The 55,315-nt window shown below is 58.1% G+C and overlaps 5 protein-coding genes across 14 annotated transcripts; 4 read left to right on the forward strand and 1 right to left on the reverse strand.

Annotated features, from left to right (window-relative positions):
* The first annotated feature begins 682 nt into the window (after positions 1–682).
* Positions 683–24,209, forward strand: LRRC4B (leucine rich repeat containing 4B). Its single transcript, XM_022586109.3, has 2 exons — positions 683–991; positions 21,709–24,209. Exons 1-2 carry the CDS (start codon positions 695–697, stop codon positions 23,548–23,550), a joined length of 2,139 nt encoding a protein of 712 aa, XP_022441817.2. The 5' UTR covers positions 683–694; the 3' UTR covers positions 23,551–24,209.
* Positions 24,210–27,094: 2,885 nt separating this feature from the next.
* Positions 27,095–29,016, forward strand: ASPDH (aspartate dehydrogenase domain containing). The gene is made up of 6 exons (XM_022586180.2): positions 27,095–27,301; positions 27,662–27,806; positions 28,065–28,149; positions 28,242–28,391; positions 28,474–28,694; positions 28,764–29,016. The coding sequence occupies exons 1-6, from the start codon at positions 27,247–27,249 to the stop codon at positions 29,014–29,016; spliced, it is 909 nt and encodes a 302-aa protein (XP_022441888.2). The 5' UTR covers positions 27,095–27,246.
* Positions 29,017–29,842: 826 nt separating this feature from the next.
* On the forward strand, positions 29,843–33,947 carry JOSD2 (Josephin domain containing 2). Of its 6 annotated transcripts, none has more exons than XM_022586153.3 (5): positions 29,843–30,032; positions 30,601–30,760; positions 32,307–32,432; positions 33,360–33,554; positions 33,635–33,947. In XM_022586153.3, exons 2-5 carry the CDS (start codon positions 30,615–30,617, stop codon positions 33,753–33,755), a joined length of 588 nt encoding a protein of 195 aa, XP_022441861.1. In that variant the 5' UTR covers positions 29,843–30,032; positions 30,601–30,614; the 3' UTR covers positions 33,756–33,947. The 6 variants fall into 6 exon arrangements, with proteins under 6 accessions (XP_022441861.1, XP_022441862.1, XP_022441860.1 ...); XM_022586154.3 differs by having other exon boundaries at positions 29,843–29,990; positions 30,598–30,760; XM_022586152.3 differs by having other exon boundaries at positions 29,844–29,990.
* Positions 33,948–37,535: 3,588 nt separating this feature from the next.
* On the forward strand, positions 37,536–44,299 carry LOC149744579 (uncharacterized; the record flags this gene model as incomplete). The annotated part of the gene is given in 4 exon segments (XM_089903484.1): positions 37,536–37,830; positions 39,616–39,792; positions 43,273–43,757; positions 43,760–44,299. Coding segments are annotated over 4 exon segments (1,233 nt in total), but the record flags the coding sequence as incomplete, so codon positions are not given.
* Positions 44,300–45,107: 808 nt separating this feature from the next.
* Positions 45,108–54,875, reverse strand: EMC10 (ER membrane protein complex subunit 10). Of its 5 annotated transcripts, none has more exons than XR_016390838.1 (8): positions 54,712–54,872; positions 53,379–53,451; positions 52,418–52,527; positions 51,411–51,515; positions 50,903–51,084; positions 50,649–50,742; positions 49,112–49,343; positions 45,108–47,885 (listed from the first exon to the last, which is right to left on the reverse strand). XR_016390838.1 is itself a non-coding variant. In XM_022586191.3 (7 exons), the coding sequence occupies exons 1-7, from the start codon at positions 54,823–54,825 to the stop codon at positions 49,239–49,241; spliced, it is 783 nt and encodes a 260-aa protein (XP_022441899.1). In that variant the 5' UTR covers positions 54,826–54,872; the 3' UTR covers positions 48,177–49,238. The 5 variants fall into 5 exon arrangements, 2 of the variants coding, with proteins under 2 accessions (XP_022441899.1, XP_022441900.1); XR_002646365.3 differs by lacking the exon at positions 45,108–47,885 and adding an exon at positions 48,177–48,391; XR_016390837.1 differs by lacking the exon at positions 45,108–47,885 and adding an exon at positions 48,177–48,391 and having other exon boundaries at positions 48,824–49,343.
* Between the last annotated feature and the right edge of the window lie 440 nt (positions 54,876–55,315).

A 55,315-nucleotide genomic window follows, 5' to 3' on the forward strand; every position in this document is an offset into this window, starting at 1 on the left:
ATGGCAGGGAGTCTGGGTTGCTGGGAAACTTGGCCTCTACAAACACTCCCTGAAGCGAGAAGTGATGGGAGGGGGGCGTCCAGGAGGCTGGTCCCCTCCCAGAAGTGCATGCAGGTGGAGAGGGGACTTGGGTGGCTGCTGGGACGGGAGCCAGATCCTCATTGCAACTTCCCGGCTTGGCTTTTCACCTCTTCTCTGTCACTTATGTCTTGCCTGTCTTGTCTCTCACTCCATCTCGACCTATTTATGTCCCTTTTTGAAATCATGCAAAGAACCAAGTTTTTTATCTGGCCGACGTCTCCACTTGCCGGCCAAGCGCCCCTGGGTGAGCACTTCCTCTCCCCCAGACTCAGTTTTCTGTTCTGCGAAATGGGCATAAAGTCTTCCCAGCACAGAGAGGGTGAGATGAGTGTAGGGTGCACAGGGCCAGCCCTCCTCTCTGCCCCCCTCGTCCTGCCCTGCTGGGCCCTCATCATCAGGGGTGGCCTCTCCCTCCACAGGGGGTCTGCAGGAGTCTTGCCCCCTTGGGTCCTGAGCCTGGGCAGGGAGGTGATGGTGGTGGCAGCAGAGGCAGAGAGCGGCCTGGATGTCGGGGAGGAGCTGGGCCACTCGGGGGGTCCCCGTCCCTCACTGAGCCTCTCCCTCTCTCTCCCTGACAGCCCCCCGGCGCCCAGGCGGAGCATGAACATTGAGGATGGCGCGTGCCCGCGGCTCCCCGTGCCCCCCACTGCCGCCCAGTAGGATGTCCTGGCCCCATGGGGCCCTGCTCTTCCTCTGGCTCTTCTCCCCACCCCTGGGGGCCGGCGGGGGCGGCGTGGCCGTGACATCCGCCGCCGCAGGGGGCTCCCCGCCGGCCACCTCCTGCCCCGCGGCCTGCTCCTGCAGCAACCAGGCCAGCCGGGTGATCTGCACAAGGAGGGAGCTGGCCGAGGTCCCGGCCAGCATCCCCGTCAACACGCGGTACCTGAACCTGCAGGAGAATGGCATCCAGGTGAGCCGGGCTGGCAGCCCAGGGGGGTGGGGGAGGGGCCCAGGGGGTGGCCAGTCCCCCCTCCCTGAGCTGGCAGAGCCTCCTGGGCGTCCCCACCAGCTCTTCACGCCCATACCCTGGGCACTTATGAGATGCTGTTTGCATCCTGGTCACTTGAGCCGAGGCTGTCTGGGTTTTCTCGGCACAAGGCTCCCTGTGTCTGTACCAGCACACTGGGCCCCAGGGCAGGACCATCTGCCCTCCTCCCACAGCACGGCACAGGTGAGCCCTCAGCCTGGCCCCGGAGCCACAGGTCGTGCTGGGAGTGACCCTTCCCTGAGGCCCCTGTGCCACCTGCACCACCGCACCTGCCGCGTGGCGTTGGCCACACATGATGCATGACTCTGCCCCTCAGTTTCTTCATCTGGAAAATGGCGATGATATGATCCCTGCCCCAAGGGGCTGGTGCGAGGGCTGATGGGTGTCACACTTGTCAAGGATTTAGAATCGCTCTGGCCCCGGGTGAGCGCTTATATGCTGTGTGGTACGGGGATCACATCCCCACTTGCCGGAGTCGGTGTGACAGCCCTGTGCTCCCCAGTACCTGGCTGGCACTCGGACAGGGCAGCTGCCATCCGATTATAATTGTCATTAAGATGGGCCGTGGGCTTCCCTGGTGGCGCAGTGGTTGAGAGTCCGCCTGCCGATGCAGGGGACACGGGTTTGTGCCCCGGTCCGGGAATATCCCACATGCTGCGGAGCGGCTGGGCCCGTGAGGCATGGCCGCTGAGCCTGCGCGTCCGGAGCCTGTGCTCCGCAACGGGAGAGACCACAACAGTGAGAGGCCCGCGTACCGCAAAAAAATGGGCCGTAAGTGATGCTTTGGGGGCAGAGCTGTGCTATTTTGAAGCAGGGTCTCCCCCGCTCTGCTTTATTGACGCTGGGGCTGGATCACCCTCAGTGGGGTAGGGGAGCGGGCACCCTGTGCACTGTAGGGCGTGGGGCAGCATCCCCAGCCACTAGAGGCCAGTAGCATCCCGCCCCCCAGTTCCAAATGTGTCTCCAGATGTTGCCAGATATTCCCTGGGGAGGGAGGGAATTTCCTCACCCCCACCCCCGGTTGAGAAACACTGGGTTTTTTTTTTTTTGAGCCTGGGCCACCACAGTGCAAGCGCTAACCGCTGGTCCACCAGGGAATTCCCCTGACCTCCAGGTCTTTAAAGCTGCAGCCAGCAACCCCTCCTCCTGCAGCCACCACCCCCTTCCCCCATCCAGTTCCGCCCCCCACGGCCCTCAGCATTTAACACAATGCCCGTTTACTTCTAGACAGAGGCCTGGAGTGTGAGATCAGGGAGGGCGCGTGTGGCTGTCAGTTTTACTCACTGATGTGTCCCGAGTGCCTAGACTATGGCCTCCCACGTGTAAGACAACCAAGAGACGCTGAACAGACCAAAGCACTAAGGGGGAGGACGGAGATGCTGGGGCGCTTGGGGCCCAGAGAGGAAGATGGTGAGGGGAGGTTTGCCTGCGGGACCCCAGGACCCAAGAGAGGTGTATTCAGGCAGAGGGATCGTCTGAGCAGCCCCTCAGGGCTGGGAGGGGGACTGGTTATCACAGAAGAGGCTGGACTTCATTCCACAGAGTCCAGGGGGGCTCTGGAGGGCTTTAGGCAGAGGGCACCATCAGGCTTGTGTGGTGGCCCCTGGGAGGATGGGTTGAGTGTATGCCGTCAGGGGGTGGCGGAGCTGTGGCGCCGGTGTCGCTTGGTCGCTGTCACATGTCAGCCAGTGCCCTGCCCTGGACTGGGGCACGGGCACCTAGTGCAGTGCCGGCCACTGAGCAGCTGTTGGTGGGACTGAATTGTTCAGTGAGCCCCCCCAAAGAGAAAACAGCCCAGTTCCTCCAAAGGGATGCTGCTGGTGGTGTGAACTCAGCGGCTACTCGTCGCAGACGCGATTCTTGATGCTCTAACCTCCCCGCTTCCGGTTCCCATTTCCCGGTTATCCCAGCCTGGCGTGCCATCCTGTTTATTGGTGGACTGCCTCTTCCCTTCTAGAATGTAAGCCACTCAGGGCCAGGGAAGGGCTTTGCCCAGAGCTGGTCCTAGCAGCATCTGTGGACTCTCACATGAATACACAAAGGATGCATGGGGTACCGGCAACAAGGGCGCAGGTGTATGGCGAGAATGAAGGGAGGGTGTCGCCCCCTAAAGGGAGGCATGGACAGAGCAGCTGAGACTGCGGCTTGATGTGTGTGAGGCTGACTCAAACCACACGAGCAGAAAAGGTAGCCTCTAGGTGGAGGCAGCTGGTGAGGTGGGCCTGGAGCCCGGGGACACAGTCCTGCAGGGGCAGGGGCGTGGTGATGTGACGCAACTCCAGCTTCAGTGGTCCTTGCCCCACGGCCACCCAGGAAGGGACAGCCTTGCCCTTGGCATTGAACCCCTAAGAGGTCCCCTCTCTGCCCCCACAGAGGGGGGCTCTGGTCCCTAGGCTGTCCAGGACAGTCAGATGGGGGCCCTGATCCCTTCCTCTTCCCCAGGGTCAGACCAGGATGTGCAGTGGGGGAGGGGAAGTTTAGCTCGGAGCCCTCTTCTCTCCTGGTTCTATGGGCTGGGATAGGAGAGGCCTGCATGGGGACAGGGGATTGACCAAATGCCTTTAAAACAGTGGTTCTCTGGGAGCTCCCTGGCGGTCCAGTGGTTAGGACCCGGTGCTCTCACTGCTGGGACCCGGGTTCAATCCCTGGTCGGGGAAGTAAGATCCCGCAAGCCGCTCGGATCCGCCAAAAAAAAAAAAAAAAAGACACGGAGGTCAGGGTGGCCTCATGGAGAAGGTGACATCTGAACAAATGTTTGGAGGAGGTGACGGTGGGAGCCTTGTGGGGCATTCCAGGCAGGGGGCAGCAGGTGCAAAGGCCCTGGGGTAGAGCCTGCCTGGTGTGTAGGAGGAAAAGCCACGAGCCTGGCGTGGCTGGAGTGGAGTGAACTATGGGGAGAGGGCAGGGGGTGAGGACAGAGGTGGGACAAAGGGGCCTCGTGGTCATGGTGAGGACTTGGGCTCTTCTCTCCATGAGACAGGAGCCAGGGGAGGCTCTGAGTAGAGAATAGACGGGCTCTGACTTGAGTCTCTCTCTGGCCAAGGTGTGGGGACTGTAGGGGCAAGGGCGATGGCAGAGAGGCCTGTTCGGAGGCTGGTGCAGAGTTCACGAGAAAGAGAGACTGGCGGCCCCAGGTTGGCCCAGACTGGTTGCGGTGGAGGTGTGGGGAGCAGACAGATTCTGGGTCTGTTTTTTGGTGGTGTTTTTTGTTTGTTTGGTTGGTTGGCTGGTTGGTTGGTTTTTTGGCTGCGTTGGGTCTTTGTTGCTGTGCACGGGCTTTCTCTAGTTGCGACAAGGGGTAGCTACTCTTCATTGCGGTGAGCGGGCTTCTCTTGTGGAGCACGGGCTCTAGGCATGCGGGCTTCAGTAGTTGTGGCATGCAGGCTCAGTTGTTGTGGTGCACGGGCTTAGTTGCTCTGCAGCATGTAGGATCTTCCCTGACCATGGCTCGAATCTGTTTCTCCTGCACTGGCAGGTGGATTCTTAACCACTGCAACACGAGGGAAGCCCCTGGGTCTGTTTTGAAGGTGGAGACTGCAGGATTTTCCAGCAAAGTGGATATGGGAAGAGAAGGAGAGAGGATGACTCTGTAGGTCTGAGTGGACCCCTTGGTTGGACCTGTCTGTTCGTGTGTCTCTCACCCCATCTCCCAGGCCACTGGTCTCCAAACGATGTGACCCACATCCCTGTCAGAATATACATATATGAATTTTATTACTAAAGTCATGCAAAGGTCTACAGCATCCATGGATCATGTATATTATAAAGCTTGCACAAAAATGGCCACGTTAAAGGATGGGAAGCATGTCTTGAAATCCTAACACTTTCGTTTCTCACCCCTGGGGATTCTTGCAGCCCCCTGCTCTGGAGACCTCCGACCCCACCCCACCCCCCAGACTGCACATTCCCTGAGGCCAGGGAATGTCCAGTCTGCAAAAGTGAACGATTCAAAATGTTCAATGGAATCTTCCTCCCTCGGTGGACACCTCACAGATGCGGGAGGAGTGGGGCCGCCATTAGAGGGGTTTTACCAAATAACATTTTAATTATCCAGATAAGAAATGAAAAACTCACCCCTGGTCCCACTACCTAGATATACATAACTACTGTTTACATTTTGTTTTAAAGCCTTCCTGGCTCTTTTCTGTGCCTATGTAAATGTGGTTTTAAATGATTTATTATAGAATGAATACAAACTAATTTAGAAAAACTAGAAAAGATACCTAAGTAAGAACACAGGGACAAAAGCCAAGTGTAATCCGACAACCACAGGTAACTCCCATTAACATTTGGTGTCTTTTTATTCAGAGACTCTGCATGCACACCTCTGTGTGCACGACAGGGTTGGGTCTCTAAATGGATGTTTTGTTTTTTTAAAAAAGAAAAAATGGAATCACCCCATTTCTTACTGGCTGGCAACTGGCTTTTGGCACCTAGGAGTTCAACCATGAATATCTTTCTCCCTGATTCTGATACTTGTCTATTATGTGGATTTTAATGACTGCATTGGATTCCGATGCATGAGCATCCAGTTAATTAACTAGTCCCATCTTATTTCCAGTGTTTTATTTTATTTTATAAATTTGTTTATTTATTTTGGGGTCTTCGTTGCTGCTCACGGGCTTTCTCTAGTTGCGGTGAGCAGGGGCTACTCTTGGTTGAGGTGCACAGGCTTCTCATTGCGGTGGCTTCTCTTGTTGAAGAGCACAGGCTCTAGGGGTATGGGTTTCAGTAGTTGTGTCACGCGGGCTCAGTACTTGTGGCTCGCGGGCTCTAGAGCGCAGGCGCACGTTGTGGCACACGGGCTTAGCTGCTCCGCGACATGTGGGATCTTCCCGGACCAGGGCTCGAACCCGTGTCCCCTGCATTGGCAGGCGGATTCTTAACCACTGTGCCACCCAGTGTTTTCCTTGATGTAAACAACACTGCAGTGAACATCCTCAGTTCTTGTTCTTTGTACTATTCTGGATTCTGCCCTTGGGATAAATTCCTAGAAGTGGGATTGTGGGGTCGGAGGCTGTGACCCCCGCAAGGTGCACGCACACGAGGCCCGGCATCAAAGCTCCATAGAGGTGGCCTGAGTTGTGGAGATTCGAGAGTCCCCCCATGTCCACGGTCACCTGCTTGTCATCTGGCTCCTGCCCAGATGGTCACTTCCATGAGGGCAGGGACTTCGCCCTGCTCCCTGTGTCATCCCCAGCACCTAGACCAGAGTCTGGCGCACAGTAGGTGATCAGCAGTTATTTGAGAATGGAAGGCCAGCCCCAGGGGACCTGGCAGAGACCGGGGGAGCCTCCGTGAGCAGGAGCAGGGGGTGAATCCTGCAGTGCCCGCCCTGAGAACTGGGGCAGCCTTGAGGTTCCCATCACCTGTTCCCACTCACCCCTGGCCTGCGGTCCAGCGAGGGCGAGGACCACGCAGGGAGCACGGAGACTCCAAGCACACGTGGCCACGGGGACAGGGGCTGAGCCTACAGAGATGCCTTCTAGGCAAAGCCCTGGGGACTCGCCTTCCCTCTGCCCTGTAGCCCTGTTGCCACTCAAGCCGGGCACCTGCCACCACCGGGTGGGCCCAGGGACACCTCTGTTTCCCTGTGCACTGTGGGTCCACATAGACGCTGTGCCGCTGGGCTGGGCTCAGCCAGCTCCCCCCTCCTCAGGCAGGCAGGGGTCCTCCCTGGGCCCCCTTCCTCGGTCACAGGTCACAGCCTCGTCTCCTTGCCCCTTCTCTGCTCCCCTCCCCTCCCCCAGAGCCAACCACCCTCATGTGTTTACTCTGGATCTTTCTGCTTGTGTGAGTTCTTGCAAAATGCTTATTGTTGCTTTGTGGGCAGGTATTTTTAATTTATGTAAATGAAGGTGCGTTATAGATGGCTTTCTTTGTCCACTGTTTTCACTTGGCCTGGGTTGTTAAGAGCCGTCCACGTCTCCCTGTGTGTGCGTGTGTGTGCGTGTGTGTGCGTGTGCGTGTGTGCGTGTGTGTGCGTGTGTGTGTGTGTGTGTACTCGGGTGCTTTAACTGCTGCAGCATTTCCTTGATGGGCGCCCCCCCCCCTTCCTGCCCCACCCACCCCCAGGAAGCCTCGAGCTGCCCCAACCACAAAGCCTCCTTTAGGAACCCTTGGGGGGCTGCGGCACGATAACGTGTTTGGAATATACACCGGGGGCATTGCTGGGTCAGAAGACATGATGTACTTAACCTCACAAAGTATGCTGACCCACCCAGGCCTTTAGGGGGCTGCCCTGGTCCCTCCAGGGGTCTACCACGAGGTCCTGTCGGCAAGGCGTGTAGAGTCACTTGACAAGGAAATAGGCTTCCATCCTAAGAAACAGATCAACCCATCCTGAGATCCTCAGAGGTGGTCAGAGAGTCGTGTTGAATGCTGGATGGCACAACAGTCAAAACGTAGAAGCAGTCTCAGTTCCTGATGACTGGGGCACCGGTTCAGTGAATCACTGCACATCCTTACGACAGGTTATCATGTATGCAGCGATTCAAAATGGAGTTTCGAAGACAATTGAAGGACACAGGGGAATGCTTAGAAGGTCATACTGAGCTTTTCAAAGGATGCAAGGAGTATGTCCAATGTGTCTCTAAAATTTAATTTAAAACAAAATTCAGGGACCGCCCAGACACTTTCACAGTGCCTTTTTTTTTTTCCCTTGGCCGCGCCGCCAGGCTTGTGGGATCTTAGCTCCCCAACCAGGGACTGAACCCCGGGCCCATGGCAGTGAACGCACCAAGTCTTGACCACTGGAACGCCAAGGAATTCCCTTAATTTCTTCTTTATGTTTTCTTTATTCCCTAAATTTTCTTCAGTGAGGGCATTTAATACTTTTTGTAATCAGGAAAAATTAAACGTAAAAATAACAAGTACAAAATGTTACACGAGCCGAAGAAAAAGGTCTACACTGGGATTTGCTCACCTTTCCCTGGAGAAGGGAGGCGAAACTACAGTTTGTGGAGGATTTGCCCTGACTCGTTTGTTTCCCTGATGATGGGATTGTTCCCACTTGACAGATGTGGAAACAGAGGCGCAGGTGGCTTGTTCACCTGCTTGTCCAAGGTCACCCAGATGGCAGTGACCCCGGTGGCTTGCCCCGGGCCCCAGGAGCCACCGTGGAGAAGCAAGGCCCTGCCAGCCAGGGTTCAGCTTTAGGAAAGTCAATCTGTTGCAAAGAAGAACCCACCGTAGTGCGTGACCAAGGCAAACACCAGAAATGGCTTTTCAGTTACATGCTAGTTTGCGATTTTCCAGGTGGCCGATCCCACCAGCATCAGGAAATACAGGGAGTTTTTGACCAGATGGACTTTTCCCAGCCAGAGCCCTTGAAGGAAGGGAATGGTGGACCGAGGGGTGCGGCATTGTCCTCTCTAGAGGTCAGCAAGGGCAGCCCCACCTGCAGGCCCGTGGGACACTCGGGTCACCTGGGCAGGAAGGAGCAGCCAGCCTCAGGGACCACACCCAGGCCCCCCAGGACTGGATGCCTAATTCAACCTTTCCAGCTTCCATCCTGACTCTGGTTTCCTCCTTCCTTCCCCTGGAAGCACCCCCAGAACCCTGGATCATCCCGTCGCCCCCTCTGGCACTCAGTTTCCACACCTGTCAAATGGGACTCCAGATGCCTTGTCTGTTTCTTCCTGACTTACTTTTATTATCACGTGTAGCACACACATAAGAACACGGACGTGCATGTCCAGCTCAAAAGGTCATCAGAAAGAGAAGGGCCACGTCAGTGCCACCAGGGCAAGAAATAGAATATAAAGACCCCTGAAGCCCCTGTGCTCTCCCCTCATTTCCTCCCCCTTCTCCCCAGAGACAACCCTCCCCAGAGTCCTCCAGGCCAAGGGAATCAGGCACCTACACTCCTGCATGTCCGGCTTCCTTGGCTCAGCACAGCTGCTGAGACGCATCCTTGGTGTTTCCTGTGGCTGTGGCTTTTCCGCTTTTCCTTTTGTATCGTTGGATCACATTCTATCTGATGCAGATACCTCAATTCCTTTACGCATTTCTATTGATGGGCATTTAGATCATCTCCAGTTTGGGGCTCTCACTCTGCCTGGTTTTAGATTTAGTTTTTTCGAGCTGGAGGAGATGTGGGTGGAGCCCCTCCCCCATTTATTCCATGAGAGTGGCCTGCCTGCCTCGGGCTGGGGCAGAAGGTGGGGGGTAGCACCAAGGCTGCCTCAGACTTTGTTGGTGAGCGGCTCAGGAAAGGGTGATACACGCTTCCTGCCTCACACCTCACGGGACAAGTCTGACGCCAGAGAGCTGGTCCGCTTCTTTGAACATCAGAGCCTGAGGTGTTCCCTCTGGTACCTACCCTGATGAAGGAAGTGTCCTTCAGGACGCAGCCCCACTCCTCCCCCCTCCAGCCTCCTGCATCCCGGGCATCACACTGGCCCTTTCCACTCCCTCCTAGCTCAGCACCTTCACACATGGTGTTTCCTCTTTCTGGAATACTCTTCCAGTTTCCCAATCACCTAGGTAACACCAGCACTTAAGACTGTAAGGAACCATTGGGGTTTGAATCACAACTCCTCAAGAACATTATGGAACTCATCGGGGCCTCAGTTTTGTCATCAGTAAAATGGGGATAAACAGTCCTTCCATCTTAGAGCCACCAAGAAGTTCCACGTCTTTAACCTTTGGACCAGCATGTAATGAGAACCACTGCATGCCGCGTGGTCTTGGGGGCCCTGGGGGCTCAGTACCCTCAGCAGCTCGGATGGGGAAGAGGGGCTGGCGAGCGGTCAGCTCCTGAGAGGCCCAGCTAGCGTTGATAGCGACACCATCATCAGGGTCGGCCACTCTCATCTTTCTTGAGTCAGAGAAACGTCTTGGCCTCAGAGGCACCTTCTCTGAGCCCCCGTTCCAGTCAGGCCCACGGGTCCCTCTGGTGCCCAAATCTGTTGGTCACACTTGTGGTCGCCGCTGGCCCCGGCACTCAGCACAGAGCCTGATGGACTGTAGGTCCCCAAATACAACTGTTAAGTTAATGAATCAGAGAATGGCTTGCCGTCTTGCCAAGCCATGTGGCCTCTGAACCTCACCACAGGCCCAGATCTCACCCCCACTTCTCAGTTGAGCAGACTGAGGGCCTCAGAGGCGGAAAGTGGAAGACGATTCATGCAGACCCAGCACTGCTCCAAGCCCTTCCCACGGCGACCCTGTGAGCAGGGCCTGTTCTTATCCCCACTGTACAGATGAGGAAACTGAGGTGCAGGAGTAAGACTCTGGTGCAAGAGGCCACGGTCAGTGGAATTGGGACTTAGCCCAGGCAGGCAGGCTGCAAGACTGGATTTCTTCAGCACCATTCCTTTGATCTGTATTTCTGTTTTTGTGCCAGTACCATACTGTTTTGATTACTATAGCTTTGTAGTATAGTCTGAAGTCAGGGAGTCTGATTCCTCCAGCTCCGATTTTCTTTCTCAGGGTCACTTTGGGTATTCAGGGTCATTTGTGTTCCATACGAATTTTTAAATTTTTTGTTCTAGTTCTGTGAAAAATGCCATTGGTAATTTGATAGGGATTGCATCGAATCTGTAGATTGCCTTGGGTTCTTCAGTGCCATTCCTGATGCTTCCTAATTCGTAGCTACTGGGCTCTCCACCCTGGCAAACTGATGACAGAACTGTAATCGAGTCCTGACTCCATCTCCGGAGTCCCTGCTCTGGCCTGACCTTGCCCATCAGGACACTCCCCCAAGCTTCCTCCCGGCCACCTGGCCACGGTCTGTTCCCCAACCCTCAGCCAGAGTCATCACGTCATTCCTGGGCTTTAAAATGGCCCATGTTCCCCCAAGAGAAGACCCTTCTTAAACTGGGTGTCCCAGCCGCACCTTACTCAGGGACGCCCCCTGCTGGGCTCAGACACCCTTCCCTCCCTTCGGAAAACACGCTGTCCCTGAATAGACAAAAGTCACTTTCTGTGCTTGCCCACACCGGGCACAGGTGTGATCCTCAAGATGCCACCATGAAGTCTCCACCTGGAAACAGGCTCCGACTGAGAGGAGGCTGAGACTCATGCGTCCCTCTCCCTACACTGCCTGTCCCTCCCGTGTCTGACCGGCCCTGGCTAGTCCATCACCCAATTCACATACCTGATTCATTTATTAAGCACCTACTGTGTGCCAGGCACTGCTGTAGGCACAGTGAGCAGGACAGATTCACGTCCCTGCTCTGGTGAAGCTGGGAGGAAACAGAGACAGTGCAGGAGGTGCACAGCACAATGCCAGTGTTTTTTTGTTTGTTTTGTTATTTATTTATTTATTTTTGGCTGCGTTGGGTCTTCGTTGCTGCGCGTGGGCTTTCTCTAGTTGCAGTGAGCAGGGGCTACTCTTTGTTGAGGTGCGCGGGCTTCTCATTGTGGTGGCTTCTCTTGTTGCAGAGCCCAGGCTCTAAGCGTGGAGGCTTCAGTAGTCGTGGCGCGCGAGCTTAGTTGCTCCGCAGCATGTGGGATCTTCCCAGACCAGGGCTCAAACCCGTGTCCCCTGCATTAACAGGCAGGTTCTTAACCGTTGCGCCACCAGGGAAGTCCCAATGCTGGTGTTCTGGGCTGTGCCACACGGCATGTGGGATCTTAGTTCCCCGACCAGGGATCAAACCCATGCCCCCTGCAGTGGAAGCATGGAGCCCTAACCACTGGACCGCCAGGGAAGTCCAATGCCAGTGTGTTTTGGATGGAGATGAGCTGAAACAGTCAAGGAGGAGGGGGAGGTGCAAGTGGGGGAGGGGGCGTGCCTTGAGCCTGAGCCTAACCCCACTCCCCCCCACCCACCATCTTAGGCAAAGCTGGGGTGCACTTAGCGGCTGGCACCCCCCTCTGGTATAGAGCTCGCCCCTGCATTGTCTGCACGCAGGTTTACATACTCATCTGGGCTCCTGGGTTGGGGGTTGAGGGCAACTTCTCCCCAATTCTAGGAGGTAGATCTTATAAGCTCCGCTGTACAGATGGGGAAGTGACCCCAGGGGGTCTGAAATTTGCTCCAAGTCATAGAAGCAGTAAAGGGCAGAGTCTGGATCAGGACCCTGGCTGTCTGACCCCAGAGCTTTAACCACCAGGCCGCAGGGCTCAACCTGCAATGACAGCCGGGCAGGGCTGGGGGCCGGGGATGAGACAGGTCTGTCTGAGCACAGTGGTCATTTGGGCAGCTGAGGACCCGTGGGGATCAGGCTCTCTCCTCTCTCGCTCTGGCCAGAGCCCTTCCTGCCTGCCTCCTGTAGCTGAGGTTGGCCGGCCCATGGTGGAGGCCGAGGCTGGTTCCATCTGCCCTCGCCCAGGATGGCCGCTGGGGGTGGGACATGGAGCCTCTAGGATGCCCCCCACCCCTGTTAGAGGGGTTGCCTGACATGGCCTGGAACCTCCTAGCAGGGACAAATTTAGGATTTGTTTTTGGCGGTGAGGGGGTAACGGCGAGGATGGAGAGGGTGCTGCATTCTGAGTGGCCACCCTGCCCCTGAGCTGGGCTGTGTTGTCGTGGTACATGCTTGTTCTCTCTTAGTCCTCAGGGCCCCTGTCCCCACGTTACAGAGGAGACTGAGGCCCCAGGAGGCCGAGTCTAGGCCTGGGGCGGGGCAGGGGGGCTCAGTGAGCAAAGGCAGGAGCCTACACTGGCCCCCATGCTTGGCCGGCTCTGGCCACATCCTGGCGGTCAGGGAAATCCCTACTGAAAAGCGATGCACAAGTCCCTGATCTCAGAGAAGGAAGAAATATGAGGAGTTGTCATAAAAACAGCCGGTATGGAAAAAAAAAAAAAAAAGGCTTTTAAATTATGAACGTAAAATAATTAACGAGATAAAAAAAAACCAACAGTAAGCTTACTAAACTTTTGTTATCGGTTCATTACATTCAAAACCCATATAAGCAATTTATCTTAATAGTGTTAAGATGAACAATTTACTTCATCATTTTCCAACCACAGTTAAATTTTTAATAAGGGATTTCTTGACAGTTTATTTTCTTAAAAATCCCAACAGAGCACAACAGGGTTTTTTCTAGAATTAGTAGTGTTTACCTACCACCACCAAAGTGGAAAGTCCCCTAAATAATAGGCCAAGTTACAGGATGGAAAGAGAGGGGAGAAGCCCCTGTCAGGTTGGGAGGTGGTCATTGATGGGACCACGTTCCGGTGCCTGACGGGTGTCTGCATCCTTGGCAATCAGCACAGAGCCGGGCGCACAGACTGGGGAGGGCTTAGCAAACGTGGGCTGAAGGAGGGAGGGGACTTGGTGACTTGGGTAGTTAGGACCCAGGCCCAGCTCCTCTGCCACATCACAGGATGTCAGCATCCCATCAGGCCAAAGATGTCAGGCTGGGAGGGCAGGGGGATTTGCCTGCTCCGAGAACCAGTCCCCACCTTGTCTATCCCACTCTGTGTCAGTGAGCAGGCCCTGGGCATCAAAGAGGATTTGAGATCATCTGGCCTCAGGGGTTTCAAATTGTGCTGTGAAGGGGCCACAGGCCTGCCTCTCCCCCTGCAACCAGGGCAGCTCCCCAGATCCAGATCCCTTTATACCATTACCACTTAAATGATCATTTACATAATAATGTTTAGTGTTTCTCTTCCCCTCTCAAGGTCAGGCTCTGGGAATTTGGCTATGGCTGTCTTGTCCATGCAGGATCCCCAGAACCGGCATGATGCTTGACACATAGCAGGCACTCAAAGAATATCTGTCAAATGAGCAAATCACCACATGGGTAATGTTTGAATAATGAACGGGTTCTGCAGCTCAAAAGACACACCAAAACCCACACACAGCCCAACCCTCTTGGTTTAGGTGGGTGCGCATGGTGGAGACCTGGTGTTTAGATTGAGGAGAAGCCGACTTTGAGTCCTAGTTCTGCTACTTTGGAGCTGTGAGACTGAGGGCAAATGACTTTACCTCAGTGAACCTCCATTCCCTCGGCTGTAAACCATCAAATATGAAGAAGGAAGGCAGGGACATGTGGTTGATAATCTCCATGTGACAGGATTTCCACAAGGATTCAAGGAGATCATGACCTCAGAGTGTTTAGCACAGGGTCCAGTGAATACTAGGCACTTAACACATACTGGATCCCCCCTTTTGCCTTATTAGAAACCCGCCCTGGATGGCACTTTGTCAGAGTCAGAGATGGGATCAGCCTTGTATTGTTTGGAAGAAGAGGAGAGGAGTTGATTGGCTTTGGTCTTTAGGTATGCATGCTAAATCTTAAGGCTAACCACTAAAAGAAGAGAAAATACATAAATCCTAAGATAGTAAATGGGGGAAATAGAATAAGAAACTCGATCTTTGCAAAAGGTCATAGGAAAGGGGAATGAATAGCCTGCAAAAAAAAAAATCAGGACAAATAGAAAGCATGAAAAAACATAGGAAGAATAATTCCAAATAGATTAGTCATTACAATAAATGTAAACAGACTAAACTTCCTGTCAAAAGAGAGATTTTCAGACTGAATTAAAAACAAAATCCAGGGCTCCCCTGGTGGCGCAGTGGTTGAGAGTCCACCTGCCGATGCAGGGGACACGGGTTCGTGCCCCGGTCCGGGAAGATCCCACATGCCACGGAGCGGCTGGGCCCGTGAGCCATGGCCGCTGAGCCTGCGCGTCCGGAGCCTGTGCTCCGCAACGGGAGAGGCCACAGCAGTGAGAGGTCCGCGTACCGCAAAAAAAACAAAAAAAAAAATCCAAGAGACATACCTAAAACATAAAGACAGAAAGGATGAAAGCAAAAATGATGGCAAACACTAACCTAAAGAAAGCTGGTGTGTCTTTAATAATATCAGACACATGGACTTTAAGGCAAAAAGAAGAATAAGTTGAAAACAGAACCAAAAACAGAACACTGGTGCTCTTTCAGCTCCCAAGTTCTGTCACTGAGGATTTCAACATTTTGGGTGCTGTCACCCAGGCCGAAAGCCGTGCAGGCACATTGACTCACACAGTGAGTACTCTCCAAATATAAGCCTTGTCCATTCTGAAGCCCGCCATGAACTAGGCCTTGACCTGAGTGCAGGGAATGCGGAAATGACTCAGATGGAGTCTCTACTCATGAAGACTCACAGCCTAGACAAGGAGACAGATGCATTGAACCAGTGTGAGAAGGGTCTGATAAGAGAATGCCTGTGATGAGTCGGTGAACAGGAGGCCAAAGAGAGCCTCCTGGCAGAAAGCGATTGGAACATCCCAGAGAACTAGGGGGAAGATGGCATTCCAGGCAGAGGGCACAGCCTGTGCAAAGGCAGAGAGGCTGAGCAGAGCCTGATATGCGTATAGAACCCCATACATCTCCCTGTGGCTGGAGTAGAGGAAAGGCCAGTGGGGCAGGTCCTGCAGAGCCTCTGACACCGGGCTGAGGGTCATAGGGAGCCATGGGAGGGCTGTGAGCAGGGATTTGGCAGGGTCTGAACTGCATCTTAGACAATTCTGACGGCTGATGTAGAGGAGAGGGGCTGGGGAAGAAACTGGAAGCCCAGAGGCAGGACAATTGTTAATGATCATTATGATCTGCATCAACAATTTAAAAATATGTATTATTGCCTGCTTGCCACGCCCCAAGCATTCATTATCTTGTCCACGCCTCACAAGAACCCTGCAGGACCTGCGAGGAAAGTGGGCTCAGAGACGTTAGGACACTCAGCCAAGTTCACACAGCTGGTCAACAGCAAAGCCGAGATTCAGACCCAGCCCTGACTCCACCCCCCGCCCACTAGGCTACTCCCCAGTCACCCTGCGGAGAGGAGGAGGGAGAAAAGACTGGAATCCTGTTAAAAATAAAGGGACTCACTATTTTAAGCAATCCTACAGCACATCCTCAATAAAACCAGACTTCCCTTCTCAGCAACACCCCCGTCCTGCTTATTCCCAACTGCATCATTCAAGTGACTGGCGGGGGGACCCCACCCGCTTTGGGAGTGCCCCTGCATCTCCCTTCACACACCCCCTTCTCATCGCAACTGGGATAAAGCACGTGGAGCAGCCGCAGCCTCGGGCTCTGCCAGGACGCACCTTATGGACATGGTGTAGTTTCAGTTGCTTTGTCCAGAGGATCAGGGAGACCTAGGCTGGACTCCCAGCTGCAGGCTTCCCACTTTCCCCGGGGAAGGTGAGCAGCCCTGCTGAGTCGCTTGACCTCACTGAGCCTCAGCTCCTGATCTCTGAAACGGGGCACGATGCTGGCCTGTGTGCTGCCCGGGTTCAAACCCCTCATCGAGTAACCTTGCTGAGTGGTTCTTTCTGTGAAAGTGAGCTAACAACACCTGCCCTGCAGGGCTGGTGGGGACAAGCTGAGCTGACGGATGGGGACACCCAGCCCAGAGCCTGGCATTCATCACTGCAGCCCAGATGCCACCTGCAAGCGCCAAGCCTTGTGCTGAGCAAATCTCACCGATTACCTCTCATCCTCGAAACAGCTCTGCAGGGCTGATATTACAACGCCCTTCCACAGAGAATGGTCCTCCTCCATTTGCCCCTTCAGAACTCCTTTATCCCCGTTCAATAAATAAGCGATGGGCTTCCCTGGCGGCGCAGTGGTTGAGGCACGGCCGCATCGGCCACACCGCCGGCAGGCTGCAGAGACCCCAGGCCAGCCCTCGTGATCCTCGTCCAGTTCTAAAGATTAGCCCGTGTTCGCTGCCAGAAATGAGAGGAGGCGGAAGCATGTTAAGGAAAATAAAAAACTGACCTTTTCAGGGCTTCCCTGGTGGCGCAGTGGTTGAGAGTCCGCCTGCCGATGCAGGGGACGCGGGTTCGTGCCCCGGTCCGGGAAGATCCCACATGCCGCGGAGCGGCTGGGCCCGTGAGCCATGACCGCTGAGCCTGCGCATCCGGAGCCTGTGCTCCGCGGCGGGAGAGGCCACAACAGTGAGAGGCCCGCGTACCGCAAAAATTAAATAAATAAATAAGCATGGATGGGTGTGAGACATTTGGGCTGGGTCCAAGGGAGTGAGCAGGGGTTTTCGAGGTGGATGAAAAGGGAAGGGAATTCTGAGCAGAGGAAAGAGTGTATGCAAAGGGGGAGTGCCTGTGAGATAGCTCCAAGAAGTTGATACTGGCTGAAGTGTAGCCAGAGTGAGGGCTGCAAGTGAGGGGAGCCTACAGGCCAGGCCAAGCGGGGCTTCCAAGGCAGGCTGAATTTCCTTGGAGGGCACTGGGGAGCCACGGAGGGCTCTAGAGGAAAGCAGAGGCAGGGCCAGCTCTGGGTGTGGCAAGGCCCTGGAGATGAACTTGAGGGGAGAGACTGGAGGCCAGGCAGTTTGAGGCCTGAGCTGGACCGTGGGGACAGAGAAGATGAGACATTCAAAAGGATTAGAACCGGCAGGCTTGCTGGCTGACCAACCCTAACAAGGGGAGGCCGTGGACGATGCAGGGGGCTCTAGGCTGCAGGCCCGCTTTCGACTGGGAAGGCAGGCCGGAGGGGCCGCGCTGAGAACAGGGACCCCGGGAGGAGCGGGGGCGGGGTGGGGCATGCAGATGGGTTTGCTGGGAACTGGGGAGCCCCCGGAACTACATGTGACTCAGACCAGGCAAGGGGGCGACTCCAACACCTGGGCCAGCAATCCCTTTGTACTCAATTGTCCGTCCAAACCCTCAAGTCTGACCTTCAGACTTCATTCTCTCCCTAGCGATTAGTAATGACTGGATCATTACTTCATTCTCTCCCTAGCGATTAGTAATGACTGGATCATTACTTCATTCTCTCCCTAGCGATTAGTAATGCCTGGATCCTCTTATTATTATTACCACTATTATTATTATTAGAAACAGCAACTAGAGGCCTGCTTGGTGCTTTGCCAGCGTTTCCCGGGGCAGTGATAAAAGGCAGCCTGTGAGAAGGGTTCTCGGGTTATTATATTTGGGAAACTCAAGAGTCGAGCAAAGCAAAGGGGCCTGTTTGATCAGGAAAGCTTTTCGTTGTGCTGTTGTTTAGAACCTCGCGGGATGGGCAGGCAGCAAGAGAACACGGTGGGAGGCGAGGGGCTGGGCTCTTCCCGGGGTCCTTCAGAGGAGGAAACCAAGGCTCCAGCGGCCCACGCAGCAGAGCTGCGGCTCCAGGGCCCAAGGGCTGTCAGGCCAAGGCTCTCCGGCGCCCCCTTCTCACCGCACACAGGCACGGCCGCATCGGCCACACCGCCGGCAGGCTGCAGAGACCCCAGGCCAGCCCTCGTGATCCTCGTCCAGTTCTAAAGATTAGCCCGTGTTCGCTGCCAGAAATGAGAGGAGGCGGAAGCATGTTAAGGAAAATAAAAAACTGACCTTGTCAGGGCTTCCCTGGTGGCGCAGTGGTTGAGAGTCCGCCTGCCGATGCAGGGGACGCGGGTTCGTGCCCCGGTCCGGGAAGATCCCACATGCCGCGGAGCGGCTGGGTCCGTGAGCCATGGCCGCTGAGCCTGCGCGTCCGGAGCTTGTGCTCCGCAACGGGAGAGGCCACAACAGTGTAGAGGCCCGCATATCGCAAAAAAACAAAACCAAACAGCAACAACAACAAAAAAACTGACCTTGGCAATTCCATCTCAACATCAGAAAGGAGGTGTAGCCCCGGGGAGGGATTCTAGGTGGCCAGGGAAGTCAGGTTTTAGAAGCATACCCATGATATGGGAAAACGCTCACAATATACTGTTATTGAGGGGAAATGCAGGACCTGCTGCCGAGGGCGTGGACTGTGAAACACACATCGGACCCCCGAAGACTTAGTGTGAAAAGAGAGTAAAATATCTCATTTGTAAATTTCCCTCTTGGTTACATGTTGAAATCATAATATTTTGGACCTATTGGGCTAATCAGTTATTAAAATTGGTTTCATCTGTCTTGGTTTTTTTTTTAATGTAGCCTCTAGGAAATTTAAAATTAAACAGGTAGCTGGTGTCGTATTTCTGTTGGATTGCGCTGGCAGAAATGGTGGCTGTTATTGTCTTACGATGATAACTGTACCAGGAATATTATTTTCCTTATGCTGGGTGCCTCCCAGGTAGAGTCTTTTCTTAAAATTTTTACAGTGTTTTTCTACTTAAAAATAATTTTGGGGACTTCCCTGGCGGTCCAGTGGTTAAAGCTCTGCACTTCCACTTCAGGGGCACGGGTTCGACCCCTGGTCAGGGAACTAGGATCCCACATACCGCGCAGCACGGCCAAAAAAAAAAAAGTAATTTTTGTTCATTAAAGAAAAAAATAACTTGAGTTAAAATTGCCCATAATCCTCACCAGCTGGAGTTCACCACTAAGAAGTGGTTAGGGCATTTCCTTGCAGTCTTTTCTCGGTGCATATACGCAGATACCTAATTCCTCAGCTGCTTTTTTTTAGTTCTACAAAGTGACAAGCACACAGTATGCTACCTAGAGTTCACCATTATCCCCTTAATATTATAATGCAAATGTTTCCATGGCGTTAACTAGGCTTCAGAAACGCTATCTGATGGCTGCATGGTCTTCTGTGCCTCAGTGTACCTGGCTCAGTGATCAGTGGGGAGAATCTGGTAAGATTCTGCCTTCCACGCCCAGCCCAACACTGCCCCTTCTGTGGTGCATCAGCCTCAGCCCTGAGAGGTGGCAGCCAAGTTCAGGGATTAAGAGCCGTGACTCTGGAGCCAGACAAGCTCGGTCCAATCCCAGATCTGCCATCCCCTCCTGTGCATCCCTGGGCAAGTCACTGCACCTCTCTGTGCCTCCATCTCCTCCCGCTTAGATGGAGATAATTCTTAATCCCTCATGTGAAACACTTGAGGCTAGTTGAGTTTGGGCACCTGATATTAGAAAGGTATTAATATACAGCACAGATTTTTACAGCACCTCCAGTTGATCTTATACCCCTTATCAAATCTGGGTATGTTTCTAGAGTGGAATCTTTGAATAGTCACATGAGTGGGATCAATAAAAGCTTTAAACAGCTTCACATGAGTTCTGATCAGGTTTGGTGCCAAAGTTATGAGAAATGTGGTTTTCAGAGCTCCGTGGATTTCAGAGTTGTGTGTATTGAATAAGTACCTATCTCACAGGGCAGTTTGGAGGATTGAGTTGTCGGCTCTAAAGCACTTAGAACAGCGTCTGGCACCCAGGAAGTGCCCGATGCATGTTAGCTGCTGGTATAACTATTTTTAATCTTTTTCTTTTTTTTGGCCATGCCACACGGCTTGTGGTATTTTAGTTCCCCAACCAGGGATCGAACCCAGGCCCTCCACAGGGAGTGCGCAGAGTCCTAACTACTGGACGGCCAGGGAGTTCCCTATTTTTAATCTTTTTGATTGAGGTGTAATTTACATAGAATAAAAGGCCTCTCATGTTATGGGTACAGTTTGGGGAGTTTTGTTTTCTGACTAATATTTATTTATTTGGCCCCATCAGGTCTTAGTTGCGGCATGCGGGCTCTTCGTCGCAGCACACGGGCTTCTCTCTAGCTGTAATGCGCCGCGGGCTTAGTTGGCGCACGGGCTTATTTGCCCCACGGCATGTGGGATCTTATTTCCCCTACCAGGGATCGAATCCACATCCCCTGCATTGGAAGGTGGATTCTTAACCACTGGACCACCAGGGAAGTCCCCAGTTTGGGGAGTTTTGACAGTTACATTCACCCTTGTAGGCACCACCCCAACTAGGGACATTTCTATCAGCCCGGAAAGTTCTCTCGTGCCCCTTCCCAGGCTGTCCTCCCCCTGCCCCAACACACACACACACACACACACACACACACACACGCTTGTGGAATGGATAGGGTCCTACGGCATGTGCTCCTTGGCATCTGCCTGCTTTTGCTCAACCTGACGCCCATGAGATCCATCCAAGTCATTGTGTGGAAAGTTCATTCCTTGTCATTGCTGAGCCATAGTGTTCCATCCTACGGACATAGAGCGTGGGCCCTTCACCTGCTGCCGGACACTGGGTCATTTCCGGCTTAGGCTGTAATGAACACAGATGCTGCAAGCACCCGTCACAGGCCTTTGGATGGATATCTGCTGTCATTTCTCTTGCGGAAATACTCGGGCGTAGAATGGCCGGGTCCTGTGTAACTAACTCTCTATTTAACTTTATAAGAAACCATCAAACTGCTTTCCACAGTGAGCTCATGGTCTTACAGCAAAGGTGGAGAGATGGGGAGGCTCAGCACCCTCACCAGCACTCAAAACTCTGTGATCCAGACATAGAGAACAGACGCGTGGTTGCCAAGGGGGAGGGGGGAGGGGGGAGGGTTGGAGTGGGAGTTTGGGATTAGCAGATGCAAAGTATTATATATAGAATGGATAAACAACAAGGTCTTACCGTAGAGCACAGAGAACTATATTCAATATCCTGTGATAAACCATCATGGAAAAGAATGTGAAAAAGAATGTGTATATATATTCTTCTTCATATATGAATATGTACATATATTTTCATATATGTACAACTGAATCACTTTGCTTTACATTAGAAATTAACATTAAATCAACTATACTTTAGAGACTCCCCTGGCGGTCCAGTGGTTAGGAGTCCGTGCTTGCACCGCAGGGGACTCGGGTTCGATCCCTGGTTAGGGAACTAAGATCCTGCAAGCCACAGGGCGCAGTCAAAAAATAGATAAATAAATAAATAAACTATACTTTAATAAAATAAAAATTTAAAAAAACCCTCTGTGGTCGACTCCGTTAGTATCAGTATCACTGATGGTGTCGCCCCTTCCCGACCCCAGGTGATCCGGACGGACACATTCAAACACCTGCGGCACCTGGAGATCCTGCAGCTGAGTAAGAACCTGGTGCGCAAGATCGAGGTGGGCGCCTTCAACGGGCTGCCCAGCCTCAACACCCTGGAGCTGTTCGACAACCGGCTGACGACAGTGCCCACGCAGGCCTTCGAGTACCTGTCCAAGCTGCGGGAGCTCTGGCTGCGGAACAACCCCATTGAGAGCATCCCGTCGTACGCCTTCAACCGCGTGCCCTCGCTGCGCCGCCTCGACCTGGGCGAGCTCAAGCGGCTGGAGTACATCTCCGAGGCAGCCTTCGAGGGCCTGGTGAACCTGCGCTACCTCAACCTGGGCATGTGCAACCTCAAGGACATCCCCAACCTGACGGCCCTGGTGCGCCTGGAGGAGCTGGAGCTGTCGGGCAACCGGCTGGACCTGATCCGCCCGGGCTCCTTCCAGGGCCTGACCAGCCTGCGCAAGCTGTGGCTGATGCACGCCCAGGTGGCCACCATCGAGCGCAACGCCTTCGACGACCTCAAGTCGCTGGAGGAGCTCAACCTGTCCCACAACAACCTGATGTCGCTGCCCCACGACCTCTTCACGCCCCTGCACCGCCTCGAGCGCGTCCACCTGAACCACAACCCCTGGCACTGCAACTGCGACGTGCTCTGGCTGAGCTGGTGGCTCAAGGAGACGGTGCCCAGCAACACGACGTGCTGCGCGCGCTGCCACGCGCCCGCCGGCCTCAAGGGGCGCTACATCGGCGAGCTGGACCAGTCGCACTTCACCTGCTACGCGCCCGTCATCGTGGAGCCGCCCACGGACCTCAACGTCACCGAGGGCATGGCCGCCGAGCTCAAGTGCCGCACGGGCACGTCCATGACCTCCGTCAACTGGCTGACGCCCAACGGCACCCTCATGACCCACGGCTCCTACCGCGTGCGCATCTCTGTCCTGCACGACGGCACGCTCAACTTCACCAACGTCACCGTGCAGGACACTGGCCAGTACACCTGCATGGTGACGAACTCGGCCGGCAACACCACCGCCTCGGCCACGCTCAACGTCTCGGCCGTGGACCCCGTGGCGGCTGGAGGCGCCGGGGGCGGCGGGGGCGGCCCCGGGGGCGGGGGCGGCGGCGGGGGCAGCGGCGGCTACACCTACTTCACCACGGTGACGGTGGAGACCCTGGAAACGCAGCCCGGGGAGGAGGCGCTGCAACCGGGGGGGACCGAGAAGGAGCCGCCGGGGCCCACGACGGACGGCGTCTGGGGCGGGGGCCGGCCGGGGGAGGCGGCCGGCCCGGCCTCGTCGTCCACCACGGCGCCCGCCCCGCGCTCCTCGCGCCCCACGGAGAAGGCGTTCACGGTGCCCATAACGGACGTGACGGAGAACGCCCTCAAGGACCTGGACGACGTCATGAAGACCACCAAGATCATTATCGGCTGCTTCGTGGCCATCACGTTCATGGCCGCCGTGATGCTCGTGGCCTTCTACAAGCTGCGCAAGCAGCACCAGCTCCACAAGCACCACGGGCCCACGCGCACAGTGGAGATCATCAACGTGGAGGACGAGCTGCCCGCCGCCTCCGCCGTGTCCGTGGCCGCCGCCGCCGCTGTGGCCGGCGGGGGTGGCGTGGGCGGGGACAGCCACCTGGCCCTGCCCGCCCTGGAGCGCGACCACATCAACCACCACCACTACGTGGCGGCCGCCTTCAAGGCGCACTACAGCAGCAACCCCAGTGGCGGGAGCTGCGGGGGCAAGGGTCCGCCCGGCCTCAACTCCATCCACGAACCTCTGCTCTTCAAGAGCGGTTCCAAGGAGAACGTGCAAGAGACGCAGATCTGAAGCCTCCGGCCTGCCGGGCAGGGGGGCACCCCCGGGGCGGGGGCCGGACCGGGAACCTGCCCCCAGCCCCAGACCCAGCCCCGCACAGGGGAGGTCGGGGCAAGCAGCTCGGAGCCCCACCCGCGTCCGCACCCCAGGGCATCTCGCCCCAGCGAGGACAGTGCGGGGCTCCGGGAATGGAACCCCCGGGGTTCCGGCCTCGCCCCCCTCCCTGGTCGCGGGAGGGGACGCAGGACGGGAGTGGCCGGAACCCTCCGCTTTTCCTCCTCGCTCTCCCGACCAACTGCTCCCGGCCCTCCGCCTTCCGGGGGAGAGAGGAGCTTTTTTCAGGGGTGTCCTCTCCCCTCACCCCCAACAGCCCTCCTTTTACGATTCAGTTTTTGCAGTTTGACGCCTGTCCCCACCCCACCCCCAGCCCCGCCCTCTAAACTGAAGAGACAGCCACGTGGTCAGAGCCTCCCGAGCCCCTGGCCCTGCCCTGGGGGAGTCCATTCCCGGCCCCTGGTCCCCATTGGCCGGGGGCGGGGCGGCCTCAGCCCGCCCCCCACCGTTGCCCCCAGCCCTCTCCTGCCCCACAGACTCTTTTGATACTGAAGGGAGGTTTGCGTCAACGACTACCTGCTCTGTAATTACTTTAAAAAAAAAAAACACGGAAAAAGTTAAAAAAATTTTTTTTTGGTTATGAAAGCATGGAGGAGAGAGAAAAGAAAGGGAACATGGGTGGGCAGTAGAATGAGAAGATGGAAAACTCCAAGCCCCATCTGGAAGGTCAGTGGGAGAGCCGGCACCTCTGAGTGGTCTTAGGCCCCTACCCTTTCACCTCCGAGGCCCTAGAGAGGGGCTTGGTCACCCAGCACGCCTGGCATTTGTGTTTATTCTGCCTGCACCCATTTTGAGGCATGTACTGGGGTCCTCTCCCCCAACCTCCCACCTAACAGCAGAAACCTAGGGGGCCTGGGGCTTCCCTGGTGGCACGGTGGTTGAGGGTCCGCCTGCTGATGCAGGGGACACGGGTTCGTGCCCCAGTCCGGGAGGATCCCACGTGCCGCGGAGCGGCTGGGCCCGTGAGCCATGGCCGCTGGGCCTGCGCGTCCGGAGCCTGTGCTCCGCAGCGGGAGAGGCCACAGCAGTGAGAGGCCGCATACCGCAAAGAAAAAAAAAAAAAAAGAAAAGAAACCTAGGGGGCCTATCTCCTGGGGCTGCCGTTACAAGGTACCACAGACTGGGTGGCTCAGAACGACAGAAATTTAGTGTCTCAGTTCTAGAGTCCAAGGTCAAGGTGTGAGCAGGGCCGTGCTCCCTCTAGAACCTGTTGGGGAAGGTCCTTCTCTGCCTCTTCCAGCTTCTGGTCGCCTCAGATGTACCTTGACTGGTGGCAGTGTCACCCCAGTCTCCACAGGGCGTTCTCCCTTGTCTCCACAGCACCTTCCCTCTGTGCATGTGTGTCTCTGTGTCCAAATTTCCCCTCTTTATAAGTCATATTGGATTGGGAACCACCCTACTCCAGTACAGCCTCATCCTGGTCATCTGCAAAGACCCTATTTCCAAATAAGGTCACATTCACAGGTCGTGGAGGTGAGGACGCAATTCATCCCATCTCAGAGCCAAACCAGAGGGGTCCCATTCAAGACACTGCCGCGCGGAGAAAGCGGGTCACGTTGAAGGGGGGGCAAGGAGTGAGCTGGGGGGAGGGGCGCGCCAGCGGGGGCCAGCGGAGCAGGAGGGGGCTGCACTTTCGTCTTGTTAACTCAGCATTAGGAGGCAGAGCCCGGGCCCAGGAAGTGGGGCGGGGCGGGGCGGGGGGCTACGCTGCAGCTCAGGAGGGCAGCGCGCACGCAGAGCCCTCGGAGAGACAAAAGCCAGCGAGTGGGAGCAAATACCAGCGATCGGCTAGGCCACTGCTCAGGTGCTGGTACGGCTGGGGCAGCCCAAGGTACCAGCGTTGCCACCTCCAGAGCGCCAGGTCCCCGCCCCAGGGCCGCCGTTTCGTGCTGTCTAGACAGACAGAGGCCAGTGGAAGCAGGATGAGGCACTGCTCTGGGCAGACACAGCTGCGGACACACAGGGCTGGGCCCCCGGGAGCAGCTCTCGTCTCAGCCCCATTCTCCCCTCGGCCCAGACTGGCCCGCGTACAGGGCAGGCCTGGCGCATGCGCAGGACGGCCAGACCCTGTGGAGTCCACGACTGAAGGTGGAGCGGGCAGGAAGCCCCCACGACCCCACCGGGGCCCTGTGTCCTCTGAGAGGGCCTGGACCGGGTCCATGCGCCTGGCCCTGCGCCTCCTCCCTGCCTGTTTCTGCCCCACAGCATCTTATCTCCCCCCACCGCCCCCACCTGGAGCTCTTAAAGCAGATTCTTGCCTTATCACCCGTGGCAGCTCCCTCTGCCGCGACGTGTCTGGGGTCCCTGGCCCTATCTGTCTGGCTTGTCTGCTTGGGACTCTCCTCTAGTGCGACGCCTGGCTCCCCCTCGCTCCCGCTTTCATGCTCTCTTTCTCTCTCGTCCTCTTTCAGGGCCCCCAGATCCTGGTTGCCATGGTATCACTGCAGCGGGTACCAGGTGGTGGTGGGGGGCAGGGAGCCGACACTGCCGCAGTCTCCGCCATTTCCGATGCCAGGCACCCGCGAGGCGCCGTGGCTGGGGCTCATTGGGGGGGCACTCGGCGCCTCCACAGGCCTCGCAGGCTTCTCCTTGGCCATGGGAGGTGGGGAGAGCGGAGGGATGGGCATGGGAGTGAGAATATAAGGGGGCGAAAGAGGGGTGGCTGGTGGCATCGTGGCCGGGGGAGGGGAGGATAAAAGGTGAGAAGGCAAGGTGAACAGAAGGATGATCAGGCTGGAGGGAGGGAGGTTCGAGGAGGGGCCGGGGGAAGGGACCCCTCCATGGGAGCTGGTGGGGTTGGGGGCCCACTGAGGCTAGGATGAGCCGAACTCCAGCTCCTGCAGTCTTGTGGGGAGAGGGTCATGACCAGGCCAGGCCTCCCTCGGACCTTGGGGGAGATGAGGGCCTGGCTGGAGACAGAATGGCAGCCAGCCCAGAGGAGGCAAGGGCGGCAGCTGGAGGGATGGAGATGCAGGAAAAGGTGGAGAGACAGCGATGGGAGTGAGAGAGATCTGAGATGGAGACAGAACCAAGGGAGGAAAACACTGGAGGAGGAATGCTGACAAACACGGGTGCCAAGGCACGGGGGGGGGGGGCGGGGGGGAGCGGCCGCAGGGTGGGGATTGGAAACACAGGACCAAGGGACAGACAGAGCCCAGAGTCCCCCGTCACCATCTCCTCTCTCTTGCTCCCAACCCTGTCTACCCCAACCCAAGCAGGATGCAGTTTCCATGACAACCTGGCCGGCCAGAAAGGGGGGCAGGGGACTGCAGAGGAAATTTTCCACATCAGCAGGAAGAGGATGTGATGCAGAGAAGGAATGGGCTGGATACATGGGGGGGGCGCCACACAGGGCCCTGGAACCCCAAAACATCTCGCCCACTGCCTCCCAGGATTCTCATCCTGCCCCCAGGTGGCGCCCCCCACACCCCCATCTCTGGGCCATAGCGGGGGAGGGGAGGGTTCCAGAGAGGCTCAAGGGTCAAATGTCCAAAGTTCAGCCGCTGCCCAAACCTCGTGTGTGGGGTGAGGTGGGGGGATGGGAGGCAGCAAGCAGCTGCGGAGCTCAGACCGCAGGCCACCAAATCCAAGGGCATGGCTTTCAACACGGTCCCGAGGAAGGTGGGGATACTGGGCTACGGCCGCCTCGGTGAGTCCTTGACTGTCTGGGGCTTCTTCCCCAGGCCCCTTTCTAGAGCCTCAAAAGCCCCTGTCCTCCACAAACATACTTTTCTTCTGTGTCTTTATCTGTGGCTTGGCTGCCTCTGGCTGCCTAAGTGTCTTCCACTCCTCACTGCGGGGCTCCAGCCCCCTCAGGATCTCCGTCCTCCCCTTTCTGAGTCTGTGCCCCCCACCTAAGTTTTTGTGTCCCCCGACTCTGGGTCAATGTACTCCCTCCCTCACCTCTGTCATTCCCTCTCCGGGCCTCTGTCCCCCTCTCTCCAGGTCTCTGTCCCCCTCTCTCTGGGTCTCTGTGCCCCTCTCTCTGAGTCTCTTTCCCTCTCCCCAGGACAGTCCCTGGTCTCCCACTTGCTGACTCAGGGACCAGAACTGGGCCTAGAACTTGTTTTTGTCTGGAATCGTGACCCAGGACGAATGGCGGGGAGTGTGCCCCCTACCCTTCAGCTCCAGAACCTTGCTGCCCTTGGGGAGAGGTCAGTGACCTCGCTGTGAGAGAATGGGACTCTCTGAAGCTCCTGTTCTGGCCTCCCTTAGGTGCTGTGTGCTCTCACGTGATTCCCTTACCCTCTCTGGACCTTGGTTCACCCAAATGTGAAATAGGACAAGCCTCTGTCTTATTTCCCTTCCCAGGCCAGGGCGAAGAGTGACAGGCCTCCATAGACTCTGGGAATCTGGGGAGGGGAGGTCTAATACCTCTTCAAGGTCCTCGCTGCCTCTCTCCCCTCTCCCAGGCACCCTGACCTTGTGGTGGAAGTGGCCCATCCCAAAATAATCCACGAATCTGGGGCAGAAATCCTGCGCTATGCCAATCTCCTGGTGAGCTCTGTGTCTTCCGCCTTGGCATCACCCCGCCCTAAAGTAGGATCCATCTCCTGACCTCAGCCCCTCCCTACCTTCATCTGCCCCAGGTGGGATCCCCCTCAGCCCTGGCTGACCAGGCCACAGAGCGGCAGCTCCTGGAGGCCTCGCATTGCTGGGGCCACGCTGTGTTCGTGGCCCGGGGGGCCCTCTGGGGCACTGAGGACATCGCCAGATTGGACGAAGCCGGGGGCCTCCAGGTGAGGGCCTGCTGGGCTCCCTGGGAACCGGAGGGGGCCAACAGAGACCCCCAGTCCCCCCGACTCTGGCTCTCACTTCCAGAGCCTCCGTGTCACCATGGCCACACACCCTGATGGCTTCCGGCTTGAGGGACCCCTGGCTACGGCGCACAGCACTGGGCCTCGCACTGTGCTCTATGAAGGCCCTGTCCGCGGGCTCTGCCCCCTTGCCCCCCGAAACTCCAACACCATGGCTGCCGCTGCCCTGGCCGCCCCCAGCCTGGGCTTCGACCGTGTGATCGGAGTGCTTGTGGCCGATTTCAGGTGAGCGAAGCTGAGCGGGGGTCTGGGCTGGGGCCAGGCCAGCCGGACTGACCACCCTGCTTGCCCCAGCCTCAAGGACATGCATGTGGTGGATGTGGAGCTGAGCGGACCCCCGGGCCCCAAAGGCCGAAGCTTTGCTGTGCACACCCACAGAGAGAACCCCAGCGAGCCAGGCGCTGTCACCGGTTCTGCCACCATCACCACCTTCTGGCGCAGCCTCCTGGGTGCGGCCACGCTCCTCCCTGGCGCTCCTCTCCCCAAGCCCTGGGCTCTTGTGCTCTGCAGAGCTTGGGTCTCAGGCTCTCTGAGTCTGCAGTTCTGATTCTGTCTCTATCGATTGATCTTTATTCCTTAGTCTCCTTAACCTTCTACTACACGACGCTGAATCTTTATAGATCTTTATCTCTGTCCAAGTCTCCTCTCACCGAGCCTCTGTGTCCCCCTCTCTCTGGGCCTCTAGCATGTGAGTCTCTGTCTACCCCCCAGGTCTCTGTCCCTCTATCTCTGGAATGTGGTGCCTCTTTCTGGGTCTCAGTCCCTCCCTCTAGGTCTCCACCTTCGTCTGTCCCTTCTTCCAAGTGTCTGTCACTCCTTATCTCTCTGTCTCAGCCTTTCATTCCCCGTATCTCCTCCGCAGGCTGTTGCCACCTGCCCTCCAAGCCGGGGATCCATCTCTGTTAAGAAGCCTCCTCCTTCCCAAGAGAACATCCTCATCTCATTATTTACCTCCCACCGCCACCGTCCGGCTGCTGCCTCAGTATCCCCAGACCTCCCTCCTGTCTCAGTAAATATTGGAGACTCTTCTCCCTGCATAGTCTGGTGTCTGATCACTTGTTTCCCTTCTCTGACGTCACGCTTTGTCTTCACACTAGGCATGATGTCATCACAGGGAGCGGGCATACAGAGTAGCAACACCCCTGGAAGCTATCGCGAGAGCCTATTCACTACATTTCCCATAATCCTTCGAGTAGCGGGGGCGTGGAAGTGTGCGAAGGAGAGGGTCGCCTCAGGGCACATTTCCGGGACTCACCGCGGGGGCCGACGGAAGTTGTAGTCCCGCGTTCTCGGGGGCGACAGCGAACTTCCGGGCCACGCCGCCCGGGCGTTCCGTGCGGAGCAAGAGCTCTCGCGAGGGTCGCCGGGAGTCGTAGTCCGGATCGCGGGGGCCGCCGGGAGCTGTAGTCCGTCCCTCCTGCCCAGTCACCGCGGTGCTGCCCGCCCTGTTCTCGGAGGCCAGAGCCGCCGGCCAGGGGGATGCGGGAGCCCCCTGTTCGGGGGAACAGAGAGGCAGGCGGGGTGAGGGTCGTTGCCAGGCAACGGGCTAGCGCCACGGTTGGGGTACGGGTCGGGGAGAGGGCTCTGTTACTCGGTGTCCGGGGAGGGGGCCCTGTTGCCAGGTGACAGGAGGAGAGAACTCTGTTGGTTAGTGACAGGGGAGGGGAGTCTTCTGTTGCTAGGCGACCAGAAGAGACCCTGTTACCTAGAGACAGGGGAGGAGCCTTCCTCTATTGCTTCCTCTAAGTAACCTGAGGAGAGACTGGTTACCTAGTGGGGGGGGGGGGGTCCTCTGCTGCTAGGTAACCAGAGAGGAAGCCTGTTACCTAGGGACAGGGGAGGGGGGTTCTCTGTTGCTAGGTGACCACCATAGGGGACCCTTTCACTTAGGGATGTGGCGGGGGTGGTCCTCTGTTGCTAAGTGAGCAGAAGAGAGAGCTTTTTTCCTAGAAATAGGGGATGGAGGTACTCTGTTGCCAGGAGAGCGCCAGGAAAGCAGTCAGTGGCCCGGTGGCCGCTCAGGCTGCCTGAGCCCCCACTCAATGACGGTGCCCCCAGGGCCTGCTGGCAGGTTCGGCTTCCTGATCCCAGGGCCCTGAGTACCTTTTCCCCCACCCTCACCCCCAAGCAGGAGCCGAGCACGGCATGTCCCAGGCCCCAGGAGCTCAGCCAAGCCCGCCCTCCGTTTACCACGAACGGCAACGCCTGGAGCTCTGTGCCGTCCACGCCCTCAACAACGTCCTGCAGCAGCAGCTCTTCAGCCAGGAGGCTGCCGATGAGATCTGCAAGAGGTGACCATCACCCACCCCAACCCCTGGAGAAGCAGGGCTCACAGAGGTGGGGCAACCCACCTGGGTCTCAGCAAGGCAGGGGCAGAGCCCCGGGGCTTTCTGCTGCCCCATCCCCTGCCTGGGCTGGACTCTGGGACTCAGAGATTGAGAGTGCCTCCTACGCCTGTTCACCCCTCTCGCCTCAGCCCCAGATCAGGCCACATCCTTTTATGTGGGCCCTCATCCCCCACTCTCCTCTGGCCTCCCAGCTTCCGGTTTATCTCGTTCAGTCCAGGCTACATAGAGCTCCCGCGATGACCCTGCCCCTCCCCTGCTCTCAGTGCTCCCATGGCTCCCCAGCACCCTGGCAGAAGTCCCAAGCTCTGCAGTCTGATAACCAAAACCCTGTGTGCTGTGATCCCCACCCGTCTCTGTCACTTCATATCTCACTGCTCCCCTCCAACCAAGTTCCTCTCCAGTCCCCGAAAGAGCCCCGCCATGGTGCCTCTGGGCCTTTGCACAGGCTATTCTTTCTGCCTGGCACAGCTTTCTCCTCTTGGCAGCCTGGAATGTTCCTCCTCACTACTCAAGATTTCAAACATCACTCCTTTGTTATCTCTCTGCCAGATCCCCTCCTCTCTGTCCCCACAGCTCTGGCCCCATCATCTCCTAGACCCTCCCCTCAGCCTCTAGTCTCTCCCCTCCAGTCAATTCCCAGCATGGTCCTACACCCAGAGATGACCCTTTCTCCCCATCTCTTGCTCACAGCCCTCCTGTGCCCATGCCCCTGCCCCAGCATCCTCAGGCAAAGTCCCAGCCCCTCAGACTATTTTAGAATGTATTCATCTCCTCTGTCATTGAAAACAGGGATCAATCAACTCTTTCATGGCAAGGCCATGCTGGAGACCCAGAGATAAGTCCGCTATGAGCCCTGCGCTGAGGGAAGCCAGGGAAACAGATACACAGAAAAAGAATACACAACTTTCCCCTCTCCGACCCCTCCCCCTGCCCTGCCCACCAAAGGCCCAGAGACAGAACAAAGGTGCCATTGTCCAGAGGAGGCAGAGCCCAGAGAGACAAGTGGTGGTGGGGTGGGCCTCCTGGGCTTGGGGACAGCTGGACGAAAGGCTGGGGGTATCAGCACAGGAGATGTGGTTGGGGACAGGTGGCTGCAACGGGTGGGATGGGCCTGAAGCCAGGAGGCCAGCAGGGGACAGGTCTGCAACGCCAGGCTGAAGGGCTGGGGCTCTCTCCTGGGGTGACGGGGGTGCCAGGAAGGGCTGGGAGCAGGGGCAGGGCCGAGGCAATGCTGGGTGTAGAAAGAGCCCCCAGGAGGGGGAGGATTGGAAGCTGGGGGAGGGACAGGGCACACATCCTCGAGGCCAGGGCAGAGAGGGTACGGGGACAGGAGCAGGGCTTGGGGCTGATGAGCCACGGGGATTGAGGAGAGGGAAGAGTCCCAAGGCTGGGTGACTCACGGACCCCGGGACTCTTTGGCTTTGTGGGGGAGGGGGAGGCCTTTCCAGGGAACCCCCAACTCAGGAGGCCCTGACCACCTCCCAACCAGGTTGGCCCCAGACACCCGGCTGAACCCCCATCGCAGCCTCCTGGGCACCGGCAACTATGACGTCAACGTGATCATGGCCGCCCTGCAGGGGCAGGGCCTGGCCGCCGTGTGGTGGGATAGAAGGAGGTGCGACCGAAAGCACTGTGTCCTGTGTGCTGAGCTTGGCACAGTGGGTGTGGTGTGATGGTGGTCAGTGTGGGACAAAGCAGGAGGAGGGGATGGGTGGAAGGTTTGCATGGGTGGATCATGGACGGCTGGCAGACCGAGGGGTTGGGAGGTGGTAGAGGGATGACTCGATGGTCAGTGGGACAGGTTGATGGTAACTGGGTGAGTAAATGCATGGTGAATGGGTGGCTGGATGTGCTGGGTAGGTGGTTGGGTGATGGGATGATATGAATGGTTGGGTGGCTGAGTGGTTGAGTGAATAAAGGATGAACAGTTGGTAGGCAGTGGTTACCAGATAGGCGGTTGGGTAGACGAACGGATAAATGGATGGATGCGTGGACGGAAAGGACGAATGAAGAGTTGGGTGGACGGTGGAGAAGCCGCTGGGCTGCTGGCTGGCTGCTGGTTGATTGAATCAGTGGGTGGATGATGATGGGGTGAAGCGTTGATGGGCTGGATGGCGGGTGATTGTTAGATGGCGGGGAGGCCTGGCTGGGTGAGTGGGTGGGCGGTGCTGTATAATGATGGATAGCGGGCAGAATCAGCAGTAGATGCGTCAGGAGCGGATGGGGAACGGGGTGGGTGGTGGAGCTGTCGGGCGCTTGGATGGGGGCAGGTGCATAAGGGACGGGTAATGGATGGCCAGGCGGATGGTGGATGGTGAAGGGGGAGTTGCCGGGTGGGGGGTGGCTGACTGGGAGGTCTGGGTGGGGAGGGCGAGCAGGTGAGTAGAAGGAAGCAAGGGGTGGGTCGGTGGAAGAGAGTCCCTGGGTGGCTCGGGCAGCCACCGCTGCCACCAGCCTGGGCCCCCCACACCCGGTAACGCTGGGCTGGCGGGCGCCTGCGGAGGCCGGGCCCTGACCGTGGCATCCCTGCCCCGCCATGCAGGCCCCTGTCCCAGCTGGCGCTGCCCCGGGTGCTGGGGCTGATCCTGAACCTGCCCTCGCCTGTGTCCCTGGGGCTGCTCTCCCTGCCGCTGCGCCGGCGGCACTGGGTGGCCCTGCGCCAGGTGGACGGCGTCTACTACAACCTGGACTCCAAGCTGCGGGCGCCCGAGGTCCTGGGCAACGAGGATGGTGTCAGGTGAGGAGAGGGGGTGACTCCAGGGCTGGGCGCCAGACGCCCCTCCCCGGGGGGCACCCCCAGGCACCCCCAGGCCTCAGTCTCCTTGTTTCTCCGCCCAGGGCCTTCCTGGCAGCTGCGCTGGCTCAGGGCCTGTGCGAGGTGCTGCTGGTGGTGACCAAGGAGGTGGAGGAGAAGGGCTCCTGGCTGCGGACAGACTGACCCCGAGGAGGAGGGGACCACGGCCGCCCGCGGGCGTGGCCCCCGCGCATCCACATCCAGTTCCCAGCGCCGGGGGAAGGGCCAGGCCCCGCACCTCCTGGACCCAGCGGAGGTCCCAGCCCCTTCCTCGCATCCCCTCCCCGCCCCCCCCACATGCCACTAATGCCTCAATAAACCAGATGGATGATTTGCTCCCAGCCTGGCCTGAGTCTCACTGGGGACCCCTTTCCTTCAGTTACGCTGGTTTATCAGAGAGACCCAGGCAGGCCTGGCCAGGATCCGAGCTCTCTGCCACCTCCCGGCTTGGTCACTCATCTCTCGGGCCTCAGTTTCCTCATGGTGGTGGGCCCAAGGGAAAACAATGCAAATGCCTGCCCTCTCGAGGCACCTGGGAGAGACCAGGAGTGAACAGAGAGACGCAGTCCAGGGTGTTTAGGGAGATAAGCCCCAAGGAGAAGGAGAGGGTTTACTTCTTGACTCCCAACTCATCTACCAACTGCAGTCATGGCCCCAAAAGATGTCCAAATCCTCATCCCCGGAACCTGCGAATATGTTCAGATGCGTGGCAAAGGGGAACGGGAACGAAGGTTGCTAATCCGCTGACCTTAAAATCGGGAAATTATCCTGCATTGTCTGAGTCGGCCCGATGTAATCCTGAGGGCCATTAAAAGTGAAGCAAGCACGGGACTTCCCTGGTGGTCCAGTGGTTAAGACTCCACTCTTCCACGGCAGGGGGCATGGGTTCAATCCCTGGTCAATACCACATGCAGGGCAGTGCAGCCAAAAAAAAAAAAAAAGTGGAGGTTGGAGAGGAGAATCTCAGACATGACTAAGGAAGCAGCATCAAAGAGATGCTACACGGAGGGAGGCGCTTTGAGACAAGAGTGGTCACGGGCCAGGAAACGCAGGCAGCCTCTAGGAGGTGAAATACACAAGGAAACGGATTCTCCCCCAGGCCCCCAGAAGGAACCAGCCCTGCCCACACCTTGACTCTAACCCAGTGAGACTCATTTTGGACTTCCGACCTCCAGAAATGTAAGAGAATCAATGTGTGTTGTTATAAGCCACTACGTTTGCTAGAGTAGCCAGGGAAAGGAACACCAGGAAAAGGAACACAGCGTAGAATTCCTCAGGGCAGTGGAAGGTGTTGCTGAGGAGGTGTTTGAGCAAAGACTGGAAGAAGCGGAGGGAGAGAGGCAGGCACGGAGAGGTCTGCAGGAGAAGCATTCCAGGCAGAGAACAGGCAGTGCAAAGGTCCTGAGGCATGCTGGTGTGGCTGGAACTGAGGGAGCGAGGGAGAGAGAGGGTGGAGAGGTAACGGAGGGGGAAGATGGTGGCCAGTGGGACTTGAGCAGAGGAAGGACAGACTCCCACTGGGTGTCCTCTCCACAGTCTCCCCTGAGCAGCCCCCATCCTGTCCTGTACCCTTCCCCCAGGGCCCCCTGTCCCTCCAGGTCTGGCCTGTGCAGCTGGATGCTTGCCCTCCTCAGCTCTCGGGCTGGGAGGAAGACACAAGCAGATGGATGTAAAGACCCCCAGTCCCAGTGGTGGGGTGTTTTAATAGGGGTCCCATGGGACAAGGTGGGGGCCACAGGAAGATGAGGGGTCCTGGGGGAGCTGGCTGAGGGGCGTTCTCCAGGGAGCCAGTGGGAAGGGAGGGAGGGCCCATTCCAGAATTAGAAACAGCCCAGATTGAGACCTGGAATGTTGAGGGAGATGATTTCTCCAGTAGCTATTTGAGGAGGTGATAAAGAGATAAGGGTGGATCCTGGCAGGTCCACAGCCCACAGGGCCTCTAAGAGCAGCTGAGGGGCTGGACCTGGTCCAGGGCAATGGGTAGGGCTGTGAGCAGGGGGGCAGGTCGGTCCTGAGTGCAGAAAGACCCTCTGGGGCCACGTGGGGGAAGGCTGGAGGCTGGGAGGCCCGGGAGGAGGCTGAGGGTCCCAGTGGGAGAGGACGAGTCAGGGCCTGAGTTCAGGACCCTGGGGGCAGAGTGGAGGTGACAAGAGGATCAGGGCAGGCTCTGGGGGTGGGAGACAGGCAGGGGAGGAGGACCTAGTGTCTGGCCCTGGGGCCTGGGGGACAGATGGGACAGAGGGAGGAGGAGTGGGTGTGGGGGACATGCTGAGCTCAGGGGGATGTAAGGAGTGTGACAGGCCGGGTGACATCAGGGGAGGAGGACCAGGGTCAGGGACCCAGGAGATGGTTTTAGGGGTCATGGGCCTAAAACTGTGAGGGAGGAACATGGGCAAAAGAGGGGCCCCCCACTAGGTGGCGGGCAGATATGGGGGACCTGGAGGCACAGGGAGGCCGTGGGCAGGGAGAGGCAGGCAGGGCCCAGCTGGGGGCGTCTCCCCAGGCCCGCCTCAGGCTGTGCTCCACCCAGACAGTAAATTCTGAGAGGGACACAAGAAAGAAGGCGGGGAGCAAGCGCCAGCAGGACATGCTGACCCGTGGTGATGGGGGCACTTGGGCTTGGCGGGCTCTGGTTCCCAAGACCTCAGAGGTCAAAGGGCAAGTTGTAAAGTGAAAAGTCAAGCAGCACGTGAGGGGAAACTGCTGGGGTCCCGGGACACCCCAGCTCAGGGGTGCCCCCAACACCCGCCCAGTCTCTGACTCCCTCTGTCCCTCCCTTTAGGTCCCTCTCTTGGGCTCTCTTTCTGGGTGTTTCTGTCTCTCCGTGTCGCTCTCAGCTTCTAGGGCCCCCTCCTGCCCCCTGTGCCTGTCGCCTGTCCCATCTGGTCCCAGACAGCCTGGCGGGGCTCCCTGAGTGTTTCTATTCCTGGGCCTGAGTGACCTCCCCAGGTGCCTTCTCAGTGGCGGCCTAATATGGTCAGAGCGGGAGCCCAGAGGGCAAGGGTGGGACCTGGGAAGGGGGCGTGGGGGTCCCTGCAGCCTCCCTCCTCCTGCTCCCAGCTCCCCCCCAGGCGCTAACCCCTCCTGCTCTGCAGGCTGGGCCAGTGCATGGATTAAGCGCTTACTGTTTGCCCCTTATGGTAGGTGCAGACGGGCCCATGCAGCCTTGAAAGCCCCCACCTGCTGGGGCCACCCCACTTCTCACAAGCCTGAGTCAGGCTGTCCCTTGTCCCAGGGTGCCCAGCCAGGCTGGTCCCAGAGCATCGGTTGGCGGGGGCTCCTGGGGATCCCCAGTTTCCCTTTGGGGGTGCCCCATGCAGGCCCCCAGGGGCGTCTCTGTGCCCGCCTGGTTGCAGGAGGGAAGGAGGGGGTCCGGTCACGCGGAAGGTGCAGGGGGAGGTGACAGCTGTCCCGTGCCCCCGGGTGCTGACAGCTGAGTCCCAATTTAGCTCTTGGACAGAGCCCGGGGCTAGCCAGATAAGGCAGTGAGGGGTGCAGCCCCGCCCCCAGGGCACCCCTTAAATCACCCGGTCGGGCCCTGGGGGGTGGCCGCCAGCGATGCCAGGTGAGAGGGGCCGCGCTCCTTCCTGACTCCCCGCGTCCCGCCTGCACAGCGCTGCCCCTCTCTCTCCGACTTTCCCGTGTCTCTCTCTCTCTCTCTCTTCCTCTCGTCTCTCCATCTGTCTTTCTGTCTCTTCCGATCTCCGACCCTCCCGCTCTCTATTTCTCCCCATCCTGTTCCTAACTCTGCCTCTGTCCTTCTTTCTGTCTCTCTTGCCCCATCCTCTCTCTTGTCTCTGTCTTCCCATGTCTATCTAATCTCTCTTCATCTCTTTCTGTGTATCTCTCCTCTTTCCATTTGTTTGTCTGTCTCTGTCTCCCCATCTCTGACCCTTCCGCCCGTCACTCTCCCTTCTTCCGTGTGTGTGTGTGTGTGTGTGTGTGTGTGTCTGTCTGTCTGTCTGTCTGTCTCTCTCCTCACTTCTCTCTTGGTCTCTCTCAGTCGCTCCCTGTCTCTGTCTCTCTGCCTCTCCCAGACTTTCTCTCCCCGTCTCTCTCTGACCCTACCTCTCCATCGCCCCGGATGGAGGCCGCCTGGGGCCTCTGCTGCGGTTTCTGCTGAATAAAGCTGTTTCTGTCCTCACCTCTCCGCTCCTCTCGCCTCTTTTCCTTTCTTACTCCTCTGCCTCTGAGCTCAGCACCCCCGCCCTGAACCCGGGTGGGTGGAGGTCGGGAACCCGGGGCTGGGGTCGGGGTCGGGGTTCCTCCCTGCCAGGGACTGCAAGAAACAGAGGCTGAGAGACAGATGGAGGAGATGGGGAGAAAAACCGAGAGATGGATGCAGAGGGAGACCCAGAGACAGCAAGAGACAGGGACTCAGAGACAGAAAGACAGACGGGGATGGGGGCCATAGACTCAGAGATGGGAGAGCCAGTGGGACAGCAGGACCTAGATACGCGGAGAAACACAGAGAGTGAGACAGGGCGACATCTCCATCTCAGAGACAGGGAGATGCGGAGACACGGAGAGAGACTGGGAGGTCCAGAGACAGAGATTAGACGGTGCCCCGCATCCCCCCAGACACGGCAGACTGGTCTGGGCAGCCCCCTCCCCCTCCCGCCAGGCGGTGCCAAGCCCCAGACAACGGGCCCTTGTCCTGACAGGGCCTTGACTCTGTCGGGGCAGCTGGGGGCTGGGCTGGCTGGGCCCCGGTGTTGGGGGGGAGGGGCGGCCACCAGAAGCCTGGCCTTGGCCTCCACCCTCAGACTCTCCCTCCTCCCTCGACCTCCTCCTTCCAGCCTCCCTCTGGGGTCTCTGCCCACTCCCAGCCTGCTTTCTGCTCTGCCGGGGAAGGGGACAGGCATTTACGGAGCACCTGCTGGATGTACCTGAAATGCCTCCGGCCCCTCCCGACACCCTCTTGTCTCCCCTGTCCCTTCCTCTGTGCCCTCTGCTTGTTCTTCCTGGGCTTCTGGCTCCCTTCTTTGGAAAAGATGGGCATTTATTAAGTTCCTAGTGTTTGCCAGGCAATTTCCATACACTGTCTCTGCACCTTATACTCTTTTTGCTCTCCTGTCCCTTCCACCCTGTTTCCTTTCCCTTCTTCCTGATCTGCCTGGTCTCTCCTGCAAGGAAATGGGCATTTATTGAGCACCTACTGTGTGCTAGGGAATTTACAAACCCTGTCTCCTCTCTTATTATATATACCCTTTTCTCCCCCAATTCTTTTCTTCCTTCTCTATTCATTTCCTCTCCTTTCTGACTCTGTTCCCTCCTAGGGGAGGGAATGAACATATATTGAGGACCGTGTGCCAGGCAGTTTACACACCATCTCACCCTTCCTCACACCGTTTTCCTTCCCTGTCTCTCCTCTGTCCTCTCCTTGTCTTTCTGGGCTCTCTGGTCTCTGCCAAGGCAAGGAACACACATTTATTGAGTACCTATGGTATACCAAGCAATTGCTTGTGCTTTCTCTATTCTCCTCTCAGCCTCTCATCTCCACTGACCCGTGGTTTCTGCTGTCCTCTGCTTCTTTCTGCTCTCTGCCAGGAGAGGAACTGGGCATTTATAGAGCACCTATTGTGTGCCTGGTAATTTCCTTCCACTCCCCCTCCCCCTCGATTCTCCCTGTTCCTTCATCTCTGGCTTCTTATTTTCTGCTGTCTCTCCTTTCTTGGGGGAAGAAAACAAGCAATTATGGAGCACCTATTGTATGCCAGGCAATTTACACCCCACCTCATCTTCTCTTGCCTCTTTCTCCCTGCCCCGCTCATTCTGCCAGCTTCTCCCTTCCTGTGTTTTCTGGGCCTTCCTCGGGGAAGGGAACAAGCATTAACTGAGCACCTCTATGTGCCCCATGATTTGCCGGAACTGCCTCCTCTGACATCACCTCCTCCCTTCTGCTCCATCCTATTGCCTCCTCGGCCAACCTTCCTCTCACCAGTGTCTTCCTCTTCCTCTTGTTTGCCTTCTCTTCCAAGGAAGACAGTGTGCATTCATTGAGCACCTCCTGTGTGCCTCACCCACACACTCGCATGGTCTCTTTCTCATTTCCTCTCTTCTCCCTGGTTCCTGCTCTCCTCCAGCTTCTCCCCTTCCTCTCTGCCCTGTCAGCTCTCTCCTGGGGGAGGAACTAGGCATGTACTGAGCGCCTGCTGTGTGCTACTCCTATCAGCTGTCTGTCTGTCCCGGCTTGCCCCATAGGCCCTGCACTCCCTTCTCTCTCCCTCTCCGCTTGCTTTCCTCCTCCTGGCTGCCTCCTCTGCTCGCTGCTAGGAAGGGGGACAGGCATTTATTAAGTGCCTATTGTATGCCCACTGCTTTACCTACACTGTCTCCTTCCAGCACAGCTTCTCCTGTTCGTTCTCTCTGCTGGCGTTTCCCCTCCCCGCTCCTTTTCTTCCTGTCTTCTTTCTCCCGGGAAGAGAACCAACACTGAAGAGCACCAACCGTACGCCTAGCTATTTCCACCCCTGGCCCTCCCTCCTTTGGCTGTCTTTCCTCCCATTTCTCCTCTGTGGTGGTTTCTTCACTTCCTTTCTGACTTGGCTCCTCTCTCCTGACGAAGGGAATGAATGGGCATTGATTGAGCACCAGCTGTGTGCCAGGCTCTTCACAAGCCCAGCGTCCCCTCCTCACACTCTCTCTCTCTCCCTTTCCCTTCCTCTCTACCGCCTCTTCTCTCCCTTCCTGCTCTCCCCGTCCTCCACCAGGAAAGGGTAGAGGCACTAATTAAGCACCAACTGCGTGCTGGGCAGCTCACACGCGCTGCTGCCTCTCCTTACACCCTGTGTTCTCCCCTGCCCCCTCCTCTTCCTTCTCTGCAGCGGAGGCTCTCAATTTTTCCAGAAGGAAGGGATGTAGGCAGCGATCTCAGCCGCCACGGCTGTAGAAGGGGCCCATCATCTTCACCTCATGGTGCTGGGCACCGCGAGCTGATGACCGACTGGGGCTCCATTTGGATTTCCTCATTGGGGAAAAAAAAATGTGGATCACAATAGCCACTCCCTAGGGCGGGGGAGGGAGGGGTGACTGAAGGAGACCAGGAGAGAAAGTAGGATAGACAGTGCTAGAACATGCCCACGGGAGGGAGGAGGGAGCGCTCATTCTGCTTCTGGTCGTTGAGTCCTGACTTGTCGCCCTCGTGGCCCCCTCCCTCACCTCCCTGCGCGCTCTGCTCCGCCCCCGCCCCCACCCCCGAGAAGCAGCTGAGGAAACTGAGGCTCAGGCGGGGGGTGGGGGGGAGAATCGCCCGCCACTCGGCCCTCTCTCTCCCCCATTCTCTGGATCTCCCTCCGATTCCCAATCTCTCTCTCTCACTAGCTCTTTCTCCCCTCCCTCCCATTTTCTGGACCTCGTTCTCTCCGCACCTCTCGCTCCATCTTTTCTCTCTTTCTCTCCTGCCCCTGTCTCTCACACACTTCCTCTGCCTCTGCCCCATCCGTTTCTCTTGACACACGCATCGTCCTGCCGGAAAGGACTTCCCTCACAGTGTTGCCTTTGCTTCGCGCACACCTTGATCAGGTCCTTTTCATTCTTTCTTCCTGCAGCCGCTCCTCCTCTTCCCCCTCCTCCTCCCACTTCCTCCTCCCCCTTCTGATCTGTCTCGACCTTCTGTCCATTTGTCCGTCTCTCCACAGCCACCCGCTCACAGGTTTCCTTCCTCTCACCCTTGTCTTTCACCCTGATCCTCAGTTTCTTCCTCTTTAATTCACGCACCCCCACGCTCCTCCCCCACCCCACTTCTCTTCCTTAAACCGCGCTCCTATCCGTCCTTTACACCTTCCTCCGCCGCAGCCCCAGCTCGGCTCCCCTGCTCTGTCACTCTCAGCCTTTCTGGAAGCCCTTCTGCTTTTCCTTCTGCCTTTGCCCCGCCCCCCGCTCCTGGCTCCCACCCCGTCCATCCTCCTACCCCCGATGGGATGGGGTGCGGAGTCCCCAGCCCTGGGCTTCCCGCTCTGGGTTCTCGGGTTAGCCCTCCGCTCCCCCTTCCTCGGCTGCTGCGGTGTCTCCTCTCTCTACCCTTGTCCCCTTCGCCTCGTCCCTATTCCTCACGTTTACCTCTCACACCAGCCTCTCCTGCTCCTCCCATGTCCCCCACAGGGGCTCCTATTTCCTTCCCTTCCTAGCCTCGCTCTCACTCAGTTTTCCTTGTATCTTCTTTCCATTGACTTTTTACTCCTGACTCTCTCCTCCGCCGTCTACCCCCCCTCCCCGCCTCTCTCCCGGCGCTGCCCTTCCTACCACCCTGTCCTTGTGCCCTCCCTTCCCTGGCGTGAGGGGCCAACCGCCCCCTCAGCCCTCACCGCATGCCTCGTCTCCGTCTCTCATGGTCTCTTTCTCCCACACCTGCTCCCATACACCTGGGGTTTGCAGCGTCTCCCCTCCCCGCTCTCCCTGCCCCCGTCCCCCGTCCCTGTCCCGTCCTTGCTCGACTCCCACAGCTGGGGAGGCCCGTGCGGTAACCAACGGGGGCGGGACGGCTGCGTCCCCGCGCTGGTGGTATTTTTATCCTGCCTCGGAACAGACGGTCCTGTGATTAATGTTTCACAGCTTACGGAATTCATTTCATGTTCTGCCAGGTCCTGGGACCATCAGCTGCACGTTTCTGCCGCCTGCAGCTCATCGTTAACTGGGACACGGGGACACTGTCCCGTGACTTAGCGCGTTATCACTCGAGAGGGGGCAAACCGTCCCTTCCCTCCTCTGTCTCCCTCAGTTTCTCCCTCTCTCCCCGCTTCTCCTTTCTGAGCCCCACTCCTTCTCTCCCCCCTTCTCCTTTCTGAGCCCCATTCACTCTCTTCCCCCTTCTCCTTTCTGAGCCCCATTCCTTCTCTCCCCCCTTCTCCTTTCCGAGCCCCACTCCTTCTCTCCCCCCTTCTCCTTTCTGAGCCCCACTCCTTCTCTCCCCCCTTCTGAGCCCCATTCCCTCTCTCCCCCCTTCTCCTTTCTGAGCCCCACTCCTTCTCTCCCCCCTTCTTTCTGAGCCCCATTCCCTCTCTCCCCCTTCTCCTTTCTGAGCCCCATTCCTTCTCTCCCCCTTTCTCCTTTCTGAGCCCCACTCCTCTCCCCCCTTCTCCTTTCTGAGCCCCATTCCTTCTCTCCCCCCTTCTCCTTTCTGAGCCCCACTCCTTCTCTCCCCCCTTCTTTCTGAGCCCCACTCCTTCTCTCCCCCCTTCTGAGCCCCACTCCTCTCCACCCCTTCTTTCTGAGCCCCATTCCCTCTCTCCCCCCTTCTCCTTTCTGAGCCCTATTCCTTCTCTCCCCCCTTCTCCTTTCTGAGCCCCACTCCTTCTCTCCCCCCTTCTTTCTGAGCCCCATTCCCTCTCTCCCCCCTTCTCCTTTCTGAGCCCCATTCCTTCTCTCCCCCCTTCTCCTTTCTGAGCCCCATTCCTTCTCTCCCCCTTCTCCTTTCTGAGCCCCATTCCTTCTCTCCCCCTTCTCCTTTCTGAGCCCCATTCCTTCTCTCCCCCCTTCTCCTTTCTGAGCCCCATTCCTTCTCTCCCCCCTTCTCCTTTCTGAGCCCCATTCCTTCTCTCCCCCTTCTCCTTTCTGAGCCCCATTCCTTCTCTCCCCCCTTCTCGTTTCTCAGCCCCATTCCTTCTCTCCCCCTTCTCCTTTCTGAGCCCCATTCCTTCTCTCCCCCTTTCTCCTTTCTGAGCCCCACTCCTTCTCTCCCTCTTTATTCACCTGGCTCTTTCCTGTCACACCTTTGGCTTTGTTCTGTTTTCCCTGCTGTCACTTTCTTCTCTCCCTCAGTCACCAAATGCCCTCGGGATGGCCGCCCGGGTGTCGAGGAGGGAGACTGTCCTCCGTGGGCCTGGCTGGGGTCTGAAGAGCCACCGCCCACCCCTCCCGGTGCCTCCTGGCCTCGCGCTGCAGCCTAGTCTCGCCTTACTTTCCACTTTTCTCATTTCCTCCGTGTTCCCCGGTCCCTTCTTGCCACCACGTGCCTCCCTGCTGGCCTCCCTCCATCCTCTCCTCAGCCTGGACCTCCCCCTCCCTCCGCCCCTCCCCTTGGCCTCCAAGAGTGTGTGTGTGTGTGACACTGGCGGGACGCCTCTCTCTCCCTTTTCCTCCTCCTCTCTCCCCCCTCCCTCCATCCTTTTCTCTCTCCTTTCCTCCTCTCCCACTCTCTGCCTCTCTTTCCGTCTCTCTCCGTGCCGTCTCTCACACCCGTTCTCTCTCTTACACACATATATACACACACTCACTCATTCTCTTCTCATCTTCTTTTTACCGTATCCCCTCCATCCTTTTCTCTCTTCCTCGGTCTCTCCTCCCCTCCCTCTCGGGTCTCCCTGAATCTCTCCCTCTTTCCCCCCCACCCCGGCTCTCTGGGAACCTCCCCAGGGCTCACACCCCTTCTCTCTCCGCTTGCTTGTCTCCCGGCTCGTCCCCTCCCTCTCGGGTCTCTCTCCTGAGCGGTTCTCTCCCCCCTTCGCCCCATCTCTTCTCTCCTCCAGCCTCCCTGTCTCCCTCTTTTCTTTCTCCCGCTCCTGTGTCTCTGCCCTTGGCTTTCTCTCCTCTCCTGTCTCCCTTCTACTTTCTCTATCTTGCTTCTCCTCTGCCTCTTTCCTTTTTTCCACTTGCTCCCTTCATCCTCCCCGCTCCAGTTCGCCCCTTTTCTCTCTTTCAAAACCACTTGCCTCTTCCTCTCCTGCTTCCCCCCCTCTGGTCTCAATGCCCCTTCCCCCCTCTCCTGCTTCACCCCCCTCTGGTCTCAATGCCCCTCCCCCCTCTCCTGCTTCCCCCCCTCTGGTCTCAATGCCCCTCCCCCCTCTCCTGCTTCCCCCCTCTGGTCTCAATGCCCCTCCCCCCTCCTGCTCCCCATCCTCAGGTCTCAATGCCCCTCCCCCCTCTCCTGCTTCCCCCCTCTGGTCTCAATGCCCCTCCCCCCTCTCCTGCTTCCCCCCCTCTGGTCTCAATGCCCCTCCCCCCTCTCCTGCTTCCCCCCTCTGGTCTCAATGCCCCTCCCCCCTCTTCCCTCCGTTTCCTCTTCTGTCTGCTCATCCTCCCGCTCCTCCCCTCTGTGCTCCTGGCCGCCCCGCCTCTTCTCTCCCCTCTCTCTGTTCGTTTCCTCTTTCTTTCCTTCTTTCTTCCTCCTCCTATCTCTCTCCGACCCTCTCCCTTCCCGTCCCCTCCCCATCCCTCCCCAGCTCTCTTTCCACCTGTTTTCCTTGTTTCTCCCTCTCTGCCCCCTTCTCTCGGGGCCTCCCTGTCTCTGCTCCTCCCACTTCTCTGCCTGTCCTCCCCTCTGAGTGGCCCCCTCTCCCCTCCTCACATCTGTCTCTCCTCTCTCCTCTCCTCTCTCCTCTCCTCGCTGAATCTCTCCTTCCCCTCATCCCTCCTCTTTCTCACTCTACAGTTTCTCTTTCTCTAGCCCCTCGCACCTTCTTTCAGTCTCTCTCCTTCTTTCCTTTGTCTCCTCTCCCAATCTGTCTTCTCATCTCCTCTCTCTCTGTCTCTGGAGGCCCCTGCCCTGCCCTGCCCAGCGCCCCCTCCCCCACGCGTCCTCGCCCTGAGGGCTCCAGGGGCTCCTCTCTCCCTTTCCCTCTCCTGCCCTTGGGGCTCTGAGGTTTCCAAGTTCTGAGCAGATGGCTGAGTCAACCCAGGGAGCCTGGGGGCCGGGCTGTCAGGCCAGAGTCCCCGAGGTGGAAGGGCCTTTGTGACACCCATTTTCTCTCTCTTTCTGTCTGCCCCGGGCTCTGGACACTGCCTGGAGGGATCAAGTCTGCCCCAGGTGCAGGGAGGACGAAACGAGGCCGGGCTCAGAGGCAGGGAGCAAGCTGCCTAAAGACTCACAGCAAGTAAGTGGCAGGGCCAGGACAGGGTGGGCCGCCCTACAGCTGGCTGGGAATCTGCTTCTTCTTGACTCTCCGGCCTGAGCTTGCTGAGAAGGGGGCTGCTGCCTCTGCTCCGTTCCCCTTCCCAACCCTCCACCATGCTCTCTTCCTCAGGCAGCGTGAAGCACAGCAGCCGCTGGGAGGACCTCACACGACCCCACTTCACAGATGAGAAAATAGGCGCCTGGTGTTCCTGAGGACCAGCATCTGCTAAGACACAGACTTCATGGGAACCCCAACCTCCCAAAGGATCGACAGTGCCCCCTCTAGGGTCCTTCTCTCCGCCGAGACGGACCACATGGGTCAGCATGATGCCTGACCTCCCCCAGTACCGCCCGAGAGGCATTCTCAGACTCGGTGTGATCTTCCATCACCACCTACTGGCAAAGGACAAAACTGCAACCAGCTCTAATAAACACTGGGAATGACCCCGACAAAAAAGGACAGTGCCAGGGGGTGGCAGAGGGGCTGCGGGAGAGGAGGGGGAGAATTTGCAAAATTCTGTAGAAATTAAAAACTTGACTCCTAACCAATACATAAACATCACAGTCAGCAAACTTCTTGGTGTGCCAACTTAAATCTCCAGACTTTGTGGGTGTTTTCCAGTCATGCTACGGGCAGGTTCTCTCCTGCACTGCCATGGAAATGCACGTGTCGCTGCTCTGGGAAATGAAGGAGAGTGGGATTTGGTTTACACAATTTGCGAGGGAGCCTATTTCTAGGAACTGGGCCAAACTGAGTTTGTTTCCTCTGCAGTGACCTTGCTGAATGGAAGCTGGGTGCAAGCAAAGGTGAATGGTTCACAGCCCAAGAGGCCCCAGTCACTGGCCCTTGATCCTCACCTGGAGTCTCTCTGATGGGCTAAATAAAGAAACCTCTAGAATTGTTTCCAGAAGCTACCTGCTACAATGCACAATTTGGGGGTGGCAAAGATTCTTTAAAAATACTAAAATTAGGGCTTCCCTGGTGGCGCAGTGGTTCAGAGTCCGCCTGCCGATGCAGGGGACACGGGTCCGTGCCCCGGTCCGGGAAGATCCCACATGCTGCGGAGTGGCTGGGCCCGTGAGCCATGGCCGCTGAGCCTGCGCTCCACAACGGGAGAGGCCACAACAGTGAGAGGCCCGCGTACCGCAAAAAAAAAAAAAAAAAAAAAAAGAAAAGAAAAGAAACAGTGACTAAGCTCTCCAGGGATGGGCAAGAATTAGATGAGAAGTTTAATCAGAAGAGAGCCCCAGGGAGCCTGCATGAGCTCGGACACTGACTAGAATATGCCACAGGGTAACCCTGCTGGCTTGAGAGCAGTCAAAAAAAGTCTAAGAAAAAAAGAATGTGGGACTCCTCTCATGGTCCAGTGGCTAAGACTCCACGTTCCCAATGCAGGGGGCCTGGGTTCGATCCCTGGTCAGGGAACTAGATCCCACATGCCACAACTAAGAGCTCGAACGCCTCAACTACGCATCCCGCATGTGCAACTAAGATCCGGCACGGCCAAATAAATAATAAATAAATAAAAATAATGTAATCAGATTGACAAAGACCTCAAACCTCGAGCCACTAAAAAATAACAAAATGGGGACTTCCCTGGTGGTGCAGTGGTTAAGAATCCGCCTGCCAATACAGGGGACACGGGTTCAAGCCCTGGTCTGGGAAGATCCCACATGCCGCGGAGCAACTAAGCCCATGCGCCACAACTACTGAGCCTGCGATCTAGAGCCCGCGAGCCACAACTACTGAGCCCCTGTGCCACAACTACTGAAGCCCGCACGCCTAGAGCCCATGCTCTGCAACAAGAGAGGCCACCACAATGAGAAGCCCGCGCACCGCAATGATGAGTAGCCCCCGCTCGCCGCAACTAGAGAAAGCCTGCGCGCGGCAACAAAGACCCAATGCAGCCAAAAATAAAAATAAGATAAATAAAATAAATTCATTAAAAAAAATACCAAGGCAATGTGAGTCAGCGGGAGGCTTTGGGGCTCTCAGGCCACTTGTCACTGTGCAGAGGGGCGTGGCTGGCCCCCCAGGGGGTGGGCTCTGAGCTCCCACGGGGCTGCAGGGAAGAGGCGCAGCAGGATCAGGGTCCAGGAGCATCAGAGGACGGAGGTGGCACACGGAGGTCTCAGCAGTGTCAGATGAATCACAAGAGGAATTCAAAAACACAAATGCTGCCATGGAGCACAGCACAAGAAGAGTTCTCAGAAAATCCCAATAGTGCTGCCACGCTCCACGGGCACGTGTGCATTTAGGTCACGTGTGCATTTCGTGAGAAAGTCAGTTGGAGGAGAGCGGGCTGAATGAGCGCAACGTCCCTTTCTGGAGGTGCGCGAAGGACGAGGCCACTCTCTGGGCAAGGAAAGAACTGCAGAAGGTACAGCGCACAAGGCAAGTGGCAAGCACGGGACCGTGTACAACCTCGAACGTGGTACTTTTGCTACGAGGAGGGGGAAAGAGCACACGTTCCTGTTTGTTGGTGTCCGCACAGACACTCCGGGAGGGAAAACAAATGGACTAAAATGATCAAGTGATCAGGGAGACAAGGCTCCACTGCACACCTTCCTCGGCTGTTTCCCCCGTTCACAAAACGTCTCTAATCTGCCTTGGTATTCTACTTCGAGTCATGAGTCTGCGGGAAGTCATTCAAACTCACATCACAGGCAGATCAGCGACAGACCCGCGATGTTGCGCTATTTATAACCACATAAAGCAGGAGGCAAGCTGAACGTTGAACGTTTGGGGGACAGTTTAATAAACTGCTATACAGACACCGCGGAGCCTGACGCAGCTGTTACCATGCCAACGGCGGCCACTGTTTGGTGTTTCTGAACAGCACACACAGTGACCGGGGAATTCAGCAGTGCCGGTGCATCCTGACCGCCTCTTAGCCAAGTCAACAGTTGCACTGGGTTGCTGCAAGTTGTAACTTTCCAAAATGTTTACCTATTTCAATATGTTGCCTTGTCAATGTTTTTAAACAGACAAAAGGAGGGGAGATAGATAGCAAGGACCCAGCAAAATCCCAGGGAAGATACCCAGGCCAGGAAAGGGATTCTATTTACATCATCTGGCCTCTGACTCCACTAAATGTTTGTTTTGACTTTCAACATCACTTCTTCAAGCCCAGAAGCCTATGGAGGGCCTGGCATCCTGATGGCAGGAACTTGCAACTCCCACTAACAGCCGTGGGCAGATATAGGCCAAAACAGGGGACAGGGCTGCACGGAGGGATGGAAAAGGGGGCACCCGTGGCCAGCCCACCCCTGCTCTGTGCCAGCTCTGGGCTGCGAGGAGCCCCAGGGTGCCCTCAAGGGCAGACAGACAGGAGGCTGGTGTCCCAATCCAGTGTCAGACAAGTTAGGGGTATCATCTAACCTGGCCAGGCAGGGCGAGAAGACCACGACAAAGGCACAGCGGCTGGAGAGAACTAGGCATGTTCCCAAACTGCAGGCCTCAGGGGGTGGGGTGGGGGGAACCAGAAGTGAGGTCAGAGCTGGACCAGGAGCTTGGGCTCTATCCTGTGGCAAAGGGAAGCCTCTGGGGCTACAGCGGGGCCACAGGGGAGGGCGGGGTGCAGCAGGACCCAGAACCCGCCGTCCTTCCGCCACCAGTGACGCCAAGGCCCAGAGGGAAGGGACTCCTGGGGAGGGGGCGCTCTCCTACCCTCATGCGACGGGGAGACAGGAGGGGCCGGCAAATCCTTCCGTGATGACCAAGGACACGAGCACGCTGGGCAGGAAGGGCGTCCGCTGAGCGAAAGAGGACGGGGCACTCACGGACCCTGGGCCCCTCACCGGCCACCGCCTCCGCCGCCGCCGCCGCCCCCGCCCTGGCCCCCGGCGTCCGGTGCTCCCGACATCATGAGGAACAGGACCACGGGAATGATGTACATCCACTGTAAGCCAGACAGGATGGCAGAAGGACAGACGGACAAACAGGGAGACAGAGAGAAGAGAGGGGAGAATAAGCAGTGTCCGGCCCAGGGTGGGGAAGGCGGGGGCCAGCGTGAGGGGAGGCAGTGAGGGAAGGGGGCCCAGGTCCCCTACTCCACTACAGGTTGGGGAAGGGCTGGCGGGGTACAGGGACGGGGGAGGCGGGAGGGGGCTCGGTCCTCACTCAGGCCTCGTGCGGTGGCGGTGCAAGCCCGGGGGCAGCAGGACGCAGGGCTGTGAGCAACACGGCCCCCCCCAGGATGAGGTGCCACTGAGGAGGGAGGGGGCGCAGGTCAGGGCCAGTGGCGGCTGTGGCGTCCCGCGGCCATCAGGGAGGGCAGAGCCAGGGGTGGGCAAGCTCTCGGCCTCTCTGGGCCTCAGTTTCCCCGCAGCTCGGCAGTTAGGCTCTCCTGACATCAGGAGCTCCCGGCACACTAACCAAGGCCCCACGGACACGGCGCTCAGCGCAGTCAGGCTCGGCATCCTCCCACCCGGGGCCCCGAGGGCCCAGCCACACTGGCTTCCACTGTCCCCTGCCCTTGCCTGGGGTGGGACCACCTCCTCCAGCCCCAGCGCCCCCAGCGCCCCCAGCGCCCAGGGCCCTGGGCCTCAAGAGCTGCTCTAGCAGCACAGGCTCACCCTCAGCTGCCAGCTCCCAGCCTCCCGGGCACCTCCCGGCACAGCCCCTCCACCCACCCTCCCGGCCTGGCTGGCGGAGCCCACCCGCTCCCTCCTTTCCAAACCTCCCTGTTCCTTCGAGGTCTCTGCCGTGTACCCCCCACGCCTCAGCCTCACAGCCTGCTTCAGGCCTCATCCTCTCCCCCAGACCTTGGTCCCAGCCTCCTCCAAGGTCGGACCCCGCCCCTCCCTTGACCACACCCTCCTCAGTGCGCTCCCTCCCAACAGGCAAGCCTGACACTGCCTGTGCTTTGTGTGCTCCAGCGCGGCACCCGAGGGGCTGTCCCCAGTCCCCCTCACTGCCCAGCTCCGGGCCGGCCACTTGCTGAGACCGGATGCCCCGTGAGCACCGCCACAAGCCGACGCCGGCAGGCCAGGGTGTGGGGCTCCAGTCCTCACCCCTCTGTCCAGGCCTTGGCTCAAGCCAGGGGCCAGGAGGACGCGCATAGACACGCTGGAGGAGCCAAGCAGGCCCTCCACACTGGAGGCCCAGCAGAGGGCCGTGGGCGAGGGGAGCAGGGCAGGGGGGCTCAGGATGGGAGGGGGGAGCCGCTGGGGAAGGGGCTGGGGGCGGGCAGAACCCCACTCACATATTTCGCGAAAAAGGACTTCTGCTCCTGGGGGTTCTTGGCCTTCTGGGCCTGCTCCATCTCCAAGCGCTCGATGAAGGCTGCTGTCTCGGGCCTGTGGGTGGGGGTAGGAGGAGGAGAGGGGATGAGGGGCCGGGAGACCCCGCGGCACCCTGGAAGGGTGGGGGAGGGGCAGGGCCAGAGTGAGAGGCAGCGGAAGGCCGGTCCAGCGGGGACAGGGCTGGCTCTGCCCACCGCCCCGCACCCGTACTCACCCTGGCGCCGGGACCGGCGGCTGCAGCTGCACTGAGGTGTTGAACAGCTCCAGGTCCACGTCCTCCACCTCGTGGCCCCGGCAGCCCCCAGGGTATGTCACCACCGACACCCCCACCACGTTGCCGGCCACGTCCACGTGCAGGGTCAGCTGGTCCGAGAGGTGCGACTCTACCAGGGAGCACTGGGGGAGGAGAGGAGGGGGGTAAGAGGAGGGAGGCCAGCAGGGGCTGCTGCCCAGGCCTCGCTGACACCGGCCACCCGCCTCAAGCCTCCTTCCCCACCCCACAGGGCGCCCGAAGCATCTTTCAAAGCCCTCCATGGCCCCCTGCCAACCTCCAGCAGAAGCAACGGCCTCCCCAGGGCCCACCAACTGGATTGTCCCCCTCCAGCCCGGGAGACCCTTGAGGGCAAGGCAAGGTCCTTAAATGCTGGAGCGCCAAAGGGTAGAACCCAGGCTAGAGCGGGCGGGAAAAGCAAGGATGGGGGCTGACCTCATCACCAACTCACCGCGGGGACAAAGGAGGAGACGTAGCCACCGGCTTCTGGGCCGTCAGGGGCCCCAGGCCGCCGTGGAATCCGGACACGGTACAGGCCGTTCAGCGCCGCCACATCCTGCAGGGCAGAGAGGGGAGGGTGGCAGTGAGAGGGACAGTGCCCAGCCCCCACCCGGTCTGGACACCCACTGGGCCCACAACCAGGAAGGCCCTTCCCCAGTCTCGCCCAGCCAGCGTTCCCCACTCCCTGGCCCGGCCAAGCCCAAGACTCCTCCCACTGGGTGCCCCACCCGGGGGGAGACCACCACGAGGAGAGCAGAGGCCAGCCCAGCAACAGAGTAAGTCCCGAGGACACTTCCCGCAGGTCTGGGTCCAGCCCCACACCCGACCTCCCCGGTTATATGAGCGGCTAGTTCTCACTGTGGGCGACTGTGACAGGAATCACGTGGGCACCACGCAGGAAGGCTGGCCAGGGCGGGCCTCAGCCTGATCTCTCCCACAGCGCTGGCACCCATGGGCCCGCAGCCGCCCAGAATAAAGCCTGCGTCCCCAGCTTTCCTTGCAGCTCCAACTGGTCAAAGGGACGGAGTGGAAGTGGATTGTGGCAGCTTTCTCGAGCTTTCCCCCAAAACCGGCTGTTCCCTCTGGCCCTCCTTCTTCCCCTCCTCTACCTTGCTGCCTGGAACCTCCCCGCCGCCCCCGCCAGCCCCACAGCATCCCTAGGGAGGACCCAGGCGGACCTGGAGGAGGCCACAAAGCAGGGCCACAGGAGAGGTAACGTTCTCCTGCTTAACCATGGCTGCCGTGGGAATCCCTTTCTCCTCACAAGCAAATCTTGCACTAAGTGTGAAGCACCTTGGCTGAATCTAGCAGAGCGAGAGGAGCTGACTGTATGAAAACCGTGGGGCAGAGAGTGTGCTGCGCAGAGGAAACAGCTCACGCAGAGGCCCCGAAGTACGCATGTTTGTGCTCTGAGGCACGTGCCCCCAGCCCCAGCAAAGCGGGGGGTCCCGTCCTCACCCGGAGCTGGCCCCGCTCCTCCTCACTGAGCTGCCGCTGCGACAAAGACAAGGTGCCATCTTGCTGGTTCCAGAGCAGCGAGCCCCGCTTCCGGAAGTGGGCACTATCACCTGTGCGGGAGCTGGACGTCAACCCTCACAGTGACCAGGTTGCTTCCCCATCCCGAGCCCCCATTTTCCCACCTAAAAACTGGGGACAGCCCCACGTGTCTCTGAAGCCCTGCCTCTTCCTTGCCAGGTGACCCAGAGTCGCTCACGTGACTTAAGTGGGCCTCAGTTTCCCCAGCTATGGAATACAGGGGCTGCAGAGCTCGGGAGCTCCCAACCACCGGGCTTTCTTGGGCAGATGCCAGGGTCTGACTGGGGAGGTCTGCAGAGGGTCCGAGCTTCAGTGTTTAAAACAGGTGCCCCCAGAGCTTGGGGCCTCAGACTCGGTTATGAGCCCCTGGGCCACACTGACATCTATGCTCTGGGAGTCTGGATGCCTGCCTGAAATGTGGCAGTTTAAGCTGGGCTTTAGAGAAGGTCCCACCTCTACCATTCACTTGTAAAAGAACCTTGTCTGGTATCCCTCTGTGCCTCAGTTTCCTCTTCTGAAAAATGGGGTTATCCCTAACACCTATTTTGGGTGACTATTCTGAGGATGTCTGAGTTAATATAGATGTTTGAGTTAATACATCTAACCACTAGGGAAGGGCATGGGGCAACTGGTCAAAGTCTGCTCTGAGGTTATTACTGCCACACCGACCTTTCTGAAACTGGCATTTGTCTTACAGGTATGGGAGTCTTCAAAGACAGAGCTTCTGTTCGCCGCCGCCCCCCCACCTCCCCAGTGTAATGCAAACACACTCCCAAGTGCAAAGCTGTAAGTGAATGGATGGCGTGTCTCACGCTGAGTGGCACCCGAGTTCCTGACACAGGGCACTGGGTAAGTGTCCGGGTCAGGACGTTGCTGGACTCACCGATCTCAAATGAGTGCTCCAGCAGCAGCCCCACGGCGCCGCAGCCCTCACCCTCTCGACTTTCCGCCCCCGCCTGCAGGTGATAGAGAGGGCCCCAGGTAAGGACCATCAGAGCCCTCAGTCCGGCAGGACCCGCGGACCCCAGGACAGACAGACCCGCAGGCTGCGGCAGGAGCCTTATTTCCATACCCATATCCAAACACTGACGCTTGCCCACTATTCCACCGGGAACCGCCCATTTCATGAAAATTCATGATCTGGACGGACCAGAGACTACCAGAGCCTGCAAAATAGCGGAACCTAGTTTCCAAGGCAACTATCTCCAGGTCACTTTCACACCTAGCATCATAACTATTCATGAGTTAAAAGGCATCCTTCCCAAGCTAATATCCACGTGACCTCGTTTTCACCTTCACAGCCCCAATAGCCACGATGCCGCCCGAGTTCCACCCCTCTCAAGCACATTCAAGATTCCATGCCTTCCTTTTCTCCAACTCTCCACATCTCTCCTAACTCTCTACGCCCTCAAGCCTGCGCTACCTCGTTCCAGATTTTAATCCGCGAGCTCAAGATCCCGCCCTCCTCATGCATATTCGGGAGGCGGAACTCCTCCGAGAGCCGCCCCCCCCCGCCTCTTTAATTTTAGCCACCCCGACGTCTGATTTGCCAAGATTCCACCCGGGCCACACCTCCTCAAACATATTCATGACTGACGATCCCTAGCGTCCGAATGTTAAGGAAGTTCTTGCCCCAACCTTCTCTTTCGGTGCAGCCTCGTTTTCACCGCACCCAACGCCCAGGTGCCAAAGTCCCATCCCAAAATGGGATTAGGGGGCTTCCCTGGTGGCGCAGTGGTTGAGAGTCCGCCTGCCGCTGCAGGAGACACGGGGTCGTGCACCGGTCCGGGAGGATCCCACGTGCCGCGGAGCGGCTGGGCCCGTGAGCCACGGCCGCTGGGCCTGCGCGTCCGGAGCCTGTGCTCCGCAGCGGGAGAGGCCACAACGGTGAGAGGCCCGCATACCGCAAAAAACAAAAAATACAAAACCAAGATGGGATTAGCTAAGGCCCAGAAAGGGGATGGCAAAAATCCCATAAGGAGCCCCGCCCCCTTATGCATATTCACGAGCTAAAGCCTTCCTAACTATCCTCTCGCTTTCTCCCAGTTGTGCGGCCTCATGAATGCGCAGAACTGCGGCCTCGCTTTCCCCGGTTCTTTTACCTCGTCTTCCCTCTCGGTCCTGCGCGACTTCGTTCCCACCTTAACCGACCTAAAGGCCCGAGACCCACGATTTCCGTCAACCCCGCCCTATGTGCACAGCGAATAAGCACTCACCCCCCGCACAGCGGCCCCGGACCGGCAACCACTACCCCGCGCCCGGCTGGGGGCTGCTGCCGCCATCAGCAAGAGCAGGAGCAGCCGAGTCGCCCCAGCGCCGGGCGCGGCCATTTCGGACCCGTCCCACCAGCCAAGGGGCTGGAGTGAGCCGGGCGCCGCGGAGCACGCCGGGAGGAACGGCCCGCATCCCGTCGCCCGTGCGCCTGCGCCGGCTCTTTGCGTCTGCGCACTAGCGCCCTCCCGCTACCGGCGCCTGACGTCACGAGGCGGGCGCCGCTCCATCCGGGTCTCCGGGCACCAACCCCTTGGATGACGCCACAATCGCGGACGTCTCCTCCGTGACGCAAACCCGGTCCGTCGCGTTGTGACGTCACAGAGCCCGGGGCCCCGCCCTCCCGTTTTCTACGTGGGCGCCTCCCGCCGCTCCCCCCAAGGGGCGGGGCGTTGCGATTAAAAGGTGGCACGAGCCTAAGCCGGCCCCTAGTGGAGCAAGTGAGGCGGGACCAGGTGGGATGGCAGGTGAGAGGCGGAGCCGGGCCTGGAGGGGTTGGACCAGGTGAGGGAACCAGGTGAGGGATGGAGCCTGCGATATGGAGACCGG

The sequence above is a fragment of the Delphinapterus leucas genome, chromosome 20, assembly GCF_059928025.1.
Source record: "Delphinapterus leucas isolate spDelLeu-1000000601 "Yukka" chromosome 20, BTC_Dleu_Yukka2, whole genome shotgun sequence".
Lineage (NCBI taxonomy): Eukaryota > Metazoa > Chordata > Mammalia > Artiodactyla > Monodontidae > Delphinapterus > Delphinapterus leucas.

Coding starts and splice junctions, on each gene's coding strand:
- LRRC4B (XM_022586109.3), top strand. CDS start 695: ATGGCGCGTGCCCGCGGCTCCCCGTGCCCCCCACTGCCGCCCAGTAGG. Junction 992..21,708: donor TGCAGGAGAATGGCATCCAG/GTGAGCCGGGCT, acceptor TCCCGACCCCAG/GTGATCCGGACGGACACATT.
- ASPDH (XM_022586180.2), top strand. CDS start 27,247: ATGGCTTTCAACACGGTCCCGAGGAAGGTGGGGATACTGGGCTACGGC. Junction 27,302..27,661: donor ACTGGGCTACGGCCGCCTCG/GTGAGTCCTTGA, acceptor CCCTCTCCCCAG/GACAGTCCCTGGTCTCCCAC. Junction 27,807..28,064: donor CTTGCTGCCCTTGGGGAGAG/GTCAGTGACCTC, acceptor CCCCTCTCCCAG/GCACCCTGACCTTGTGGTGG.
- JOSD2 (XM_022586153.3), top strand. CDS start 30,615: ATGTCCCAGGCCCCAGGAGCTCAGCCAAGCCCGCCCTCCGTTTACCAC. Junction 30,761..32,306: donor GCCGATGAGATCTGCAAGAG/GTGACCATCACC, acceptor CCTCCCAACCAG/GTTGGCCCCAGACACCCGGC. Junction 33,555..33,634: donor GGCAACGAGGATGGTGTCAG/GTGAGGAGAGGG, acceptor CCCAGGCCTCAG/TCTCCTTGTTTCTCCGCCCA.
- EMC10 (XM_022586191.3), bottom strand. CDS start 54,825: ATGGCCGCGCCCGGCGCTGGGGCGACTCGGCTGCTCCTGCTCTTGCTG. Junction 53,452..54,711: donor CCGGGGCCGCTGTGCGGGGG/GTGAGTGCTTAT, acceptor TATCACCTGCAG/GCGGGGGCGGAAAGTCGAGA. Junction 52,528..53,378: donor GGAGCACTCATTTGAGATCG/GTGAGTCCAGCA, acceptor GCTCCCGCACAG/GTGATAGTGCCCACTTCCGG.